Raw genomic sequence first — 72,089 nt, forward strand, 5'->3', positions numbered from 1 at the left:
GTGTAAGTAAAAAGTTTGGTGTGACTTATCTTAGTGTGAACAGAAGGTGGTAATATAACAATTGCAAGTGTTATTTCAACTACACTGTGTGTGACACCCTGAGTACCCAAGCAAACACGCAGGAAGGACAGGGAGTAATGGAAGGAGACATCCCGTTAGCACACATCCGGTGGCACTTCCCCCTATACTGCGAGAACATACAAAAATACCATGACCAGTGGGTTACAGAAATAAAAGGAGAGGGATCCGCCCAAATATGGCCAGAAGGAGGGTTGTTTGATAAAAGAGTACTAGATCTTGTAACAAACCACCTGCTGACCAAGTACAGAGGTAAACATTTCCAGAACAGACGTGAGATATTAGACTTGTGGAGGATGCCTCTCCCAGTAATGACAAAACTAAAGAAACATCCCTGGAAGCGCTGACCGTCCCAGCAGGGGAGGAGGGAGTGCCAATAGAGAACCCCACATCAAAAGCAGGGTAAAATGACTTTCCAAGGCTCTATCCACAGTTAACTAGGCCCCCTGCAGGGTACAGTCACCCCATGTATGTGGCTGCACCGAGCCCCCCATCCACCCCTGCAGCCACAGCTCCACTGCCCTATGATCACTGAGGTTTGTTTGGATCCACTAGTGCCCCTCCAGTACACTTAGCATGCCTCATTAGAGATCTAGAACGACAACTAGCCAGCACACAAATGGAGTTGACACAATTATAAGGGTTGTGTGACAGGGGACAAATGTTGCCCAGAGGAGAGGAAGTGCCACCCAGCGTAGCCAGTGAATTGACACCCCCTCCCAGTGTAGCGGGTGGGTCTACACCGTTGCCTCCACCACAAGGAAACATAAAGAAGGGGTCAGTGAGTGGCAATCAGGAGAATTTTTCATTCACTTGAATGACAAACCAATAAGAATTGTGCGGGCAGAACCTGCAGAAATCCGTTGAGGGGAAGGACAAGGAGGTGAAGATTCGGATAGAGAGATAGATGAAGTATGGAGTGCTTTAGATGAGTGTGAGGAAGGGGCGGCATCAGCAGGAATATCTCTTCCACTACGAGAGGACCCTGAGGAGGGGGAGGGCTAGAAATGTGGCAGGGGAGATTGAGGAGCAGGATGGCAAACATGTCACTAAGCAAGGCGAAGACAATAACTTTAAGTAAAAGGGAAGGAAGGACAGAACTAAAAATGCCCCTTATACACAAAGGAGCAGGGCAACCTCAACATACCATGGGCACAGATGAACAAAAACAAACTGTTGAAACTCCTCCCTCCACTCTCAGGTGGGGTGGGGAAGTGGATACACGCATTTGAAAAGAATACAGCAGGTGTACCCCTGGCCATAGGAGATGTAAAGAGTTTGCTGGTATCTGCAGTGGGAGAATAGGCAGACGGAGTGTGGGTGAGGGCAGGTTTTCCGGGAATAACAATAAATTGTGACCGCCATGATGGGTCATCGTTCAACAACGTAAAGGAGAGCTAATTTAGAAAGATGGGAAAAGAAACATACCAGCTAGGTCAAAAGCTATATGTCACACGTTGATACCCAAGACAGTGAAGGACATGCAGACATTTCTAGGAATATGTAATTACTGTTGTGACTCGATATTAGATTATGCTGCATACACCCGCCCCCGCCTCCAAGTGCTAAAAGAAGCACAAAAGAACAGGGCCCCTTTCAAGTGGACACAAGAAATTATGACGCAATATTTCAAATTGCAGGACCTCATCACGCACGCACCTGTCCTGGTGAACCCTGATTATGATTGGGAGTTTTACCTCTTTTCACATAGCAATGGAATATTAATGACAGCAGTACTCACCCAGAAGACATCACTAGGCCACAAGCACCACCATAGTGATGGGCTGCTCTGTAACTATTTAACCCGAGCACTCACTGTTTGCCATACTGGAAAGATCAAAGTCCACTCTCACTACACAAAGGTCAACCGCATATGAAATTATAATATCAAGCCCAAATGTTCATGTTGTTAGATGCAAAACAGTAAACCCTGCCACGTTCATTACAGAGCCCTGCACAGTAGAAGACATGCAGGCACACAATTGTGCCACATACAAGGGGAAGGAAGATGACATCCCAAAAGCAAGCGAAAATGCCCTAGAAGCAGGAGAAGTATACTTTGTAGATGGGTCAGCTTTTATAGATTGTGAGAAAGGAGAAAAACATGTAGGGGCAGCTGTGGTAAGAATAGAGGGGGAAGAATATGAAGTAATAGTGCGGACGCGCCTGCCCTCACATTACTCAGCACAAGCAGCAGAACTCATTGCATTAATTGAAGCATTGCATACAGCCAAAGGATGAGCAGTGACAATATGCTCGACTCGACATACGTGACAACAACCCTATACTCGGGCTTGTCACGATGGCAACGAAGGGGATTCAGGAGAGCGGATGGCTCCCCTGTACAACATGCAGCATTATTGAATGACCTCATTGAAGCTTTAGCAGAACCATCAGTTGTGGCCTTAGTGAAGTGGCAGGCACATACAAACAACACAGACACAATCGCAATCTCACTCAGGAACGCGGCAGCAGACGCTGCCGCGAAAGAAGCAGCATACTTCAACACCCTGCCAACACTGGAGTGTATTTTAAAAACACCCACACAGGACGACAGAGAGGACGGGTACATCTCTACGCCCGTACTAGAAATAATAGAATTGCAAAGGCATGCACCTGCCAAAGAACAAGAGTTGTGGGAAAAAGAGGGTGCAAACAATCCCCCACAGATTTGATATGGCGGCAAGAGATGACAGGAAAAGTTGTAATGCCCATAGAATTGTTACAAATAGCATTCCAACAACTGCATTTTCAAACACACGTTACAAAGCAGCATATTGCAGCAAACATCCAGGAGGAGTGGTTTGTCCCAAATCTACAGGAGCACTTAACAAAATTAGCCATAGAGTGCACAACATGTCAAACATACAATTCAGGTATGACACTAAGAACATTGCAAGGAACGTTACCACGCCCATCAAGGCCATTTAGAGAATTACACATAGACTATGCCGACATGGCATAAAGATGCAATGGTGCAAGTTACCTCTAATTGATAGTGTGTCCTTTTTCATGGTGGGTGGAAGCAGGACCATGTGCACATCCTCACTCTAAGTGCACGGCTACGTTTTTGGTGAGAGAGGTATCTTCCAGATGGGGAATATGTGACGTGATCCGCTCGGATAACGGTATGCACTTTGTAAATGACCTCTTTAAAAAAGTGACCTCATTGCTGGGAGTGAAACATAAACTCTGTTTGATTTATCATCTGCAAGCAAATGGGATTGTAGAAAAAAATCAACGGCCTGCTCAAGAGCAAATTGTCCAAGGTGAGTCACACACTTAAGAAAAACTGGGTATATTGTTTGCCCCTAGCACTGTTCCAACTCAGGACGCAGCCAAGTAAAGACCACCATTTGAGCCCACCCAAAATAGTGACGGGAAGGCGCATTCACATGCCACTATTGTCACTCTCTCTCTGTCTCTCTCTCTCTTTCCCTCTCTCTCTCTCTCTCTCTCTCTCTCTCTCTCTCTCTATCTCTCTCACTCTCTCTATCTCCCCCTACCTCGCCACATACTTTCCCTATCCCTCACCCTCACAGTGTATCTTTACTTCCACCACTTTCCAGCTAGCATGTTTTGATTTCTGCAAAAGTGGCCTACACTCTCTTCACTAATAGTGGTTTGACCTTTCATATAACAGCGTTAGAATTCTGAATAGAAAATATGTAATTGTAAAGAATAATGATGTATCGTTGGAAAAGAGAATAAAAAGTTATATTATTCGTGTACTTAACCCATTTATATTGCCCCTTCAGGTGGAAGTATGGCGAAAAGGAGGGCCCTCACTAACAACGTGACAGATGTAGATAGTGATAGAATAGAAGTTAGCAGTAATAAGAACTATAACTATGATTGTGGTCTCTATTTGGTGGCTATCGCTTTTTTAGTAATGTTGTTCTGCCTGGGCCGGTACTGGAGCGTGTCCTTTATATTGGGGGATATAATGGAGGGGGGTAGTGGGGTACACCTGATACAAGAAGGGTCCAACTTAATTTGGGATAGATTTAAACTTATTTGGAGCCACAATGCTTCCGTTGAGGCTAATTTAACCACTTTGCACGAAAACCGAACTGTCAAAAACCCAATTCTTACATATGATGCTGCTATGGGTTATGATGTTTATAATGTGTCAAATGAATATGATGATGATTATCCTATGTTCGGTAGCTCAGAATCACCATATGTAAATATGCACACAACTGAAGAACCTACCTCTGATGTCGATATACAATGCACTTTGTACCCCATGTGGCAGTTACTCTAATGTACTCGGGTCACAATCACTGCAAAGTGTAAATGAACAAAATGATGAATTATGGACAAACATTTTTTCCATAAGACACCTATAAATGAAAAAGTTACATAATGGTAAGGGGGAGGTAGAAGACGAAAAAGGGAGGCGGGAGGGAAAAATGATGGTGCATACCATGAGTTGGGATTAGATGAAAATGAAGTCCCCCGCCACCCAGATGAGCACCAACAGATCGTATTCAGATATGAGTGCCACAGCTAAGCAAACCACAAATTGGAGCTGTTACGTTGCTATCTCATACCCCAGGCTTCGGGCACACCTAAAGTACTTATACCTCAGGAAATACCCATGTTGGATGTCCATTGTCTAATTCGTTTAGCCTTTTGTAGGATACGAAGTACCTTCCAGGCACACACGATAACAGTACAACTGCTGCAAAATGAAAAAACGTGCACAAGCAAACCTCAAGGAGTGATATGTTTGAAAGAACCATGTTTTATAATAAAAGGGACATTGTTCAAAGAACACAAATGGCAAGATGAGCAAGTCACATGCAAAGCTGAAGCACTGCGAGGACTGACAGAAGAGAACTTTCAATGGGTTAAACGAACTTGCACTGCAGCCTGGTCTCAGCACATTGCCAAACTAATGTGGGTGACCGCACTTGAAAAACCGATCAAGATACAAAAAGAAATTCAGCACAAACTTTGCTTTCATGGGTCGGGGAAGGTACGGATGGGCTCCAACAAGCACTGCAACAAGACAATCATCCTGCCAGACATGAAAAAAGGAACAGCAGCCTTAATGGACACTTACTGGGTGTGTAGCAAACAAGCGTACCTACATCTCCCTCCATCATGGAGAGGCTATACTCAGCCTTAATGGTGATTCCAGAGAGCCATGTCCAAGGGGGGAGGGTGCCAATTGAAATATCATACCGGCACCCCAGCAACCAACCAAAGAGCCCTCCACATACGACATGAGTTACAGGGCAGAGTTTCCTGCAAGCAGAGATCATCAAATTATATCTCCAGCAAATCCTCAGACCTCCTGGCAGAAATCCCAGATCAATACAAACTTTTCAATTCTGCAGATACATTTTTTGCATCACTGCTTGTGCCAGGACTCCAAGCGCGAACAAACGAAAAATGGCTGCAGATCATGCGCTGGGAATTGATCCAGCTGGCGAACAACACAGAAGAGGATTTCAACGTCATTAAAATGGCACTTCCCGCCCTGTGGTTGATGACCATGCAAAACGGGTATGTCCTAACCCTCCTCACAGCAATGGATGCTGGTGTTTTCCAAAAAATAGGGAGCGCATGCTGTAAATTCGTACCTTCTGCGGATGCGGAAAATGGGACCCTGTCCAATGTAATATCGGCAGTGCACAACCTAGGTGAAAGGATGAGAAAAGATGGAGGAATCACTGCAAGCAACTGGTTCGACGACATGTTCAATTGGATACCTTCATGGTTCAGCGTGGTTATGAGAATTTTTGTCTCACTCATTGTTTTCCTGTTACTAATTTTTTGTGTGTGTCAGGAAAGCATTCGTTGTTGCGCAAAATAAATGCCTAGTTCTCTTATGATGATGGTGATGATGGGGCAACCGACAAGTGTACAAACCATAAAGGATGCACAAATACAGACAGGAGAATCTAATCCCCCCAAATACAGGATGACAGCACTGTACCATTACCCCGGGACACGGTGGATCATTTGTATCACACCACAATAAAGGAACCAAGGGAGTTACAATGGTACAGGGAGGTGTGGGTGGACCTGGATGGGGGAATATACATGACCTGCACCCCTGATGAATATGCTAGACGGGGCCAAAGCATGGGAGGAGTATGTAGGGCCTGAATGCCAATAAAAGGGACACCTGCTTGGGACAAGGCAGTACAGGAGGTGGAGTATTACCGAAATGCAAACAATGATCAAAAGTAATTTGTTACTTTAGATGTAATGAAAGGAGGAATGTAAGGAAGGAAGGGGTGAATTAGCCCCCCCATACATTCTACACGAGATGAACCACTTGCTCTTGCACTAGTGTGGGACTCCTCCATTGCCCTTCTGCTACCATGAGGAATGAGGCCTCAGCCGGAGCAGAGGTGGGACTATTGCAAGACACACTTGGATGCCATTTTGTGTACCCTCAACTCCATCTTTGGACTAGGCAGCGATTCGGCACTATGAAGTCTCCTCTCCCCTCAGCAGCACTGCGCAGAGCAAGCACCAACCACCCCCACCTTTTCTGCATGTCCCAAGTCCCTTTTTCACGGATGCACTGAAGCTAACTGCAACAAATTATAATGTGTATCATATTATTCTTTCTCTGAGATCACTGTCCTGTGTGTGGACCAGCCTGAACTATGCCTTGGAGCTCATCCATCTCCACAAACCTGCTCCCTCACCCCTCACCCCTGCTGTGGAAGAAGTTCTGCTTGTGTAACCCTGTGCCCCTAATGTATTCTCTTGATATAACAGAAGTGTGCCCCCACTACGCTGACCACCCCCTGAGTCCCACAATAAACCCGAACCTCTGCCACAATATATACTGTCGTAATCTAACATGTGTCACTCCACCCCTCCCGTTTCGTACAGATGTGTCAGACAAGCCCAGTCCCCAGGTTATCGCAGAAAGTAAGCACCCTTCACCTCACTAATGACCTAATGTGAAGTTATAGAGTTTTGTATGTACGACCAGTAAGCCTCCAAGATTTACCCAAACGTATATTGATGGTCATTGTTTATTGTATGCCAAGATTTAGTATCTATGCCAGCTTAGCCAGTTTCAACCGCATCACCAGCGTGACCCGACATTCACCCCACCAGGACAATTCCAGCCAAACCACGTGAGGCTCACCCTCATGCCAAAGGAGCAGCCAATTCTGAAGAAGCAGCACCTACAGGCCCCGATGCATCGTCACCTTGTAGCCAATAGTAGTGCATTTTTGTAACCAGTATAGCTGACCTCACTGATGATGTTTTTCTATTTTAGAATCCATTGTAAGTGTATTGTTTGTCAGAGCGCTCACAGGGCAGCAGAGTTCTCTGGATGCCGAATGCTATATAAAACTTTGGCAACCTTGCAACCTATTCTCCTAGTATCATTCCCTACTGGGATGTGTCTTATATTCCGAGTTTGTATTGGTTATTTGGGGAGTGAGCACTTTCAAAACCCACAGATTTGAGCATGGGGTGTCACAGCCATAAAGGACAACAGGGAACCCGATACATTTCTGAAATGAAGACCCCTGTGGGAATCCAAATAGGTCTGACTTACACTAATTGCCCTAGATTCTATTACCCACATGTCCCGACAAAGTCCAAAATGTAAGGGGAAAAAAACAATTGACAGACATTTGCTAACAGGAAACCACCGAAACACGTCGGCAACAACACATGTCCTACCTTCCCACATTTCCACAGTTGTTCCAATGAGAACAGTACCTCACATGAGTTGGCGCAAAGGGAAAAGGCTAAACAACTGGTACATCAAACGCCCTGGGAAAGACTGGATTTGGCTTTGTGGACAACTCAAATATTTGGGCCTGCAATGTCACCGCCACCAAGTAAAACAGGGAACCACATGCATTTCTGAAAACAAGACACCAGAGGGAATCCAAAGAGGTCTGACTTGAGCAACCTTATTACCACAAGGCCCGGCAAAGTACAAAATGTATGGAAAATAACTAATTTTAAGACATTTCCCACCAGAAAACTACCATAACAAGTCTGTAACAACACATGTCCTACCTTCCCACGTTTGCACAGGTGTCACCAACAAAAATGGGACATCACATTTGTGGGTGCATGTAGAATAATGGATGAGGCGGTAGCGAGCCCCTTTCAACCTAGAATCATAACAAAGGAGAGGACGCTTGCGTGACGGCACGCTCATAAACATTTCCATTCACTACAGTGCACTTACCTGGGCACAAAGGAAAAAGGCTAAACCAATGGTACACCACACACCCTGGGAAGACCACAATCTTACTGGATTCGGTCTTGTAGACAACCCAAAGATTTGGGTTTGGGGTGTTGCATCCACCAAGGAAAACAGGAGGCGGAGTGAGCAGAATGTTCCATAATCGGCTGTGAGGAGATGATCCGGAACTTGGTTCATATTGTTGAACCTCTATTGGAAACCTCACTTGGTTCAGTAGATACTGGCAGGGGTCACGATGGGCCCGCCCTGCTAGAAGCGATGTTGCTGCAGACTGAGATGGGAGAGAAGACCGATCTGCTGGTATTGCAAGAAATTGATTCCTATGCGTCTCCCAAATGTGACGCGGACATCGGAATCACTTCCACAATGGAAGTCAGATCATGGCCACCAGCAACGTCCACGCCAAAAGATGGTGAGGTCAGCCAAAAGGGGGAGGCAATAGGCAGTCGGCAAGTGTTCTCTTACTCATTCACGATCAAAGTGCTTATAGGCACGCGTACAGGCTCATGTATGGATAATATGGAGAGCAGACTGTACATCTGGACCTTGCACCACCACTACAGTTTTCAATGATTTGAGGTGTAGTAATCTTGCCGGTGCAGGAACACAAAATGATGGCAACCAGACCATCCTGCATAGTACAAGGAGAACTAGGGGCGTTTGTTACAGGTTGACCGTATTGTTAGACCAGAACCCAGGTCTGAAGAAGTTATCGCCTCAAGAAACGCTACGGCCACGACAATTAACTAGGACTATTCCATTGAGCTGGCTCCTCCAACGTTAAATATGGTTTGGGTCCCGGAGAGCGTCTTTGGTGAAATTGACGCTGTTATATCATCTAATGATGATCATTTAGTAAGAAGTAGGGCAAAAATTATCCCTCTGCGAACGCCCCCACAAATAACTTCATTGAGGAAAAACCTGGGTTTGGGAATATTTTCCAGTGCCAGTATGCCAAGGCAGCAAGGAACCCAAAGCGAGGATTACCGCTGCAAGAATGCTGGAGTCGCTGGGCACTCCACGATCGAAACTGTACAGTCGCTGGTAAAGAATTATACCTCCTATCCCCAATCAGGACGGAGCATATGGAAACCCATGGGGTTATCCAATAAGGACATTTTTCAGGGCTACTGTTTCTTTTATCAGGACCCATTCCTATCGTTGACACCAGCTATGTTAGACAAATCCAATACGACGACTGAAATTCCAGATCAGCTAAAATTGGAAAGCACTTTAGTAGCTGAGCAAGTTGGTGGATCCCCTGCAAGATCTAATATTAGCAATTTGGCTAATCCAAAATTGTTAACTAACAATCCTAATGACAGCAATAACCAAAAGCACTACTTTCACTGAATTGTCCAACCAGAGTGTGGGGATCCATATCCACTCAAAAGAAAATTGCGAGGCCAACTAACTCTCCTGTGTCAACTGCAGGTTGAAAAAACCAAAATGGATCGCATAAAAGAGGGAGAATTGACTCAGGGGAGGAGTCCACAGAAGATTGGGGGAGAGAAGGCAAAGGCACTCTCAACCCAAACTGAAAACGAGGAAAGGAGAAATTACTACACAAAATCATAAGTAGAGAACAACAGAGACATGGACTTCATTGTAATTTCAACTCTGACAGCAATAATGACCCCGTTCATGAATTTATATGAACAGATGGGCGAACAGCTCAAGGACCAGACTACGATGCTGGCAATCTTACATTCTAAGATGGTATTCCTTGAGGGCTTTGTTACAGGAATTCAGAATAACCTGGATAATAGCTCATCGAAAGTTGCCAGCCTACATCACACCATACTTGATCCGATCATCAAGGAGAAACAATTTAGGAGAGTGTCCAGAGCATTTTACCTAATGGACCTAATGGAAGTTCGTCTTCCAGAAACACCAGCTTCGAATTCTGGTTTACCCAGAGTACCTCAATTCAACACAGAGGTATTTCATGATGGGCTAATTAAAAACTCACAAGTAGATGCCAAGAAGCCGGCTTCCCCACGACTAACCAGGGATGGAACAACAACTAGCCTGCAACAAGCCATTTCGCTGCAGCAGATGGATGACAAAGAAGGGCGAAATGATATAACAACACCAGAAGTCCTCATCACAACCACTGAATCGAACATGGCAGCCAAAACTACTGACTCAGTGCCAGATGCCCTCTTAAATGATAATGAGCAAGCAGACACTTTGGAGAGTGAGATCAACCCTCCACAAAAGATATACCAATTTTTGAAAAATCAAATACAAACCAAAAAGAAAAGACATACAAAGGAATCTCTATAGGGAAAAAACAACAGAAAGAGAATGAACTTCGGAGAAGGTTAGTCAAGGAGAAGAAAAACCTTCCTATGAAGACCAAAAATCTGCCATTGACTTCAAAACATAATTTGAATCGAAGTCGGTCTTTCATTAAAAACATCACTTTACCTAAAACCCAAGTTCAACAGGGACTTGCAGGACTAAGCAGTTAATGCAAAAACATTCTGCTGAAAACAATGAAGTGGAAGATGAGAATGACCCAATAGACCTGTTGGAACTTTCTACACATTCTGCATTAGAACAAGAGACCGAAGATGGAACCAATCTTTAGGAGTCTGACCAGCATAAGGATGAATCAGATTCACTTGATAACAATGCACAGATTAATCAGAAGCCAGACTGGGTCAAAAATCCAGTGGGGCTGAACCGTCTCAAAACAAGGGGATGCCAGGTGGGGCAAATAGAACAAGAAGCCCATCCAAGAAATCCTTGTGTGAATTGTCAAGACGACCAGGTGATATCCTCAGTGAAGGGTAAAACTGAACGTCATAAAGTTAACATTTTAAATGCTAACTTATCAGTACCAGAGACCAAACAACAACCGAGACCCGCTACTCTAAAAAACAGGACTAAAGGGATCAAAAACCATTATGGCAAAAGCCACTTAGATGCTGCCAGATACAGTAGAAACAACACATGAAAGAGAAACAAGGTTGGCAGGGGATTTGTGTAAAGCAAACAGGTTAATTCATAATGATGACCACATTGATCCCACAGTGACTGTCTATGATATCTAAGAGCAATCCTATACAGAGCAAGAAGTACAATATATTATCTCTCCTCTGAAATTACAGAAGTCAGGGACAAGAAGAAGTCAAGGAACGAAGGTGAATGAAGCTCGTAACAACAAAAATTATCATGAGAGCCCTGAGCGAACAGAAACGGCAGGAAGATCTAATTATAACCTTCAAAATGGCCTACTACTGGAAAGAATGTTGACCGTTCATGACGGTTTGATACTCAACAGAGCTAACGTGATTAGAGTATTATATCACGTTCCAAGCCTGAGACTCTTGACATCGGATGACATGGTCATAGTAGAGTTTCTGAAAGAAAAAAGAACAGATAGAGTGGTCCTCTACCCATATACACCCTTGATCAGATAACTATTAAAGGTTGAGGCACAGCGCTTGAGACCATTGGATTTTGACCTTACTGACCAAAACTTAAAAGATGCTATTGTAAAACAACATACCCAAGAACAAGAGGGAAACTTCAACATTTTGGCCCTCTCGGTTATGAACAGGTGGAGGGGAAAGAACAGTGTTATAGCAGACACACATCACCCTGATCTAATGCCCTGAGGCACGTCATGGTATGAATGAACAAGCTAAGCAGAATGCAGGGAAACCGAATGAAGGAATTTATGAAAACTGGAAATGGTTGGCAGGATAATTGGCTGTCAAAATCAAGTCTACATAATGCCACGGTCCTTTGGACAATAAAACCCTGACACTGGCGAGCTGAATCGCCAGGGGGTTTTCCCACTTGTTTGCCAGACGGGACCTGAAAATTGAGATGTATGATGTAATATGTCTCCAAGAGACATATGGCCTCATTCCGAGATTGGAGGTAGTCATGGCGCTATTTGCGCCATGAATGCCTCCAATAACGGTACCCGCACTGGTCTCGTTCAATGGGGACTTACCGGTGTAGTCCGACCTTTGCGGGACCGGTAAGTACCCATTGAAAAGACCATTCCCCATTCCCATTTGAGGCCCGATAGGGCTCAGTGGAAATGGGGAAGTAGCTAATAATGGTACCGCAATTTGCGGTACCGTTATTAGCTCTGAAGTCCCTTAGCGGAAGGGAACTCGTAGTAGGGCGGTAAGGGATTACCGGCACTGGTCTCCTTAACGGTGCCCGAGATCCCTTACCGCCCTACTCGCAATGAGGCCCATAGTTGTGTGAACCGCCCTTTTTGGAAGGGTTTACAGTCTACTTAAATCCAGCAACAAAAGGCCACAAAGGAAGACCAGTGTCAGGCCTCATCATAGCGATCAAAGACCATCTTAAGTTCATTCTTCTGATGGAATCATCACCTAATACATACATTCAACTAAGAGTGGAAAAAGTTAATGTAGGTATAGAAAAGGTTGAGAAAACTTTAATTTTGAAGAACCTATACTGGAACCCGGTCAGAGTAGAATGTAATAACTTTTCAGATAAGGTGGCAGACCTGATTGACAATCAACGGCTCAAATGGAAAGACTGGTGGCTGATCTTGTGTGGTGACAGATTGCTAATTGAAGTCGACTCCCTAATATTGACAGCCACACAAAGAAGGGGATTGACAAGGTTAAAGACCTAAATAAATAGTAATCTTGAATGGAACCACTCAGGGCAACAAGCCGCCTAAGATAACAAAAATGGGAAATCAAGGGGGCCATGTTCTTGGTTACACCTGTACATCACGAAACATGCTTATGGCAGGAAGATCCATGACAGTGGTAACTATGCCTACAAGTGATCACAATTTATAAAGCATGCAGCTTTGTCAACCAGTCCAAAAGAGAAATATACGTTAATTACTTGGGAGTTACCCCGGGCCGAAATAGAGTGAAAATAGACGTACACAAAATCACAGGTTTAACAGAAAAACTAAAACTGACAATATTGCAGTTAAAACATGATGGGGGAGAGCAGAGGCTGGACTACCCATGCCTATGTAATGCCTTTGAAATTAAGAAGGGGCGAGAGAATAGACCACAGATATCCCATCGCCACGTCTATTAATTGACGGTTGTGGCAAAAAGAAAGATCTTGAACCTTAAAATGTGCAGCTTAAAAAAAGAACATTCGAAACAGGCCTGGGTGCCAATTCATAAATTGAGACAGCAACATCGAAATTGGCACACACCATATAAGAAAACACTCTTGCTAAAAGTCACTGAAGAGATGCTCTTAAAGATCAGAGCTAGTAACAAGACTGAAATTTGGGCAATAATCAACTGGTTAGACGCTCCACAGGAAGCCCTGTTGCTGAATCCCATCGTGGCAACGACATGGAGGAACCATTTCACCAAGTTCTATGACTAAGATCACCTGGCCCGGTGACAATTCAATCTATATATGAGATAGTTAAAAAAATCAGCACTTTGTGAGCCCCGGGACCTGCCGGGATGACTAACGCGATGCTAAAACAAGATATGGCACAATTTTTGCTCATTTTATTTGAACCTATTGTGAAATCTCAAAATATCCCAACATCATGGAAGTCATCAGTAATTATTCCTATTTACAAGAAAGGCAAAAGGTCTCATCTGACCAACTATAGGCCAATTGCCGTGTTGGAAGTATCCGGGAAGATATTTGCATCATTGATCTTGAAACTATTGGTGAAGTGGACTATTACATCGAGCCACAGGGATGAATGGCAAGCAGGATTTAACAGGGGAATTGGAACGTCCTTGAACATCTTAATCGTAGACATGTTTAAGGCCTGAGTCGAGAGGAGTAAAGACAAGAAAATCTTTATTGCATTTATAGACCTAACGCAGGCCTTCAACACGGTCCCAAAGCTATGGAATAAACTTGGACACTGGGGTTTTTCTAACAAACACCTGGCACCAATTAAAGCTCTCTATTCAGACACCACTGTGAAAGTGAGGATGAATGGCTCAGGCCTTTTAACAAGGGACATTCATATGAAGAAAGGGCTAAAACAAGGGTGCCTGTTGGTGCCTGAGCTGTTCAACCTGTTCATCTCGAACATACACCAAGCCTTCAAAGGAATCAAATGCTTTCCCACCGAAAATTGCTAACACAGCGTTAGGATGACTGTTATCTAGAATTATGTTCTTTGATAAACCTAGGGGACGAGGATCAAAAATAAAACAAGGTATGGAACTTGTTAGCAGAGAAAATCTCCATAGTGAAGTCCTTTAACTACCTTGGAGTTTGTCCAAACATAAGCAAATGCAACGCTGCAAGACTAGAGTCCCTGAAGAGCAAAGCAAATAATTTGGCGGGGCAAGGTAGAATCCTACTTCAAAGATTCTGTGGTTTCTCCATGACCCCCCCTGATCTCCTTCTACTGGATGAAGGTGACACCTATCCTAATTTATGGAGCCGAAACATCTTTCTCATTTGGAGCCGAGAATTGGCCAAAGATCAAAGGCATCTTTTGGAAAAAAGTACTTTGCCTCCCAAAATGCACTCTGATTCAGCCATCACATGGAACTGGGTCTAACGTCATTGACTGCCATAGTAACCTGAAAATCTCTCTCACTTTTTAGGAAGTGTATTGAAGACCAGCCAAAGGGAGGTTTTGTGGTGCTAAAAAAGGTTTTAGACGGGATGATTGAAACTACCCTGTCTGAATGGAAAGTCATTTGCCAAGTGATATGGTCTGACTTGGGTGAATCTGAACAAACTTTGTTACATAATCCTGACAATATAAAAAAAAAACTGTACATGTGAGACTGGATTCTTACGCAGGATCAAAGGCAACTATATACATTATATGGAAGACCCCTGCAAGAATCGAGAAGCCTGAACACTTTACCAAAATATCTTTAACTTTTCCCGAACTGGAACAATAGACAACAGTTTATGAGATTCTTTTTGTACTTTTTTCGGACTAGAGAAATACTGAGGCACAGGAAAAGTTTTACTCGACACCTAACATGTACATTATGCATAATGGAATCCATGACTGAATCTATAAAACATCTTTTTATGACCTGTTCTGCGACAAAGGATTTAAGGGCAAAACTCATGAAAGAAGTGGTAATTAAGTACGGATCTAGGTTGGTGGATGACTGGTGGCAAATGCTTGTGGAAGGAGACAGAGTATCAATCACTTTAGCACTTGCTAACTTGCTTATTTTAATTTTTAAGAGGATTGATGCTACAAATTGTTGACCAGCTCCTAATGTTTTGCAGAGGAATGTTGTACATATCTGACATTTGGACTCATGTAAATCATTTTTAATAGATGGTAAGGAAATGGCAAAAGATTTGCTGTAATATATAACCATGTAAAGCCATAAATAAAAAAATAAAATACTAAAATGTGAGCTAATTTGCATAACCACAGTTCCTTGCTGTTGTGGCTCAGAACTGGAGGTGAACTTCCAGCGATGGCTACTAGGTGGCATTGTCGAATGTGTGACTTTAAATTGACTTTCGTATTTTTACGTTTCAGGTGAAAGGGTGTTTTTCAAACTTTTTAATCCCACCATAACTTTCTTGGTGTTGTGAAACCCTGGCCAACTGCTCCAACCGCAACGCTGTCAGGACTATACTGCACTGATGATCCCTAACAGTCAATTTCATAGGTAATTATTAGTGCAACTTAACCATAACGTCCCTTTAACAAAGTCTGTTCAGTGAATTTCATGGGTTTTTGCCAGTGCACATATTTATTTGTACAATGTACTAATATCATACTTACCCCAAATATAAATAATGTTTTTCCAATTTACAAAGTGTCACATTAAAACTCTGTCATTTCCCACCTTCTAGCATCGTTTTTACACTTCTATACATATACTATATGCAACTTTTCCCACTGTTTTTGTGTCCTTCGATGTTCGCGAACGTCTGACTTCATCGCAGAATTTTCGGACATGATTACATGTTCCCAAACGCATCCATACTTCGTGAATGGGTCTGTGCATCACAAACAGTTTGGAACTGCATTTACGGCTGATCTAGGAACTTTCAAGCTCAAAATGTACCCTTGCACAGCTCCCACACCTATTTTTATTTATTATCCATTAACAATCTAGCACAGAGCACATACGTGGAAGAATATTAGCAAAGCCATTATTTATCTTAAAAATGGGATCAGCTATTACCATCCGTCCTCCCCAAGGGCCACCACCACCACCTGGAGGACATATATAGCTAAAAAAGTGCAGTACTTCCAAAGACAGTGAAGAGGACCAAGAGGGTGAGGTACAGGAAGTGCCTACCTCCATCACCCAGAGAGAATCATGGGTGTGGCAGTTCTTTGCCACTGTTGGGAATGTGCCAAACGATAAAGTTTCCAAAGTCAAATGCACTGAGTGCTAGTCATGGATTACCTGCACAATACTCCTATGGGACCACCTCCATGTGCTGCCACACCAAATCCAACCACTGCAATGCTCTCGGAAAGGCTGTTACTTTCTTAGCAAGTAGTAGGCTGTCTTCCTCTACCTCATCTTCCTCAAACAATACTGTAACAACACAGCCTACTTCTGTGGGACACAACATCCCACCAGCTACCTTGCAAGCGATAAAAGAGGCTGTTGATCCATATCTTTTGAAATCAACAGTACTCTGTATATACCGCAACACACCATTCTTGAGGGGGGAGCTATTTAAAAGTGCGTTTGAAGTTGTAATCAAGGAGCATGAGAAATACTGTCCCCTACCTTAGTTGTAACACACTCGCAACATCTTCCCTGTCCACCTGCTCCTCAATATTAGTAGTTGGTGCCTCTTACCTCATTTCACTCCCCACCTTACTTTCTGACCTCTTCTGCAAAAAAACAAAAAACATTATGGGAATAATGTGGCGGTCATCCCCCATTCAAGGGGCTGGAATGAAGGATAACGGCCTGGCAGCCCAAGTTAATGGCACAAGAAAAGCAAGGGAGGATAACAAGGGATCTGTGCAGTTATCCCCTGTCCCAGACCCGGGGGATGAAGGTGATTAGTACCCTAGGTTGGCAAAATGTTAACCCGGGATGCTAAAAAAAAGGATTTTCCTTCCTACAGAAGGGCGCGCGCGGCATCCCACTATATGAAGGAACATTATTTTCCAAGATGGGCGTCACGGAGAGGGAAGTCAGGGCTCCATACAGAGCCCTGCCTTCCCTTTTATGGAGGCCTCCTTGAGGCGAAGAGAAGCAGCGAATGCTGAATCGGCACACTTCACCACCACATTAAGGTAAGTAGGTGGTGTGGGAGGTAAAAACAAAATAAAAAGGGGACGGAGGGTAGGGAGGGGAGATGGCGACGGGAAGAGCTAGTCATCAGGCAACTTTGAATGCAAGCTTGTGCCAGCGGTTCAAGCTTGCACTCCTAGCCACCTGATTGGCGGGCTCTGCTGCCCAGCGTGCTAATGGACAATTGTATACTAGAGAAAAATATAAAAGGACAGAAACCATTTTCTGTCCCAAATACATTTCTCTAGCATACAATACAGACCATAATCGATGGACCTATATGACATTCACAGTTTCCACAATCCCCTTTCCACACCATGGATCTTTAAAAGACCCGGATGGCACGTACAGACCATAGTACAGGGCACCCCTTCTACCATTTTTAATTTTATATTTGTAATACTCCCTCAATGCCTCCTTTCAAACAGTCACACATCCATTCACCAATTTCTTCCAAAAACAAACTCTGCATATAACCCCATGACCATGTTAAGCTTCCACACACCAACTGCCACTTAACAATCTTTTACAAACCTCTTTCATCTACATTTCCCTTACTTATACAAACAACTGTACACAATGCTGCTATAAGTGCACCTATGCATTTTGCACTGAGAGAAGTGCATAAATAGAACAGGCAGTACGGATGGGCAAATGCTCATAAAACCCTCAAGGAAAATGCCAAGGTATGCCAAGGTGGGTCACCACTGGGTTACTAATGGAGCAGAGGAGTTTCAAGTGTGGGATTCATCTTAACCATGACATCCCTTTAAAAACTTTTTTTCAGTCAATTTAACAGGTTTTTATAAGTGAAAATGTTTCATGGTGTTACATCACTATATATAAGTTAGCAATAATAGATATTTTTTTGCAACACATACCTATGTGTGTCGTTATCAGTAGTGCATCCTTGGGACTGAAATCATTGTTCAATTGCCTACAGCATAAGGCTCCACCATGAACCCAGTCGAAACAAACCACACCTATTATTCAATGCAGCTACCCTGCATCCGATCTCAGTGTCCAATATACCCTAATAATGTAACCAATGGGCAGTGCTCATGGCTTGCAATCATGGCCATTCTCCAAATCCATGGGGCATAGGCATCGGCCATACTGCATTCCCCAATGAGCAAATCAGAGTACACATTTGCGTTTGCTGAGGACTAGGCCCACTACCCAGACATCAAATGTACATCATTAGCTTTCTGCTTAGATTATTACACTTTCAAAAAATAAAACACAATTCATATTTCCTTGCTAATGCTCAAATTTTGTTACCCTTTCAAACCTATCCAAATTTTAGAAAACATTACCACATAGCCGGTCCCTAGTGGTCATGCCCACTTTAACCCCATTGCTGTCCCTCGTAGTCATAGCCATTAACCAGAATGTCCAAGACATGGCCTTAGGCCATGACCCAGACAATCTGCCCACTGCTCATGGCCACCAGCAGTCACCAAAAGGATATCACTATTTTTGAACCTACATTATGGCACTTTAAAAAAAATAAAACACTGACACATTTGAAAAACCATGCTTTCAGGTCCTTGCCAATGCTCCTTACATGAGTTTGCTGCAAATCCGCCCATGTTTTATTTTTTCAAAAGTGTCAAAATGTAAGTACAAAATCCATTCAGACTTTGCACAAACATTCAAGATTGGGTATATAATCTTCCTGAAAACCCTTGTCCACTTTCGTCAAACAGCAACAAAGCTATAAGCCATATAAAAATGTTGGGACACCCTCTCTGTTTGTCCCCTCTAACAAAATCCCACCAAACTTTGCAAAAACATTCATATGTAGATCTAAAATCGTTGTAAAAACCTTTGTGTAGATTCGTCAAATGGCACCACGTTTATAAGCCTTTACAATATTTTGGGACACCCCTCTAATTTTGTTCCCTCTTGACAAAACAGCACCACACTATGTAGAATCATTTGGAATCAGGTCTAGAAAAAGATTTCAGAATTTCATGCAGTTTCATTGAGTGTCGCCAAAGTTATAAGCCATCCAAAAACTGCTTTTCACCATCCCTGTAATGCAGAAATAGGCATAGATGTCCGCGAACATCGCAGGACTGCCCGGACATCCGGAAAAAGCCACCAGTTTTTGGGCTTTTTAAAGCCATATCCTATTCCATCCTCATCACCCCTCAACTCTCCAGAGATGTTTTCATTAATTTGACAAGTGCAATGTTGTGTTTTATATATTTTTCCACTGCCAAGTTCGTGAACAAGGCCGCTGTCCGCGAATCCAACATTGCGGGCGTTTCCAAAAAATATGATGCACCTCACGCTTTTCACCATCCAATCACCTGGCACGTCTGATATCTGCAGATCTCATGCTGCCCTCGCTGCCAATCGGACACCCGTCCACGGTCCAGATATCACTAATTTTATTTTACCTACTGTTTGATCATTAAGAAAAAAACTACTGGTCGGGTTCACAAAATGTACAAAATCACTCTTTCGGGACAAAGCTGCCGATAATGCCTCACATTTGGTGAACACATAAATATATATATATATATATATATACATATATATATATATATATATATATTCAGTGAAAAAATCTTTATTAAAGGTACAATATGGTTAAGTTGTGCGACCTATGAAATTCAGTAAAGAAAACTTTGTTAAAGGGACGTTATGGTTCCAAGTAAAACCGAAATCCTCTGAAATTCCCCAGTTATGGTAAGCTAAGCAACCATAACTGGCGCCACCACCGTGCACTGCTAAGACTAACATCCAGGACATCAAAGATGACATCACAAATTTCATTGATGACATCACTGATGGCATCACGTGTGCATTTACTTTTCATGAAAAGTCTGTAGAAGGGATTCTTATAGTAATGATAATAAAGTGTGAAGGATTATTGGAATAAATATCATGAGGTACCTAGTGCATTAAGTAATGCATTGATACGAATACCATTCTATTATCAGGTTCTTTCCAGTATACTAAGCTACTCGTGTAGAAACATAGGCATTGTGTGCAACATACATGATGGACATACAATATTATTAATCTTACCATGTTGAATAGTAAAATGACAAATGCTTTTTATTACAGTTTTGTCTACTGTGCAACATTTAATAGCTAATAAAACCCACTTACTACATAATTTAATTATTCAAAAAAAACCACAAATAACAACAATACATACAAATATGAACATATACAGGGAAAATGAAGTAAACAACAGTATTACCAGCCAATCTTCATACCCCAACTGATTGACTTTATACACAGAAATAACCGCTCTGTTTCAAAGCTACTACTTCGCTATGTATAACTATCATATAATGTGACTGGACCCTAAGGAAATTAGTGTGGATACAATGTATACAAATATGAGCATATCCAGGAAAGTAAAGTAATAAAAAAAGACAGAACTATAAGAAAGTGTTGATAACCTTACTGATTATCTTTATACACACAAAGCATTGCTGTTTTCCAAATCTGTGTTTTCCCCTATGTCTATCTTTCATATGCTGTGAGTGAACCCCAAGTGAATTACTGTAAGAACATATTTGAAGTATAACTCTACACATATAGTACTTGAATATGAATTATGAGTATATGAATGTTTAGTTCCTGACTGTTACTGGCCTAGATATGTCAGTAAAGGAGAAAAGTGGGAGCCAGACATGTGATGTCATCAGTGATGTCATCAATGACATTTGTGATGTCATCTTTGATGTCCTGGGTGTTAGTCTTAGCAGTGCACAGTGGTGGCGTGAGTTATGGTTGCTTAGCTTACCATAACTGGGGAATTTCAGAGGTTTTTTGGTTTTACTTGGAACCATAACGTGCCTTTAACACAAACGTTTTTTTACTGAATTTCATAGGTTTTAAGAAGCGCAACTTAACAATGATGTCCCTTTAACAAAGTTTTTTTCACTGAATTTCATAGGTTTTTAGTAGCGCAACTTAACCATAATGTCTCTTTGACAAAGTTTTTTTCACTGAATTTCATAGGTTTTTGCTAGCTCACCCTAACTATAATTCCCCTTTAACAAAGTTTTCTCACTGAATATAGATATAGATAATGTAAATGTGATAAATGTTTACTAAGACTCTCTTAGCTTACATACATATAACATAGAAAATACTAAACCCCCAAACCCCGCTAGCGATTTTGATGTCCGCAGACGGTGCGCATGTCTGCTGACGGACGCGGTCACTATGAACACTATCCAAAAACTCAGGGGGTATCTTACATTATTGTATCATACAATATAAAACACCAAACATGTTCAAAAAGCACCACATGAATACATTAAATGTAATAATAAATAAGAAGTGGAAACTGTATATGTAAGACACCAACCATCCACTGAAATAGTGTTTCCGATATAATGGAATATACCAACAAAAAAAAAACTATGCCTCCAACAGAATTACCTCACAGAAACTGTGCAGCAAAAAGCAAGAGCATACCTACACAGCAGTAACACCAAAAGGTTGTAAGAAACTAGTAAGTACACTATATTTATTTCATATATTTATACATTTTCTGTATTATGTACACTAAAACTAATATATATATATATATATATATATATATATTAATGGTAGGCACAACATTTCTCTATATAAGCCAATTAATAACCATTACTTTATGTGTACTTAACACATTTTTTTGACAGACCAGACAGACAATAAATATAATGTACCAAGGGAGACATTAGAAAATCCTCTGAAACAAATGGAACTAAAAATGGATATGTTAATGGAACATTTCAATCTTCTAAAACAGTTTATTGAGGACCACATCAAAGAAAACATTAAATATCACTGTCCCACATGTACCTGTTCTCCCTCTCCATGTCCCAGCCAACTATCCCCAAACCCTCCCCAGCAAGAAAAACGTTACGATGAAACTTCCATCCCTTCCTCCCCTCCCAAACATCATGTCCAAACCCCTAATTCCCCTGTATTTGTTTCAGTTTCTGCTTCCCCCTCTCTTTCGTAATTTGTATACTGTTAAACAATAATAACATTTTAAGTGTGTTCTTAGTATATGCCTGTGTCTTATTTTTTTTAAAAAAAGGCAGTTAGGGTGTCCGTGGACAGCGCGGTTGTCCGTTATGTCCGCAATTAACCAAAATGGGGGTGTCCTAAGGACAGTACACCTATCCGTACTGTCCGTAATTAAAATGGAGGTGTCCTTAGAACACACAAGATGTCCGCCTGTCTGTAATAAACCAAAATGGGGGTATCCTAAGAACACCCCCCTGTTCGTAATGTCCACAACCAGAATGAATATATCTGTAGAACACATATCCCTTCCGCCTGTCTGCAAAGTTTTGACACACATTTATTTTATTCGGGGACTTCAACACTGTTCATAGAACACCCAGCGCACATGCGCATCACACTCTTGGGTCCTATGAAAATCGCGTCTGTCCGCAACTGTCTGCCGCATGTGTGTTGCACTTTTAATTTGTTCGGGGACCCGAACACTGTCCGTAGAACACCTGCGCGCTTGCGCACAACTGTCCCCAGCATTTGGTGTCCTGTGGACAGCCGTCCGGTTCGTGAACGTGTCCGTGACATCATCATGTGACCGCACCCGCAATGAGCATGTGTCCTTATTTGCGGACACTCTCCGGGCCATGAACATTTAAAAAGTGCTTTTTTGAGCAATCCAAAGTATTTTACAGTAAAAGTTCACCATTGCACATGTCCCAGACAATGTCCCTGGTGATCTAAATACTTTTTGGAACTTTTTGAGCCCTTTCTTGGTGTTCGATATGTCCGCGGACAGCGCAAGTGTTCACGGAGTGCGCACCTACACCCTTATAAAAGGCCACACCCCAGAGGTGATCCTCATTCTGCTTTTGGATTTCCAAGATTTACAACAGGACAATTATGCAGGTTGCTATTCTTGGTTCCTGGTTCCTGGTTATTAACCTTCCAGATGGCATCCAAAATTGCTTCTGATGCTACTGCCTCGGCATCAGCACCCCCACCCCTCCACCACCACCACGTCCACAAGGGCCTGCAGAGAGGAACAGGCATGAGGATACAGAGGAGAGGGATGAAGAGGATGAGGTAGTGGAAGTCCCTACTACTAGCACTCATCATGAATGTTGGGTGTGGTGGTTATTTACCACCGTTGATGGAAAGGCAAAAGCTCATGTGAACAAGGTGATCTGCACTCAGTGCCGCATGGTGCTGAGTCGTGGCAAGCCTGGTTCGTATAGCTATGGTACTACATCAATGAAGCGACACCTAAAGTCATTTCACGGTGGGACTATTCGTAAGGTTGTACCTTGTAATAAAGGTAGTAGGTTGAGTTCCTCTGCAGCATCCTCTGTTTCCGCCACAAGATAAAATATAGGGGCAGGCAAGAAATAAGATTAATAATCAGTAAAAAAGGCCACGATTTGAAAAAGGCTTTAAGGAAAGACAAAACACGTGTCATCAACAAGGGCAAATTTGTTATAATAAAAGAATCAATTGGTTTTGCAAACTATACCTGGCAATGTTTTCTATCTGGGTTATTTTTTCAGCAACCTACTGCAAAATGGATTGCTGTAATTCCAAAAAAGGTTGCAATGCATTTTGTATATTTCGCAGAAAAATCTGATTGCCGGCATAAGTAACATGTACTCCATCTCTGCGAAAAATGTGTGTGCTACAAAACATAATGTTTTCATTCTGAAAAGAGGACATACCAACATCTCTCAAAAAGGCACAAACAGCCTTGTTAACATTGCGCCTTGCTTTCTCCATTTGTGGACCAAATGAAAAAGAAAGCAGACACATTTGTCTCTGCGTAATACGGGAAAAAATTACTCCGGAGTTTGGATACATGACTTTCCCAAGTCCTTCTTTCATTGCAAATTGCAAAGAGATTCCAGACACATATCCTAAACTGTTCCCTCCACAATGAATAATAATAATGTCTGGATGATGCTGTGTCACCAAAGTAGCACAGAGAGGTACCAAATCCAGCCACTTCATTCATGTACTCCATGCCAGTGCACTTCCACATGAGAGAATCCAAGATGTGCAGCCACTCCACAGCGATCTGCATGCACCTCCAACCAATTTATCCACGAATCTCCCAAAATCCAAACAATCTGCTTTCTGGAACACACAGCCATAGCTATCTGCTCTTCTCTCAGGAAAAAGACCTACAGTCAAACTATCTCCCTACACAACACACCCAGTAAACCTTATTAACTAATCCCTTTTGTCTGCTCAGTCTCATTTGCATGCCTCTCAACCCCAAAATCCCCATATGTAATATGCCTTGCCCACGGAAAACCACGGTTTCCGCGGACAAATCGAAAAATCTGAACATAAGGAATGCACATTTAAATAGTGTGCCCCATTTACCCTTTCAGGTTGGCTCTGAAAAGAGCCTTTTTGGGGGGGGTTTTTGCAGATGCTTCAGAAACACCTTTTATTTTGCATTTATTCTGGTTTATTTTTCTTATTTTCCTCGAAACGTCTTCACATTGGCTTCTCCAAAGCAACCCGTATGTTCCAAAACAACATGGCATTTCCCATAAAAGATAAAGAAATGCCATCTTCTTTAAAATAAACAACATTACCAGAATCAATGTTCTCATTATTACAAAAGAACATACCAGCTCTAAGCATGAAAGCAAACATGCCTCGGTTGATTTCACACCTAGCAAAACTACAGTCCCATATTGCCCTAGGTACTAAACCAGAAAAAATAACCTTGGCATTTGGAAGTATTTTCATTACTGCCTGAACCAAGTGTTCCAAATCTGCCAACAAAGTAGGGACACTGACATAGCCCAAATGCAAAGCACCACAGTGCAAAATAACTACATGTGGACTGTTCACCCTGCCCATATCTCCACAAACGTATACAATTCCCAGCACATTAAAACCAGGCACAGTGCTCCACACCACCTCCACTCCTTTAACATCAAAATTGTTTGCCACATTCCTGCATTTCGCATACTGCTCCAAACCATGCACAAACATATCTCCAACCAACACACCCTGACTTTCTCCACCTCTGCCATCTTCACTACACACAGCCTCTTTCAACACAAACCACAACCTCAACATCTGATTGGCTGATCCCTACAGTCCCCTTTCCATGCTGGATTTGCTGAGAAACCCCAGATATGGCACGCCCTGTCTGCGGAGAGCCTTTCCACTTTACTCTCTGCACCATTTCCTCATTGGCTACTGTTAAGCAGTCACACATTCATCCACCAATCACATCCAAGAACTCTACATCTAACTCTATCATCACAGATCAGCACTTTAGATCTACTATTGATCACTCTCAGTACAATTGGGATGCGATTGCAAAGGACCTAAAGCAACAACTACTATAAAACTCCCCAAGATTTCTACTTGCAGATTCATGCACTTCCACATGCATGAAAACAGACTACAGGTATGAATATTTTCTACACAGTACATGTACAGCTCTTCTAGGAAAACATATAAACAGAGTAACTGCCACTTACCCTGTATAAACTGTAACATGAACTTACTGTAATTTCTCCCATCTGCTATGATGAAGTGTCATTTGCAAACCTGTCTGCTCTCCAATTTTTTGTATACACACACAGCTATCTAAAAATGTTTTATTTCATATTAAAAGATGGGAGAAATAACAGTATAATTATGAAAAAAGGCTGTCCAGTGTGTTATAAAATTACACACAGCCAGGATGAGTACATGCATCTTCATTCAAGCACACACACAGACAAAATCATTAGAAAGGCTCCCAGTTCAAACAACACCACTGCCTCTATATGAAATCCTTATGCTTTATTTCCCACACCTTCACAAATGCATACATTGCATGCTTTTCTTTACAATCTTTGCCATTTACCCTGTAAAAATAGCAAAAAATGCATATGATTATTTCTTCTATCTCTTAACATCCAATAACATAACATTAAAAAAACAAGTGTGCTTTATACGTTTATTATTATACTCATTTGTAAAACATACTCAACTGGATGCACATAGGCAAAGGGAAGTGCATGTGAGTATTATGCTCAGTTATATGAAAACACTACTACTACAAAAACAAAAAAGAAGTCTACAATAACAAAAATGCTATAAACACACACATTCACTATCTTCTTTATTTTACAATTGCAGTGAAGACCACTCTCCTGAAAAGCAGCAGTGTCTGAAGTATGAACAAGAACTTAAAAGAAACCTACTCTTTCCATACAAAAAGTAAGTACAATACTACCATAATGTTCTGTTACTCAAACACACTAGCATTTTAGTATTGTAGAACACACTTGTGTATTAACCCTCTACCATTAGTTTCAGTATTAGTGCTTCCCCTTACCAGCTGCATACTTTATATCGTCATCTGAAGTCCAGTATAGTAACACACAAATACAAGAATAGCCTTCCCAACTTGATGTAGTTGCCCATTGCACAATCACACACCTCCACAATCATCCTTACCATCATACTCAGGCACTCATGCACAAAGCATGCATACACTGCACAACAACCCAACCCGCACTTTCCCCACATTTTCTTTTTTCTCCAACAGACCCCAACGTATTCCGACCAAAAAGCAACTCCGTAGAAAGCAACGCAGAAGTAGAGCAAATCAAAATAAGTGTCCAAAATAAGCATCCATCTCTAGCAGATTTTGTACAAAAAGTTCAAACAATACAGCTAATACAGTCATTAAGTGAAAAAAACAAGCTTCCAGTACAGAAAAGTTGCCTCCTCTATAAAAATGTAAAATGAAACAGAAAGTGATTAACAAGATTTCACCACTACTGCTAATGCTGCACCTGTACATCTTGATGTAGTGGCAAGTAACCATACCAAAAAAAAATATTTTACAAAAAATGTCTGCCACAGAGTCCTTCAGAACCTTATAGAAAAAAAGGAGAGAAATCATGCACAACCCTTAAAACCTAGAGTAGAAAATTAACCCTAGAAGCTCTTATAGACAGAGCAACTCTTCTCAAAAGAAAGTTATTTATTTTAGTTTTAAACAGAATGAAACCACTGTCAAAATTAACTACTAAACTACAAAAAGGACTTCTCAATAACCGGAATATCAACCAAAATAGCTTCTTAAACATCTGTGGAGGTGAATGGAGTCACACCACAAGCACAGAACCATATTTTAATGAAGAAGCATATTAACAAAAGCAAACAACCCCAATTGCCATACATAGCAGTGGACGAGGGTATGAAAAACCTTATAACTACACTATGGAACAAGAAACTCTGCTCACAAAAATATCCCCAGAAAACTCAGTATCACCTCTCCATTCTACTGAAAAAAACATCCAGTCTACAAATGGCCATGCACATCAATGTGTAGCATTGCCAAAAATCTTTCAAATCTTTACGCCAGTTCCTCAATCAGCATGTAAAAAGCAAAGACAAATTCAAAATGGAACTACTACAAAATATGGATGCCTGTCCAATGCCTAAATACACAGGACTGCAAGGACATCCATTAGCCTGCAGTTCAGGACCTATTTGCAAAAGCACCTTCCATCAAATCAAAATGATATCAACATATCATTCAACTATAAGACATCTGGTCTATAAACACTACTATGCTAAAAGTCCTGCTTTAGCACTAGCCAATTTAAATAGCAATCTTCTACATGCTACAGCCAAACAACTACTCGTAAATAGAAAATATTTTGGAAGAGAAAGCCACTTACAAAATGCAATAACTTAACAACAAACTAGCAACTACTGGACAAATGGCAACCTTCTATTAAACACATACAAAAAAGAAATACTAAAGTTTAAAAGTACCTCTGCTGATGTACCAAACCATGTGTGTGTGTTGCCACAGGACATTTTATAAAAGTAGCACAAAACTGTAGACATAACATACAAAATAGAAGACAATGAAGATTCCAAATGGTTCCAATTAGCTCTCTACCTTATAACAGAAAACAAATACGAAATTACTGACCCCTTAATACTTTGCAATTACTGCACTGCAAAACTTGACAACAACCAAACACATTCACGTGCTATCACAAATAACTTGGAATTATTTCCACTACCAGAACCCCTGCAACAACTCAATTTATATGAGAGCATCATAATTCAAACAGTGCACCCATTTCAAGCAATAATATGCCTTTAACCAAAAACAGCAAAATGACCTCCCTCTGAATTAGTGGAAGGCATTTGTGGCAAAGTAGATTATTTACCATTAGATCTCAAAGAAAATGTTGACTCTCTAGGAGTCCAACGGCCAATAGATCAATCTTTAATTATCTTAGTAAATGGCGTACCTACAAAAGACAAAAAAATGTGGCAACAACTCGTGGACTTACATAACGTTAGACAAGCCCTGCAATATCCAAAAATCGACAATGAATACTACAAATAAATTCATATTGAAGAAAACCTGAGATAAACCATTGAAATAATTCAAGAGTCACCAGAAACTGGTCAATGTCAACGTCTAATTCCTGCTACAGAATCTAATATTTTAGACCATTATACAATTAATTCTTTACACTCTAGAGACACTATAGATGATGCACTGGAAACGTACCAAATACGACAAGCCAAAGGATCTCCACTCAGCATATGGGAAAAAAGTATAGAAGCACAGGCCTTTCCTCTACTCTTTCTTACTGAAAAGGAGGAAGGTACGATGATAGGCCCACACAGATAACAGCATCAGAATATCGGCCTTTACGAATGTATTCTGAAGAACCAAGATTCAGACAAAATGTGGAATACATATTCCACCTTCTCTTTGAAAGTGAACTAGCAACTCTATACTACGGAGTTGCACACACATTAAAATCAGGTATCCATTTTCAAAATATGTCAGCTACGCAATTATTACAAAAAGTGAAAGAAAAAGATGATGTTTTACAGTCAAGTATTAAAAATCTTTTAGCAAACTTGCATGGTACAAAAGAATACTGGTTCCAACATCACAGACATGTACACTGTATGATAAGAAACCTTGGCCCACCCACTTGGTTTGTTACATTAAGTTGTGCAGAATATGCATGGGAAGATTTACAAGATTTCCTACGCATAGCAAACAAAAACAAAACAAACATAGATATAAAAACACCAGGAGAACTCTGCTCTCTAGATCCTGTAAATGTATCAAGATATGTCCATCATCGCTTCATTGCTTTGCTTCACTTTATTTTTTAATAAGACTGTTATTCCACTCGGAGAAGTTCAACACTTCTTTTGGAGAAAAGAATACCAAGCCAGAGGAGCACCACACACCCACATGCTATTATGGATTAAAGATGCTCCTAAATTTGGTCATGACAGTGATGCCACTGTTTTGCAGTTCATCCAAAAAAAGAAATCCCTTCACAGACAACACATAGTGACCTTCATGCACACATTTTATAATTTCAAAGACACAAATGTGGGAAATATTGTCATTGCAAATATATAAATAAATCACCTAAGAACACATATTACATAAAAAGAACAGAAGAATCAAAATATATTAATGATTACAATGCAATCATTGCCCTCCAACGGAATGCAAACATAGATGTGCAGTACATTGCAGACAATTCCACTGCAGTTGCACGATAAGTCACAGCCTACTTAACCAACACAGAGAAAACAGAACTTCAGGACCTCTGGGATGACATATCATCTGACAAAACACTATCACAGAAATTGTACAGTTTAGGCATAAAAATGCTCTCTCATAGAGAATGTGGCTGCAATGAAGCTGCAGACCATTTAAACGATACTGCCTTGTACCGAAAATCTGACAATATAGTATGGCTAAGTATTGGTCCTGCTAAATGTAGAAAAAGAGTTCTCAAATCATATGAGGACATAGAAACAATAGCCAAAAATGATCCCAACAGCCAAGACATTTTGAAAAACAATTTACTAGGCACATACTACCTAAACAGGAGTACCACTTTGGAACCCATGTGTGTCTACCATATAGCCCAAAACTTCACATACAAAAATAATATTAAACCAGATGAGAAGAAAGGTAGATACAGAGTTGTAAATTGTGAAGGCAGCTTAGTGAAACTTACCAAATGCACCTTAAGTAATCATATCAAATTGTCATTAAAGACTCCTTAACATAAAGATCTGTATTACATGTACCTGCTACAACTTTTTAAACCATGGAGAAAAGAAGAAGAGTTTCTGGATACATATCACTCCGATGAAGGCGCTTTCAAAGCAAATGAAAGCACTACAACAGACGTAAACTTTACACAGTACCAAACAATGTTGCACAATGAACAGCAACACGAAGAAGAACTCCAGGTCCAACTAGAAGTGGACGCTCCCGACATTAGTCAACTTTCTGTAACAGGAAGCCAAGAACCACTTGGGCAGCCACTAATAGCAAATGAGGCAGAATTAGCCCTGACAGAAGTAGAAAACACCATGTGTCATTATGAACAAGCTACAGAAGACTTCACTGTATTGAAATCACAACTGAACAATGAGCAGAGTAGCATTTTCCAAGAAATAACAAAACAAATAGAACATGGTGTGCAACATGAAAATAAAAATGGTATCTGCCAAGACTACACACCTATACTGCTATACGTGAGTGGTCAAGCTGGTTCAGGCAAAACATTCTTAATCAAAATCATCAGCAAGTTCCTCCAACAAGTGGCAAACAACAAACTGTCAGCTGTTGTAACTGCCCCCACAGGTGTAGCTGCCTAAAACATAGGCGGTGTCACTTTACACCGATTACTACTCATTCCAGTAGAACACCAAAACAAATTAGACTATTACAAATTTTCCAAAGAAGCTGCAATGGAACTACACAGAGTTTTCAGACAAATGAAAATGCTGCTAATAGATGAGGTGAGCATGGTCTCCAACCTAATGTTGCCTTTGATTCACTTCAGATTAAAAGAGGTCCTCAAACAGGCTACGAAGAGCTCTTTGGAGGAAAACACATTGGGGCTGATTCATGGAACAAATGTGCGCCGAAAAAAGTGGCGCAAGCTGGCGCAAGCAGGTCCAAGCGTGAAAAAGGGAGTGCATGCGCACGTGTGTGATTCATGGAAGTCCCTGCGCGTGTTTTTCTCGGGATGTGCGCCAAACCCGTGCGCGATGTACACGGCCGCACACGTCATTGCAACATCCCGAACATTGTGTGCGACGCGCACAGGCAAAGCGCACAACGTCTGCCCACATACCAAAACGGGGGCGGGACACGGGGTGTAACGCACGTAATGGGGAACAACGCGTGAAAAAGAAGGCGTAACTGGGGAAGTACTGCAGGGAAATATAAGGAACGCCCACACGCACGCGAACAACTCGTATTCATGGATTTGAATACGGAAACAATCGCACGCTAAAAGACGCGCACAGGCGTCAACACGTCCGCCACAGGAAGGCAGGCGTAAGCGTCCCCGCGCACAGTATAAAAGCATGCACAAATAACAAACACGTACATACCGCTACGATGAGTGCCCCATTTGACGCAGCACTGATCGTGGGACACCGCCGGAGGAGGAGAATAGCCAGGGCCCACATTTTTTTGCCCCGGACAAGCCTTTTTCGGATGCCTGACGACCAGGTCTACAGCAGGCATAGGTTTCCACCTCGTATCATCCTAGACCTCGTCAGGGAGTGGGAAGATGACCTTACATCCCCCACCCTCTGCTCCCAAGCATTGAGCCCCTTGGAAAAGGTGCTCAATGTCCTGCATTTTTTGGCCACTGGGTCATTTCAGCAGGCTACTGCCATAGTGGGGGGGTCTCACAGGCCACGCAGTCATGATCAGGAAGTGGGAAGATGACCTTACATCCCCCACCCTCTGCTCCCAAGCACTGAGCCCCTTGGAAAAGGTGCTCAATGTCCTGCATTTTTTGGCCACTGGGTCATTTCAGCAGACTACTGCCATAGTGGGGGGGTCTCAAAGGCCACGCAGTCATGCTGCCTACACCAGGTGTTGGCGCCCCTCAGTCCGCAGGCACATATACATGCCCAGAACACCCGCAGAAAGGCAGGCCGGCGTCCAGGACTTTTGCAGGCTGGCACACTACCCCAAAGTGCTCGGTGCCATAGATTGCACCCATGTGGCCCTACGTCCACCTATGGCCACTAAGCACATCTACCAAAACCGCAAGCACTGGCATTCCATTAACGTGCAGGTGGTATGCGATGCCAAGAAAATCATCACCTCTGTCTATGCAAACTACCCTGGCTCCACCCATGACAGTTTCATATACAGAATGTCCGCCCTTAGCCGGGCCCTTGAAGCTGGGCAGTATGGTGACACATGGCTCCTAGGTGAGTACAAATGACCATGCACATGCATGCATGTCACACACAGACAAATACACAAACCCCAATAATCACAACCATTATCACCTCTCCAGGGGACAGTGCCTACCCTCTGAGCAACCACACGCTGACGCCAATCCGGAACCCCACCACGCCACACCAGGTAAGATACAACGCTGCCCATATTGCAACCAGGGCCATAGTGGAGGGCACATTCGGAGTGCTCAAGTCACGCTTCGGCTCCCTTGACCGCTCTGGCGGGCAGCTACTCTATGCACCCCCAGTAGTGTGCAGAATCATTGTGGCAGCATGTGCCCTGCACAATGTTGCAACACGTCACGGCGTACCGGTGGACATGGTGGTGCCCCCACATCCCCTCCCACAGCCACAGGCGCTGCCCATGGGAGGGGATAGGGCACGTGGCGAGGCAGCCTGGACCCAGCTTGTGGCCACATTTTTCACCTAAACTCCCACTCCTGCGGAGTGCGCACAGGCCTGGCACATACCAGGTGACAATCGATGATGACACAGAGACAGTCAACTCTCACAACCATACCACCCTGAGAATGTTGCCATGGAAGTGCCACATTGTGTGCATCCCTAGCTACTCAAACCTAACCAATCCTGTGTGACCAAAAGCTATACATGCAAGGTGTGTATCACACAGACCTGTAAAACAGGCCATGACAATCACTGGTATGTCACACAAAGCCACCAAAACCACAACATGACATGGCAAGCAATAGCAAAACACCAACACAATAACAATAATGTACACATTGACATGTGAAAAATGCAAAGTGGCATCAGACAATGATGCCGGACATGGAATCAGATGAAATGACTGACCAACAACCTCCCACACAAAGCAAGTCATACCCAAATGCATAACAACAGTTGTAGCCTGAACATAACAATGAATGCCTGTTCACATGCACATTGTGCATGGCTAAATAAACACTGCATAATACATGTGCTGTGTCCATCTCCTGCAACACACTGCTCAGCACACAGCATAGTGACCAGCCATTGTGTGTGATGCACACCCTGAGCATCACATAAAAACGACAAACTAAATTAAAAAACAAATCACACATGTACAGGATCCACAAATGGTCATAGATCATGTGCTGCAGGGACAGAGTGGTCCCCAGAAGGCTAACTGCGTGCACATGTGGACATGGAAGGGTGGTTGTATATGTTGTGGATCATAGTGCGAGTGTGTGCGTCAGTAGGGACATGCACTCAATACATGCATGTGCAATCAAGTGACCATCAGTGTCCTCATCACATGTGAACATTGCCCATGTGTACACCTCAGCATGTCAAACCACAACTATACCCTCACACCTGAAAGGTAAACACAACACATGAACAGCCATTGAGCAGCAGAATACATCATGTACATAGGATACCACAATTACAATGTCAGGGTGCCCATCACACTGTGGGACAAGGCAATTGTCCAACAACAAACCCCCCTCCCTCACATATCAGACATATCAGATTGACCCACTGAACAACTGCACATGGGGTATGTAGCCTTCATCCTTGAAGTTCACCTGGCCACAGGATAACCCTTCCCCTTTGTCTCCATCTTTCACCTTGCGTGTAAAAAGTGTCCAGCACCCTCAGAGGCCACCTTGACTTGCAAAAACACCAAATCAAAGAGAACTCAAAGCAGGCCAACACAGAAGCCAAGCAAAAAGCCTGCAGGCAGCAAAACAAACCAGAAGAGCCTCCAGTAGATGACTTGAAGTAGCAGTATGTCACAAAGCACAATGATGGAACAACCAAGATAGCACAGTAAAACAATGTCACAACAGGATGTGTACCATGTGTGGTACATAACATAGAATGATGCACCACGAAATGATGTGTACTGTCACAGCTCCCGTGTACAGGCGCAGGAGTGGCACAAACCAACCACCCCCACCATGGTCTGGGTGCCTGCAAGGTCAAACTCACACAGGCCTCTGAGACCCTGGTGGGGAAGGAGGGTCAGGGATATGCAGTCGGGACAGGCATTGGTATCCTGCATAACCGGAATGAGGGGCAGGAGGGGGGAGTTTGATTGACAAGGGAAAGTAGGGAATGTACAAAAACATAATAATCACATTAACACATACACAATCAGACCAAACGTGTACATCATGCACATAGTACCAAATTACTCAAATTGAAGTAAAAGAGAAACTTATCTCTGGGGTGAGTGCTGGCTTCCTGCCTGCACACTCTCAGGTCCAGTAACATGAGCAGTTCAATGCTGCAAAGAGAGCCTGAGTCACTAATCTGTGTGTGCCCATAACACACACACACACCACCATGCATGCCCCCAAAGTAACAAGATACTCTACAAACTATCTGGTGTGGTGCTTCGTACCTATACGTAAAATTCCCCTGTGATTGTTCATACACAGTCAATGCAGTAAGTAAGGCGCCGGTGGGTGCGTGGCAAATGGAAGACCAATGTGTCAAGATTCACACAACATCCAATGTTCTCAGGGTAAGCATCCAGATGCATTTAGCAAGGTACGACTTCAGTACAAGTCGTGTTCCAGCATAACCTAAATAAAGTAGGTAGTGCATGTGGCAATTTAAACCTGTAAATGAAATGCACTTCACACAAGTCTGTCCCTCGCTGTCTGTCCCTGTGAGCTGCTACTTTCCCTGCCTTGGAACGCTACATGGCTAATACAACTGCCTCAATGGACCATGTTGTACCGGAGGATATGTGCCACTGCCCCTGCATGTGCCCCTGACAACTTTCCCATCAACTACCCAATCATCCACCAACGTATCTCAGCTGTACTGTGCGTTTCAACACCAATATCTGTCCAAGCTCACCGTCAGTGGTGCTACTTAGCATGCATGTGCAACTGTCCTGGTGGCTGTGCTGCTCACCTTGCCTGGAGTTCCTTGAAACACGTCAGCTTCTGTATGATGTATGAGCGCAAACCCTGTGGCTCTGCCTGCGCACACATGTTCATGTCTGCACCACCAAATGTGGCCAGCTTCCAGACATCCAATGGGCCATTTCTGCTGGGAAAGGTGGTCTGGACGCTCATCCCCCTGCAGAAAGGGCAGAAAACACATGATTAATGCATGAAATTTCTCTGTGTGTGTCTCCTCAGGCATGTTATGAGTGGAGCATGTCAGAGATGTACATCAGAAATCACTCCATCAGTGCTACTTTCCCAGCCAAAGTGTGATAGCCACTATCGACAGCATGAATTGCATCAAGCACATGTACAGCAAAGATAAGGAACACACTACACAATATATAGCAATCAATGCACACATGAATAATGAAACCACCCATCTAGCAAAGGAAGAACTGTGATCAGAATCACCCCTATCATCCCCACTAGGGATGTCAACACAAGTAGTACAGCAGCAGACATGCCACAGATATGACAGTCCAAAGCCCTTGTGTAATAGGCTGTAACACCGAACCATCCTTGCGAGCCCATGGATAAGGGAAGCAGGAGTAGCATATGTGAGTCAGGACCCCAAGCTGTAAACACATACACGAGACAAGCTTGAAGGGACCAGCTGGAACAGACAGTGGATGCTTTCAAAAGCCACAAAGCACCACACCGTCACATGAAAGCACAACAGACAAACAATTTTCTATATTAACTAATTACACTAACTATGAAAAACCTACATTACCTAATTAAACTAACTATCAAATTGAAACTTAACTAACTAAACTAAAAGAAAAATCAAAATTAGCCACATACGACCCGGGGGGGAGGCACCCAGGAGGGGGGCGGTACAGGGTGCTGCTCAACACCCACATGCGATGATGTTGAGGAAAAAAAATAACTCCATGGGCCCAACGCCTGCACAGCCCGACCTATGTGGGAGATACCTCGTCGTCCGAGTCTGGCTCTTCCTGGAAAGTAGGACGTGGCACAGGAGCCTGACCACGCCTAGCCGCAGTTTTTCCCCTCTTCGGCAGCAAGTCTGCTGGACGGGTGAGTCTGGTTCTGTGCTGCGATGACACGTAGGTCTGCATGCAGAACCTCCCGTGATACGCGTGCTTCCTCTTGCAAGGTAACACATGTTACACAGAGTTCCTCCTGCAAGGCCTGGCTGGACAACTGATGCACCTCCCGGCAAGCATGTAGCTCAGCCGAGATGGTACGCTCAAGCTGCACAAACCTCTCCTCTGACCGCTCCCTCTGGGACATCAGAAGGACAACCAGAGTGGATCTGAGAGAAGCATACTCCTCCCTCAGGGCCTCCATGTGTGCCTCTGCATGAGCAGCAATTGCTTGACGCAGAGACAACATTTCAGCCTGGCGTGCCCTGTCTGAGGCTGCCATGCCCAGCCTGAGTGAGCGGGCTTTGGACCGTGCCCCCTGCTGCTGGAGAAGCACTGGCCTAGCAGAGGGGAGCACGGATTGGGTCACACTCTCCACACTCACAGCGATGTTCTCCATTGCTGCCCCCTGGTGTTCAGTATTGGCAACCGCGTTGCTGGGCTTGACACCTGCGGGCCCAAGGACCGGGTGTCCTCGTTGTGTTGGCACCGCCCATGGCTGCACGACTATATGCCCCCGTCGATGTGATGGCCCAGGCACATCAATGACTGGTGTGGAGGGTGACCCTGTGTCCCGATCCACCACAGGCATAGGTTCCAACACTGTCTGACCCCTCAGTGCAGGTGTCGCGGACAGAGGAGTGCCCACATCAGAATCACTCACCCCTGACATATGGACCTGATGCACATCCAACTCACATCAATGTCAGAGTGGTCATCAGGGCTGGACTCATTGCCAGCCAGAGACAAGATGGACTGTAGCACACATGGGTTTTCGTGGCCTACCACCCCACAACCCCCACTTGTGCCGGGTTGCTGTAGTGATAACAACCCTGTGCCTGGCATGACAACATCATCGTCTGGCTCCATTGCGTCATCATCTGAAAAGTAGAGAGAAAAAAGGTAATTACACATGTTAGAAGCACACACCACACACATATAGACATCACACAGACACCAAACACATCAAGCAAACATGTCACACAAAAAAGAGAACCTGCCATGCATGCTGGGTCAACTTGACATTGCTTCTGTGGTTAGGCTTGTAGAATGGTGTTATATCGCTCAGAAGTGGGTTGATACAGTGCAGCAAATATCTTCGTTACTCACTATCTACATGTGCAAGTACTTCATGATATGTATCTGAAAATGTGAAGGCAGTGCAAGGTCAACTTCTGGCATCACGTGCAATGTGCATTCAATGGGTAGCATGGCTACATGCAAACCACCCCTCCCCCCAAGTGTAAATGCAGGGATGCCTTGCATGGTATCAAAAGGATGGACATAGACCTGTGTATTGACAGACAGTGTTGACTAGCATCAACTGCATCATGTGAGCCAAGTGACAACACAGCAGATGATGATGGGATAGTAAGCAGGGCACATGATGAAACCTCCAGAGTACACCCACGTGTGAAGAAGACACTACACCAGTTGGACAGAGTCATTGGCCATGAAACAGGCTGAGGCCTGTGACCCACACAGACTGTCACACCCTAAACATGTGTGCAATGCAGGACTGAGCCACAGTGGCCATGGGAAGGCTGATGAAATGCCATGCAATGTAGGTCACCCTGAACCCTACTACAATGATCATCCAGTCAAGGACACATAGGGGCATGCATGGAATCCACATGGAGCATGAATGGGCACTCATGTCCCTGCGGGGCATCTGACCTGTGCACAGTCCATGTGAGACACCCTGCATCAAGTACAAAAGATGTACCCCACAGCATATGTCTGGCAGATTGGCTGGTGGAAGTTAGCATGTACACAGGACGCATGAACAGGCAAGTACTCAACGGCAAAATTGAAGCAGACCAGTGCAAAGGTGGAATTGGGGTGCAGAGGGGGGGTGGAGGGGCAAGGGAGCATGCCTACGTGGAGTACCCACATGCAGGCAGAGGACACATGCACGTCAGTCATGCTATGACATAGTCCCAGGGCTGAGAGGAAGGTCACCCCAGGCTACATTCAGAATGGCCAGTGAGCTGGAACATGGACCGGAGGGCCATCCTGGTGACCAGCATGTGAGTAGGGTGCCATAGTGGTGATGCGGACAGTCCCCGTCCGCTCCACATGTCCACCATCCTGCAGAGCAGCCATGCATCAGTGAAGCATTGCATTACTTGCACATCAGAACCATGTACACATGACATGTAGTGGCAGTCATGCACAACACATCACACAAGAAAAACACACATGTCCTCAACAAACACGCATCAACACTCACTGGACTGGGCATCAAAGTCCGGCATCTCTCCCACTCCTTCAACCGATTCAGGTGGTAGGAACTCCGCAACGAGTGACTCCGCAACGAGTGACTCGTGCGGAGTGAAGTCTTCCTCCTCAGGTGCAGGCCCACTGCCAGTCACCAGAGTCAAGTTGTAATTTGAGGCACGCTTAGCCTTAGCGCTGCGTTTGCGGTCATTCCAATGCTTTTTGCTCTCTTGGACCGAGCGCACCTCATGGCAGAATGCACTCACATGTTCCACAACTTGCTTCCAGTGGGTATCACGGTGGGCAACCGTAGTCTGACAATTAGGCTCCACTAGCATGTCACGGCTGTGGTCCTGCACGTAGTCTACGAGGAAGTCCAGTTCCTGGTTGCAGAAAGGCTTCTTCCTCGACATGCAAGAGGTTGTGGCTGTGTGTGGGGTCCCAGCCTGTGCTGCAGGTACAACCGTCCTCCTCTTGGATTGTGGCGCAGACCCTGGCTGGCAAATGCCACCCTGATCAGTATGGCCAGTGGCACCGGTGGATTGAGCCAAGGGAGTGGCAGGTGGAGGGACGACCAAAGGCCTGACTTGCGTCAGTGGCCGCTGGGTGCCCTCTAACGAACCCTATGCAGCAACATCCGCTGTGGCAGGGTCATTGACCGCGACTGTCCTAGTTGGCAGACTCACAACCGGGGGTTGTTGGCTACATCTGCCCCTGCACTTGCCAACACCCGGCTGGTCGGGGCACCAGATGACATTACTGCCCCAGGGACACCTGTCTCGGTCAAGGCAGCCCTGCGTGCACCTACGGTTTCCCTCCTGCCCTGTTGGAAATCTTCCAAGGACTCCTCAAGTGCCAATGCAGCCTGCGCTGGCAGACCCTGAGCCTGGGTGGTGGTGTCCACAGCTGCACCTGCAGCTACCACTACCCTTGGGCCCGTGGCAGTCGATGAAATGGACTGCCGGGTCACACTGGCGCCTGTGCCAGATGCAGAAGCTGCATCTCCCGGAACCACAGGGGGTGGTGGCATGACTGCACCGACACATGGCACAACATCGTGCACAAGTGGCGCACCGCTGCCTCTTCCCCCTCGTATGTGAGGTCTGCAGACTGGCGCAGGTTTTCTGTTAATTCTCTGTGTTCGAAATGTTTCCAACGTTTGACATTTCCTATGCTGCCAAGAGTTTTATGGCAGAGTTTGTGTCCAAGGTTTTTAAAATAGGTTCACCTTTCACTGGTGTTAATTGAAGAAGATCTCCGAAAACAATAATGTGTTTTCTTCCAAAGAGCTCTTCGTAGTCTGTTTTGAGTACCTCTTGTAATCTGAGTTGTATCAAAGCCAAAATTCAGTTGGAGACCATGGTCACTTCATCTATTAATAGCAATTTCATTTGTTTCAAAACTACATGTAGTTCTGTTGCAGCTTCTGTAGACATTTTGTAATAATCTAATTTGTTTTGGTGTTCTACTTAAAGGAATAGTAATTAGTGTGAAGTGACACCACCTATGTTGTAGGCAGCTAGACCTGTGGGGGCAGTTACAACAGCTGACAGTTTGTTGTTTGTCAATTGTTGAAGGAACTTGCTGATGATTTTGGTTAAGAATGTTTTACCTGAACCAGCTTGACCACTGACGTATAGCAGTATAGGTTTGTAGTTTTGGCAGGTACAGTTTTTATTTTCATGTACACCATGTTCAATTTGTTGTGTTACTTCTTGGAAAATGCTACGCTGCTCATTGTTCAGTTTTGATTTCAGTACATTGAAGTCTTCTGTAGCTTGTTCATAGTCACACATGTCATAGCTAATTCTGCCGCATTTGCTATTAGTGGTTGTCCCAGTGGTTCTTGGCTTCCTGTTACAGAAGGTTGACTACTGTCGGGACTGTCCTCATCTAGTTGGGCCTCGAGTTCTTCTTCGTGTTGCTGTTCATTGTGCAACATTGTTTTGTACTGTGTAAAGTTTACATTTGTTATAGCTCTTTCATTTGCTTTGAAAACGTCTTCATAGGAGTCATAAATTTCTAGTAACACTTCTTCTTTTCTCCATGGTTTAAAAAGTTGTAGCAGGGACATGTAATATAGTTCTTTATGTTGAGGAGTTTTTAATGACAATTTGATATGATTAATTAGGCTTTGTTTGGTAAATTTCAATTAGCTGCCTTCACTATTTGTCACTCTGTATCTACATTTGTTTTCATCTGGTTTTATTATTATTTTTGTATGTGAAGTTTTGGGCTATGTGGTATAGATACATGGTTTTCAAAGTGGTACTCCTGTTTGGGTAGTATCTGTCTAGTAAATTGTTTTTCAAAATGTCTTGGCTGTTGGGATCATTTTTGGCTATTATTTCTTTGTTCTCATATAATTTGAGAACTCTTTATCTACATTTAGCAGGACCAAGACTTAGCCATACTATATTTTCAGATTTTCCATACAAAGCAGTAAAAGTTAAAAGGTCCGCAGCTTCATAGCAGCCACATTCTCTATGAGAGAGCATTTTTATGCCTAAATTGCACAATTTCTGTGACAGTGTTTTGTCAGATGATAAGTCATCCCAGGAGTCTTGAAGCTCTGTTTTTGTGCTTGTACTGCATATCTATGTTTGCATTCCATTAGAGGGCAATGATTGTAATCATTGATATATTTTGTTTCTTCTGTCCTTTTATGTAATATGTGTTCTTAGGTGATTTACCTTTGACACATGAAGTTGTTTACTTGACCTGTTGTTGTAACTGGTCTATGGAAACCAAACCGGCATTTGATGTAGTATTTCCCTTATATTTGCGACGACAATATTTCCCACATTAGCGTCTTTGAAATTTTAAATTGTGTGCATGAAGGTCACTATTTATTGTTTGTGAAGGAATTTCACAAGTGAGATATTTTTTGATAAACTGCAAAACAATGGCATCACTGTCTTGACCAAATTTAGGAGCATCTCTAATCCATAAAAGCATGTGGATATGTGGTGCTCCTCTGGCTTGGTATTCTTTTCTCCAAAAGAATTGTTGCACTTCTCCGAGGGGAGCAACAGTTTTATTACAAATAAAGTGTTGCATTGCAATGAAGCGATTATGGAAACATCTTGAAACATTAACAGGATCTAGAGAGCAGAGTTCTCCATGTGTTAGTATATCTATGTTTGTTTTGTTTTTGTTTGCTATGCATAGGAAATCATGTAAATCTTCCCATGCATATCCTGCACAACTTAATGTAACTTAAAGTAACAAACTAAGTGGGTGGGCCAAGGTTTCTTATCGTACAAGGTACATCTCTGTGACGTCGGAACCAGTATTATTTTGCACCACGCATGTTTTCTAAAAGATTTGTAATGCTTGATTGTAGAACCTCATCTTTTTCTTGCACTTTTTGTAGTAATTCCGTAGCTGACATATGTTGAATGGGTACCTGATTTCAATGTGTGTGCAACTCTGTAGCATAGAGTTGCTAGTTCACTTTGAAAAAGTAGGTGGATGATGTATTCCACATTTTGTCTAAATCTGGGATCTTCAGAATACATTTGTAAAGAGCGGTATTCTGATGCTGTTATTTGTGTGGGTCTATCATTGTACCTTCCTCCTTATCCAGTAGGAAAGAGTAGAGGAAAGGCACGTGCTTCTATACTTTTTTCCCTTATGCTGATTGGTGATCCTTTGGCTTGTCGCACTTGGTACTTTTCCAGTGCATCATCTATGGTGTCTTTAGAGTGTAAAGGATGAATTGTATAATGGTCTAAAATATTAGATACTGTAGCAGGATCTAGAAGTTCAAATTGACCAGTTTCTGGTGACTCATTATTTCAATGGTTTTCTCGGTTTTCTTCAATATTAATTTCTTTATAGTATTCATTGTTGTTTTTTAAATATTGCAAGGCTTGTCTAACTTTATGTAAGTCCACGAGTTGTTGCCACATTTTGTTGTCTTTTGTAGGTACACCATTTACTAAGACAATTAAAGATTGATCTATTGGATGTTGCACTCCCAGAGTGTGTACATTTTCTTTCAGATCTAATGGTAAATAAACTACTTTGCCACAAATGTGTTTCACTAACTCAGAGGGAGGTCATTTTGTTGTTTTTGGTTGAAGGAGTATTATTGCTTCAAATGGGTGTACTGTTTGAATTATGATGATCTCACATAAATGGAGTTGTTGCAGGGGTTTTGGTAGTGGTAATAATTCCAAGTTGTTTGTGATAGCACGTGAAAGAGTTTGGTTGTTTTCAAGTTTTGCATTGCAGTAACTGCAAAGTGTTAAGGGGTCAGTTATATCATATTTGTTTTCTGCTATAAGGTAGAGAGCTAACTCAAACCATTTGGAATCTTCATTGTCTTCTATTTCTGTACGTTATGTCAACAGTTTTTGTGCTACTTTTATAAAAAGTTCAGCGGCAACACACACACAAATGGTTTGGTACTTCAGCGGATGTACTTTTAAATGTTAGTATTTCTTTTTTGTATGTGTGTAGTAGAAGGTTGCTATCTGTACAATTGTTGCTAGTCATTTGTAAAGCTATTTCATTTTGTAAGTGGCTTTCACTTCCAAAATACTCTCTGGAGTCTGGATATGCTCTATTTCTTCGAGTAGTTGTTTGGCTGTACCATGTAAAAGATTGTTATTTAAATTGGCTAGTGCTAAAGCAGGACTTTTAGCATAGTACAGTTTATGGACCAGATTTCTTTTGTTGAATAATGTGTTGATATAATTTTGATAAGATGGAAGGCGCTTTTGCAAATAGGTCCTGAAATGCAGTCTAATGAAGAGTCCTTGTAGTCGTGTGTATTTGCGCACTGGACAGGTATCAATATTTTGTAGTAGTTTCATTGTGAATTTGTCTTTGCCTTTCACATACTGATTGAGGAACTGGTGTAAAGATTTGAAAGATTTTTTAGACAATGTTACACCTTGACGTGCACGGCCATTTGTACACTGGACGTTTTGGTTCAGTGAAATAGAAAGGTGAAATTCAGAGTTTTTTGGGGATATTTTTGTACGTAGCATTTCTTTTTCCATTATGGTATTATTTTGTTTTTCAATACCCTCGTCCACCTCTATGTATGGCAATTGTGTTTGTTTGCTTTTGTTTGTATGCTTTTTCATTAAAATATGGTTCTGTGCTTGTGGTGTGACCCATTCACCTCCACATATATTTTTGTTGACATTCCGTTTATTGAGAAGTCTTTTTTGTAGTTTAGTAGTTAGTTTTGTTAGTGGCTTCATTCTGTTTAAAACTAAAATAAATAACTTCCTTTTGAGAAGGACTGCACTCTCTATGAGAGCTTCTAAGATTCATTTTTACGGTAGGTTTTAAGGGTTGTGCATGATTTCTTTCCTGTTTTTATAAGGTTCTGAAGGACTCTGTGACGGAACATTTTTTGTAAAATATTTTTTTTTAGTATGGTTACTTGACACTACATCAAGATTTATAGGTACAGTGTTAGTAGTAGTGGTAGCTGTATTCTTGTTAATCACTTTCTGTTTTTATTTACATTTCGAAAAGAGGAGGCAAAGTTTCTGTACTGCAAGCTTGTTTTGTGTCACTTAATGACTGTATTAGCTGTTTTGTTTGAACTTTTTGTACAATTCTGCTAGAGATGGATGCTTATTTTGGACACTTTTATTTTGATGTGCTCTACTTCTGCTTTACTTTCTATGGAGTTGCTTTTTGGTAGGCATTCTTTGGGGTCTGTTGGATGTGGGTTGGGCTGTTGTGCAGTGTATGTGTGCTGTGTGCATGAGTGTCTGAGTATGATGGTAAGGATGTATGTGGAGGTGTGCGATTATTCTTGTATTTGTGTGTTACTATACTGGGGTTCAGTTGGCATACAAAGTAAGCTAGTGGTGAGGGGAAGCACTACTACTAAATCTAATGGTATAGAATTAAAACAGTTGTTTGTTCTGCAATACTAACATTCTAGTGTGCACTGTTGTTGTTAATTTAGACATTGATTGTTATGTTTTTGTAGAAGTAGTGTTTTTTTGAGGCTGTGTTATTGGATGTTAGGAGATAGAACAAATACTCATATGCTTATTGTGCTATTTTTATAAGGTAAATAGCAGCCTGTATAGAAAAGCATGGAATCTATGCATTTGTGAAGGCGTGGGTAATAAAGCAGAAGGATGTGATGTAGAGGCAGTGGTGTTGTTTGAGCTGGGAGCTTTTCTAATGACAGTGTCTATCTGTGTGAGTGTATAAAGATGCATGAACTCATCCTGGCTGTGTGTAATGTTATAATACACTACAAAATATTTTCCTACAATTATATTGTTATTTCTCCCATCTTTTAATTAAATTACACTTTTTTAGATACAAGTGGCAGTTTAATATAGCAGGTGGGAAAAATGACAGTAAGTTCATTTTGTACGTTATACAGGTTAAGTGGCAATTACACTGTTTAAATGCATTTATTCAAGAGCTGTACATGTACTGTGCAGAAAATATGCATACCTGTCATTTGTATGCATGCATGTGGATTTGCATCAAGCTGCAAGTAGAAATCTTGGAGACTTGTACAGTAGTTTTTGTAGTAGGTGCTTTCCAATGACATGAGACTTGTACTCAGAGTGATCAACAGTACATCTGAAGTGCTAAACTATGATGATTGAGTTAGATGTAGAGTTCTTGGATGTGATTGGTGGATGGTAGTGTGACTGCTTAGCTGTAGCCAATGAGGGAATGGTGCAGAGAGTGAAGTCGAAAGGGTAGAAGGGCTGCCCAAGAGTTGCGCACTCTGCGGAGACCGCGACTTCCGTGGACATAACGTGCCACATACTGGAGGTGGAGAAAGTCAGGGTTTTGGTGGTTGGAGATATGTTTCTGCATGGTTTGGAGCAGTATGCTAAATGCACGAATGTGGCAAACAATTTTGATGTTAAAGGAGTGGAGGTGGTGTGGAGCACTGTGCCTGATTTCAATGTGCAGGGAATTGTACATGTTTGTGAATATATGGGCATGGTGAACAGTCCCCATGTGGTAGTTTTGCATTTGGGCTATGGCAGTGTCCCTACTTTGTTGGCAGATTTGGAACACTTGGTTCAAGCAGTAATGAAAGTCCTTGCAAATGCCAAAGTTATTTTTTCTGGTTTAGTACCTAGGGCAATATGGGACAATAGTTCTGTTTTTTCTCCTCTGAAAAACATTGCTGCGTATGCAATCAACCGAGGCAGGTTTGCTTCCATGCTTAGAGCTTGTATGTTCTTTTGTAATAATGAGAACATTGATTCTGGTAATGTTGTTTATTTTAAAGAAGATGGCATTTCTTTATCTTTTACGGGAGATGCCATGCTGTTTTGAAACATAAGGGTTGCTTTGGAGAAGCTAATATGAAGATTTTAGGAGTAAAATAAGGAAACAAAATAAATACAAAATAAAAGGTGTTTCTCAAGAATCTGCGGACAACATGTATTACATACAGGGATTTTGGGGTTGAGAGGCATGCAAATGAGACTGAGCAGAGCAAGGGATTGGTCAATAGGGTTTACTGGGTGTTGTGTAATGAGAGAGGTTGTCAGAAAGTATTATTCCTGAGAGAAGAACAGATAGCTATGGCTGTGTGTTTCAGAAAACAGATTATCTGGATTTTGGGAGACTCATGGATAAATTGGTTGGAGCATTCAGAACGCTGTGGAGTGGCTGCACATCTTGGATGCCCTCATGTGGAAGTGCACTGGCATGGAGTGCATGGAATGAAGTGGCTGGATTTGGTACCTCTTTGTGCTACTTTGGAGACACAGAGGCTGATTCATGGAATTATTTGCGCCGGAAATCAGGGATTTGTGCGCCATTCTGCCCGCAAATAATTCCATGAATCAGCCCCACCGGGTCATCCCGACATTATTATTATTCATTGTGGAGGGAACAGTTTAGGACATTTTTCTGGAATTTCTTTGCAATTTGCAACAAAGGACTTGAGATGGTCATGGACATGTTTCCAAATTCCCAAGTAATTTTATTTCCCATATTGCGCAGTGACAAATGTGGCTGCGTTCTTCTTCATTTGGTCCACAAATGGAGAAAGCAAGGCGCAATGTCAATAAGGCTGTTTGTGCCTTTTTAAGAGATGCTGGCATGTCCTCTTTTCACAATGAAAATATTATGTTTCCTAGCACATACATTTTTCGCAGAGATGGGGTATTTCTGCAAAATATACAAAATGCAGTGCAACCTTTTTTGGAATTACATTAATACATTTTGCAGTAGGTGTTAATCATTTGAAGTTTTTGAAACACAAACACCACCAAAAGGCTCTTTTCAGAGCCACCACTTCCTTTCAGAGAAAAGTGCAATAGTTCTAATAGGGCAGCACCTCAAAAATGTTAGATGTCCGTGGACTGTCCAGTGACTTCTAAATGAAATGCCCAGGGCCCTGTACTATTTATTTATTCACTTCTATTTTTAAACTGTGAAAGGTGTCTCTGAAAAGAGCCTTTTTTGTTCTATTGTTGTTTTATTTTTCTGTTTTTTTTAAACATGACACACAAGGAAAGAAGGGGAAAGGAGGGTAAGGAAGGGACACCAACCAAGGGGATAAGAAAGGGCAGTTGGAGAGAGGAAGATGTAGGGTGGGTCTTATTGAGGTACGTCGCAGACCTTCTCATGCTCCTTGACTGCAGTCTCGAAAGCACTCCAAAGGTTTTCCCCCTGCAGAGTACTGCATCGCAGTACATACACAATATTGTGACCCTCGAAAGGTAAGGGTCAACAGCATCATGAATGGCCTGTGAGGCAGCTGGATGGATATGCTGTCCCACAGGAGTGTCTCTTGTGGTGACAAGAGCGGAAACGGAGGATGCTGTAGAGGAACTCAACCTACTATGTTTATCGCAAGGTACAACCTTACGAATAGCCCCAAAGCAGAACGACTTCAGGAGTCGCTTCATTGATGTCGTACCAAAGCTATACCAACCAGGCCTTCCACGACTCAGCACCATGCGGCACTGATTGCAGATCACCTTATTCGCACAAGCTTTTGGCACTCCGTCACAAGTGGTAAATAACCACCACACCCAAGACTCACGGTGAGTGCTGATAGTAGGGACTTTCACTACCTCATCCTCTTCATCCTCTTAATCTGTTTCCTCTGCATCCTCACACCTGTTCCCCTTTGCAGGACCTTGGGGAGTTGGTGGTGGTGGAGGCGGTGGGGGTAGTGGAGGGGGTGGGGGTGGTGATAAAGCCTAAGCAGCCATGGTTGTCATCTGGAGGATAGCAGGCAGAAGTCAACAGCAATACAGTGAATGCAGGTCAGAAGCAATGCTATGTCAGGTAGCCAGAAGCACAATGTGGAGCAATACTAGGGTGTGGCCTTTAATAGGGGTGCTGGTGCGCTCTTCGCAGACAGTGAACACCAAAAAAAGGCTCAAAAAGTTCCAAAAAGTATGTAGATCGCCAGGGCCATTGTCTGGGACATGTGCAATGGTGAACATTTACTGTAAAATACCTTGGATTGACCAAAAAAGCACTTTTTAAATGTTTGGGGGCCCAGACAGTGTCCACAAATAAGGACAAGCACTCAGCGTGGGTGCGGTCAAATGATGAGGTCGTGGACATGTTCACGAATGGGACGACTGTCCATAGGATACCAAATGTGCATGATCAGATGTGCGCATGCGTGCAGTGTTCTACAGACAGTGTTCTAGTCCACAAACTAATTAAAAGTGTGACACATGTGCGGCGGTCAGTTACGGACAGGCGTGATGTTCGTAGGACCCATGGGTGTGGTGCACATGTTCGTAGATGTTCTACGGACAGTGTTGAAGACCCAGAATAAAATAAATGTTCATCATTACATTGCAGACAGGTGGATGGGATAAGTTTTCTACGGTCATATCCGTTCTGGTTGCTGACATCGCGAATAGGGGGATGTTCTTAGGACACTTTAATTTAAATAATTACAGACATGCAAATGGTTGTTGTGTCCTGCGGGCACTCCCATTTTAATTACGAACAGTACGGACAGGTATAGTGTAGGACACCTCCATTTTGGTTAATTACGGACATTACAGACATTCCGGACATCTGCGCTGCCCGCGGACACCTTAACTGCCTTTTTAAAAAAAAAGACACAGAGGAATAAAGTAATTACACACATAATATTTTATTATTGTATACAATTATAAGATTTATGAAAGAGAGGGAGAAGCAGAAACTGAAACAAATACAGGGGAATTAGGGGTTTGCAGATGATGGATGGGAAGGGATGAAGGGATGGAAGTCTCATCATAACATTTTTCTTGGTAGGGAGGGTTTGGGGATAGTTGACTAGGACATGGAGAGGGGGAACAGGTACATGTGAGACAGTGATATTTAATGTTTTCTCTTATGTGGTCCTTCACAAAATGTTTTAAAAGATTGACATTTTTCATTAGCATATCCATTTTTTGTTCCATTCGCTGCATAGCATTTTCTAATGTCTCTCTTGGTATATTATTTTCACTGTTTTTATGGTCTGTTAAAAAGAAAACCATGTGGCCTAGATATGTCAGTAAAGGAAAAAAGAGTGAGCCAGACATGTGATGTCATCAGTGATGTCATCAATGACATTTGTGATGCCATCTTTGATGTCCTGGGTGTTAGTCTTAGCAGTGCACGGCAGTGGTGCGAGTTATGGTTGCTTAGCATACCATAACTGGTGACTTTCCGGGGTTTTTCAGTTTTACTTGGAACCATAACGTCCCATTAACAATGTGTTCTCACTGAATTGTATAGGTTTTTTTATTAGTGCAACTTAAAAATAACGTCCCTTTAACAAAGTTTTTTTTTCAGTGAATTTCATAGGTTTTTACCAGTGTACCCTTAATTTCCTACATGTTCCTTATATTATTCTCACCGCCAATGCATCTTCAATGGTATCTTTGGAGTATAGTGTGTGAATTGTATACTGGTCTAAAATGTTGACTGCAGCAACAGGATTTACACGTTCAAATTGGCCAGTTGCTGGTAAATTTTGAATTATTTGGGTGGTTTATTTTATGTTTTCCTCAATGTTTATATCTTTGTTGTATTCATTGTTTTCTTTCAGATATTGTAGGGTGTGTCTAACTTTGTTTAAAATGACTATCTGTTGCCAAATTATTTTTTCTTTTGTTGGTACACCATTAACTAGTCCAATCAAAGATTGATCTATTGGTCGTTGTACTATAGAGTTATTAAATTTTTGAACTTGAGAACTTCCAGCCCTTTAAGACAAGGTAGCAATACTCTGAGATGAATGGGTATGCAGAGATTACTCAAAACATCAAGAATTAAAACGACTCAGAACGTAGGCAAAAAGGTAACTGTTTTAATGTCAATTATCTAAAACAGGGAGCACAACAAACGTCATTCGGATGTATCTTAGCAAGGTCTCAATGAACTTCACATAATGTACTTCTTTTACACTAAAATTCCGTTATAGGTGACGTACTACCTACATATCACTAACGTCATTCTATGCAGTCAACTACAAAACCTACTAGAAAGTGTGATTGAGTCTAAGGGAACATCTAAGTATATAATCCATACTAGTCTAATGGGCGTAAAAGAGGTGATAGGTTTCTTAACATCAGGTGGGTCACCTAATCCCTTCCCTCAAAACAGGTCACTGTTAACGTCACTAAATACACAATGTCTTATTGGCTACTTACCTATAGGGCTCCTTATCATGCGGCCCTCTATCATTGGCTGATTTCTAAACGTTGTCAGCTCTCTTCCACCCACGCAAGCAGCATGCAGGCCAGACTGCCAGGTGCTTGGCGAGCTGGTCATAACCATAGCTTCTTACCAATTAGAACATCATCCATCATCACCTCATTGGTCTGTCAATTAGGCCTTTTGAACTTGTCCTTGAAAGTGTTCTTTTGCTCAGGAAGATACAGGGGAGTAGAGGCACACTCTGCCCTTGTGCATAGGTGTGACCATCCTGCTTGTCTAACTCCTTCTTCCCATGTGACTGAAGACCATAAAATCGAGCTAAGGCGTATTAAAAAGACTATTTTCTACTGAGCCTCTGATGTCTTCTTTGTTTTTATCCACGCCTTCAGAACAGGTGATTCATTCCTTCACAAATCGCAACTAATTCCTGTACGACTTGCTTTCTTGGCTCGTTCAACCTCATTTTTCTGAAACTCGTCTGTATTTCACTTACGTTCTTACTGCTACACACTTGGAAAAGAACGTCTTTCTTCCTTCTGTTAGTCCGGTTATGCTATAATGCGTGGTGGAAGACTCCATTTCGTACTCGTACTATATATATATATATATATATATATATATATATATATATATATATATATATATATATATATATATATACTACATTTGTCATGTAATCTTTGATATCCTGGGTGTTAGTTTTAGCAGTGCACGCTGGTGGCGCAAATTATGGTTGCTTAGCTGACATAAAAGAAAGGGGCTAAAGATGTGATGGCGTCAGTGAAGTGATGGCATCAATGACATGTGTGGTGGCATCTTTTATGCTCAGGGTGGTAGTGGTAGCAGTGGAGAGTGCTGATTGGAAAAATGGGTGATTAGCCTACCATAACTCCTGAATTTCATGGGTTTTTAGATTTTACTTGGAATCATAACGTCCTTTTTACAAGGTTTCTGTACAGAATGGCATAGGTTTTTAATAGGGCAACTTAACCATAACGTCCCTTTAACAACGTTTTTTTTGTAGTGAATTCTCGACGTTTTTAGTAGGGCAACGTAACCATAATGTCCCTTTGAGAAACTTTTTTTGAATGATTTGCATAGGTTGGCAGTACTGTAAGTGATTCATAACATAAATTGACCAAACTTTTTAATGAGTATTTAGAAGGATTCCAATATTAACACATAAGCATACTGTAAAGCAACATTTGACTTCACTGCCCATCTTTGTACGAATTGCACAGTAGCATATGCTGTAGCACAGCATGGCCACATGGTGCAGAACTCATACACATTTCACAATAATATGGGTGAGTCGTTGATAGTGCGGAAGGACATTGTATATTGTTGTACGAACTTGTAACTGAAACAATTCCCATTCACAACTCAACAGGGCAAGTTTGCACACAATAGAAGCAAGAGTGCATACCGAGGTCTTTGAATCAGTAAACCCCATTGCACCCTAAGAAATGGGGACTGAATGCCATTACCAATACAGATTTTACGGCACTAACCCATTGCAACAAAAAAAATGATTTTTTATCTTCAACTGGAACGCCTCCGGCGTTCCTGTTTGAAGAAAATAAATCCTTTTCCAATATGGCCACCATGGAAAGGGAAAGCGGCCGTTGCATAGAAAGTCTTTTGCCGCTTTCCATTACAGCTGCCAGAAAGTAAAAAAGGAAAATGTGTGACCGTAGTGGGCGAAGAAGACTTGTATTTGTTCTAAAATGTGTGGTTATCAGCAACATCTTTAACAGAAAGCCAGTGCCTGGTGGACATGGCGACTGCAATGCTATGTTTTGTCCCAACCAGTAAATGGCAGTATTTACCTCCCCAACATTGTGGCCAGTAAACATACCTACAGCGTACCCTTCAGAGACGAAAGGCGTACCGTTGATTTCTTATGTACATGACGACACTTGTGAAGTATGAAAACACTACCACATGTAAAACACAAAGGTGTTTGTTCGTGCGCAATGATCTTTCCATAAATGTGTGGAAAATACAGGGAATATGTTTGGCAAAAATGTGCGTACAGAAGGCAAAGAAGTTTGCAACACAATAGAAGGAAGAGTGCATACCGAGGTCTTTGAATCAGTAAACCCCATTCCACCCTAAAATAATGGGGGCTGAATGCCAGTACCAATACAGATTTTAAGGCACTAGCCCATTGCACAAAAAAAAGGATTTTTTATCTTCAACCGGAACGCCTCCAGCGTTCCCGTTTGAAGAAAACAAATCCTTTTCCAAGATGGCCACCATGGAAAGGGAATACGGCCGTTGCATAGAAAGTCTTTTTCCGCTTACCATTATAGCTGCCAGAAAGTAAAAAAGGAAAAAGTGTGACCGTAGTGGGCAAAGAAGATTTGTATTTGTTCTAAAATGTGTGGTTATCAACAACACCTTTAACAGAAAGCCAGTGCCTGGTGGACATGGCGACTGCAATGCAATGTTTTGTCCCAACTAGTGAAATGGCAGTATTTAAATCCCCGACTTTGTGGTCAGTAAGCAAACCTACAGTGTACCCTTCAGAGACGAAAGGCGTACCGTTGATTTCTTATGTACATGACGACACTTGTGAAGTATGAAAACACTACCACATGTAAAACACAAAGGTGCTTGTTCATGCGCAATGACCTTTCCATAAATGTGTGGAAAATACAGGGAATATGTTTGGCAAAAATGTGCGTACAAAGGGCAAAGAAGTACTCTTCTAATGTGTGGACAAAATCACAACAAACCCTGTGAAGTGAAGTGCACTAATGGCAGAAATATTGCAAGCAACACCATTACCACTGACCTGTGCACACATTATTGTGTAAGTGTCACAAGGTGAAATGGGTGAAGACATTTGTAGTGAGAAGGTATAAGGAAGCATTGCTTTTGAAACGTTTCTGTACAGCAAATACTTTCACTGCACCTGATCTAATTTTTCCACTTTTAGAAAGATACCAAATATGACAAGATAGCGTCTTCATGCAGAACTGCTCTTGGAAATTGGGGCATCTGGGTAACAGAAAGTACCCTAACTGCACAAAAGCATAATAGATGGCCCAGAGCCTTACGTTGCCAAAGCAAGTGGTATGCAATAGCGTTCTGGATAACGTACCTTGGCAGCGTAAACAAATGATTCCATAAAGGCTTACGTACCGTGATACGGCACCTATTAAAGAACATACTACAACCTGCAGTGTAGCATGGCACATTGTGAAGGGAAACATGAAATGGGTAAAAAACACACTAACATGTAAAAAGTAGTAAGGTACTTTTATTTCACAATGCACAGCACTAAATCATCACCCTTTTCTCAGTTGCAAAGAAATTGGAAGTTTGTGTCTCTGCTGCACAAAGAAAATGTTCATTTTAATGGTCACGTTGATGTTTTCCCACACAGTCACCATGCGTTGGCGCCACAGTTTTTATCACACACAGTATGCAGTGGTGACACAGTAGTCGGTTTCCTCTCACATTCATTGACAAGATGACATCAATTGCTGTGATGTAGTCCATCAGAAAGTATGGTATGTTACTTATAATGTTAGTGGCAATGGTGACGTTGTTGTTTAACCACACTGAAATTATGCGTTGTTGATACAATAGGTGTATTCCTGTCAGAGTGATTTACAAGGCTACGTGAATGGCTGCAAACTATGACAACAGAAAGGATGGTATGTTGCTTCGTACTGCTAAAACTGCATACGGACATAGAGGTCCGATGCAGTCATCCCATTCAATGATGACGCACATACAACCGGTGACGAACAGCTGCACTTGACGATTAAAAAAAACATCACTCGGACGCTGCAATCCATGACATTCGCAATACGGAAGGAAGTAGCTGAGGGGAAAATGACAAAAAAGAACTATCAATACGAAGCCTTTGCGGAAATGTAAGGTGTAACACATAACATTATTATAAACAATTAATGTTATATGGGGAAATGTACTAACTCCCTACACACGGCGACAATGTACAATCTGCATAATAGGTAAAAAAAATCAATGCCACAAAAATATTGTAGGTAATAGTGGAAATTGTAGTGACATCGTACAGACAGCGGTAATGTGCAATCTGAAATTTCAACGGCACACAAACTTCCAAATGCATTACTAGTAATAATTTTGTTTTTTTTCAGACTAAGTAAATAATGGCAATTTGGTGTAAAGGGCCGAAAAATAAGCTTACATGATATGCATCGCCTCCATTTCGGCCTCCGCAGTCACACAGTAGTTGTTTGCAAGAAGACGTCCTTGGGAACTGATATTTCATGTGCTTCACAAACCTTTTTGAAGCATAACTTATCAATGGGAATGTTTCACAAACTGTGACTCCCTACATTCTTTCTGTCTCCGTTTCCTGTACGTCAAGGTCGCAAAACAATTGACCCTTATGAGGTTTGGTACATGTGCGACCATACTGAGCGCCTACTGAAAAAATTAAATAAAATGAACTGACCTTCACTCTGAGCGCAAATACATTTTCATTTTGCAACAACATATCAGCAGTCAATCATGAGAACAGTTACTCCCGACCACGTGCAGACGTGCTCTTTATACGAAACCGTTCAGGTGCCTGCCTCAGATTCCAAAATATAGGACGCCAGTCTAATCGCAGTACTTTTGGTGGTGGCTTCTTACATAGACGCAGTAAGGACTTGTCGTACATTGCCTACCAAGTTTCACTGCACGGTACGATAGTGGTAACAAGAATAAAGCACTGTTTTACTTTCTACTGCCACATGCAAGTAATGCTTACCTTTCATCACAGTGTTCCATAAGGGTTTGTTTGCAGGGATTTCGGCGTACAATACAAAAACTAAATGACCATGGCGGCGTATCAAAAGAATGCTACGCACTTGACGCTGCGGCAGAACCAATCGGTGAAAGCGCAACATCTTGACGTACAGCATGCCATAGATTAGCCAATATAAATCTTCTCCACTGAGCGAACAGGGAAGTGGGACCTCGGAGCGGACATAGATATCACTAATTCTTAGAGTGCTACTTTTTGATCGTTTTAAAGGAAACTACAGGACGATTTCTCACAAAATTTACAGAAGCCCGCTTTGGGGAACAAGCCCCTGCCGCAAAATTGGTGACAATCCGTCCAGTGGTTTGGCCTGTAGCCGTGTGCAAAGTTTTTGCCCCATTCAGTCTATCGGAAAAAAATACATTTTGGGACCCCCCCTATAACTTTGACCCCCCCTGCACGAATCCTTACCAAACTTTGGAAAACAATTCAGAGTGGCCCATATACATTGCAAACTTTGGTAAGGATTCGTCCATGGAGAGCCGAGTTATAAGCTGCCCAAAAAGTGCTCTTCCTATGGAAACAGCAACTTAACCATAACTAGCTACCGTGGCCATGTAATATATAGGCGCTTGCCGCAATCTATCTCACTATAAATCTAGCCTCATGAAAACATTGTCTGCTTGTGTTACTTTGCATCTGTACACATGTGAACTGGCTTTAACAATTTCATTGTTTCTGTAGCATAAGCATCTTCACCTTGAGCCCAAGATGTTGCTTATCTTTGATACTGACTTGATGCCCATTCACATTCTCTCGTGTCTGCATCTCTTCTATGTACGTCAACTCGACTCTCACAGTCTGTTCTCTTGTGCATTCAACCCTTTCCTTCATAATTTTCATTCAAATAACCATCATATTTTCTTGGATGCAGGTATGGTTTTCTCAACGGGAACCTTGCCTCAATGATTCTCTTGGATATAGGCATTTCCCCTGGTATTGCTCGAGTTTCACACTCTGGTATCCAACATATAGACAATATGGGCAGGGTGGTTGAGGTGGGGGTACTTAACTCCTTCTCTACATTCTCTTTAGGATCTAATGGAAAATATACTACTTTGCCACAGATTCCAGTTAGTAACTCAGATGCACGTAATTTTGCTGTTTTCGGTTGAAGGCATATTATAGCTTGAAATGGGTGTACTGTTTGGATTATAATGCTCTCATACAAGTTAAGTTGTTGGAGAGCCTTTGGAAATGGGAATATTTCTAAGTGATAGCACGGGATGGCATTTGTTTTTTGTCAAGCTTTGTGGTGCAGTACGTGCAAAGTATTGAGGGGTCACTTATCATGTATTTCTTTTTTGATGTTAAATACTAAGCTAATTGAAACCATTGGGATTCCTCATTGTCCTCTATTTTGTAGGCCATATCTACTATTTGTGTGCTCTTTTTATACAATTTTCTGCAACAAGAGACACATTCATGGTCTGGTTTTTCTTTTTTGTGTGTGTTTGTTAGAAGGTTGGTGTTTGTGAGGTTTTCTGTAATTTTTTCTGAAGTTACTAATAAGTCAACTTCAGTTCAAAAGTATTTACTTTCGATGTGCTCTATTTCATGAAGGAGTTCTTTGGCTGTCCCATGTATGAGAATGTTATTTAAACGTTGCAGTTGTAGAGCAGGTCTTCTTGCATAGTATATTGTGTGCACAAGATTCCGTGAGCGGAATGGTGTGTTGCTAACATTTTGATGTGGTGGAAGGTGCTTTTGCAATCAGTTCCTAAAATGCAGTCTAATGGATGTCCTCAAAGTCCAGTGTGGCTGTCACTCGACATGGTTTGTAAAGTTTTCATTACACTTTTGTGTTAGTTTCACATATTGATTGTTGGCGTATTTTACACATTGAGCAGACATTCCATTTGTACATTGGACGTTTTGTTTGGGTGAAAGGAACATTTGGATGAAAGTTTGTTGGGGATGTTTTTTCTATGAGGGTTTCTTTTGCCATAATGGTGTCTCCTAGCATTTCATACCCTCTGCTATCATTGTCTATGGACATTGTTTTTTTATTGTTGTTGTTTGTAAGCCTCTTAATTGAAATATGGTTCTGTGTTGCTTGTGTGAATCCATTCACCCTCACAGATGTTTGAAAATGTATCTATATTGACATTGCACATGTTTAGAAGTACTTTTTGTGATATATTAATTAATTTAGTTAGTGGTTTCATTCTGTTTAAAATCAATATAAACAATGTTCTCTTTGGTGAAATGCGCTCTCCATTAGATCTTGGAGGATTAGTCTCCTGCAGTATTTTATAAGGGTAGATTGTGACATTTCAGGTCTTGGTATAAGATTGTGAAGACCTCTATGATGGAACATTTTTTGTAACATTCATTTTTTGGATTGCTTTATAGTGGCTATGTTAACACTGGGAGATATAGAGTTAGGTTTATTAGTAGGTCTGCTTTCATTTGCACATCTTTTTCTACTTTTAGTTTTTGCAAGAGGGGCCTTAGCTTTTTTAGTCGTGGTTGGTTTAGTTTTGTTGAGTGAGGTTACTAGTTCTTTTATTTTAATCTTTTCTATACATTGTTTTGGAGGTGGATGACTACATGTTTGCTTTTATTCTTATATGCTATATTTGTTATTTCTTTTCTACAGAGTTACTTTTTAGTAGGCATTTTGTTGTATCTGTAGGGAAAAAAATTAAGTCTGGGTTTGAAATTTGTGGAATGTATATGCATGTATGGTGCATGGGTGTGTGGGTGTGATTGTAGAAATTAACAGAGTGATGTTTGATTGTGAAGTAGCATAATTGGTGTGGTTGAGAAGGTTGGAAGAGTAAGAATCTGTAGAGGTGTGATGGGCTTGGGTTATTGGAGTAGTGGTGTGATTGAATAAGTAGGGACATTGCAATGTTTTTAGACAAACAGTGGTTGTTTTAATGGTGGTGTGTAGATGGGAATAGAAAGAATGTGAATGGTGCAATATAATGAATTGGAGTGAAATAAATGTTGATTTGAAAAGAATACTCTGGGCTAATATATAGTGGAAATATATTGTTATAATTACAGAAATAGACACAGTACATCAATGTGGTACATTAATGCAATTACTTTGTAGGATGTGAAGGGTATTCTTTTTTTGGCAGCTGTTTTCTACAATCTTCTTCTTTCCTGTAATTGTAAAAGAAAGTTAGTGGGTATATGTGGTAATGGTGAAGTACTTTTAGTAAGCAAGGATTTTATTTATGGACGTTTTTAGCCCTATGAAACACATGGGAAAAAGAGCTAATGAAGTTGTGTCATAGTTGTTGCACTGAAGTTTATTTTATGGTTGATGTAATAAAGTGTGTTTCTAGAAGATTTGTAGTATAAGTAGTTGTGTTTCAAAGCTTGGAAGGAACCGGACAATCATGGGTGTGAGGACAATGTGCATATGTAGGTTATGTTTGTGCTGCTGGTTTTGATAAAGGAAGTGCTGTTTTTGTGGTTCAATGCATTTGTATTGTGTTGCATTGTTTTTAAAGAATAGGCAAACTTTGGTCCAGTGGTAATGCAATGGTGGATTGTTGTTGCAGCAGTGTTTGGTGTTTATAGTAGAGGTTGGGAAAGAAGAGTACTTTACATATAAGGTGAAGTGTTGTATATAGGTGTAAGGGATGCAATGAGTGAGATTGGAAAGTTTGACATTCATTTTGAATCAAATATGGAAAATGGTGACCATTTCAAAATGTTTCGTTTTTGGAATATTTTGATGAAAGTTAAGAATTGCATATGTGCATTTATAGGAGGTCTGTGTGCAACTTGTTTGTTGAAATAATACATTTAAAAGCACATGGAAAAGATTTGAGGCACGCGGTGTGTGTACATTTAATCTGTTGGCCGTACATGCATACTTGCCAACATGATGCATTCCAATCCGAAAGTGCTTATGTAGTCCTAGTTTTTTTGTTTGCGTTCTGGGAGTTGTAGTTCAATTTTTCCCATTATAAAACTTGGACTAGAAGTCCCAGATTGCTCAGACACAATCAGGACTGTATTAGCACCTTCAGATTGGAATGGGTTATGTTATCAAGTAGGCGTGTTATGCCAATATATTACACTTCCACACACAAAGTGCCACTTACTAATGTTGTACACTTGTTCTGCATCTGCTGTTTCTTTCTATTAGAATGAAGGTTACAAACAGTGCTGCTATAAATGCACATATGCATTTTATTTTACTTTGAGTGAAAAGCTCCTAAAAAGAAACATTTTTAAATGCAGAGCATGTTATATTTTTGAACCAATATTAATGCCACACTTTGAATCTTCCAGTCCAGTGTTGTTTTTTTTCTTTGCATTCTGGAACTTGTAGTGTGAGTTTTATAATGGGAGTAGGGAATTACAAGCCAGAGAATGCAAAGAAAAAATTGAATGGTTGATAAGCACCTACAGATTGGAATGGGTGATGTTGGCAAAAATGCATGTACTGCCCACATATTAAACTAGCACACACTAAGTGCCACTTAAAAAATGTCTAAAAATCGATGCTATCTGATTTTCCTTTCTTGTATAAAAAAGGTCACACACAGTGCTGCTTCAAATGGACATATGATTTTTTTAACATCCATCAAATTGCTCCTAAAAAGAAAATGTTTTAAACACAGAGCATTGTAAGTATGTACTGCTTGATGTGAGCAGATGCTGAATGCTGCAATGCATGGATTTTGCTGGGGTGGTTAAAAAAGAGAATATGCTTATTGAGAAGCTTATTATAGGGCAAGTATCAGGAACCCTCTATATATATATATATGTATGTTTGGTCGGGAGCAAGCGGCAAGTAATGCTGCGAAACGCGTCGACTTTTCTGGGAAGCTACAATGCTGTATTTTAACTAATAAAGAAGCCATTATGGATTTGCTGGTCACGGACTGATTATTGAAGCCTGGTATGAAGGAGAGTGCTCCTCGCATAACTGACGTTCAGCCAGTTCTTTTGAAAATATACATATATATATATATATATATATATATACATATATATATATATATTCAGTGAAAAAACTTTGATGTCCTGGGTGTTAGTCTTAGCAGTGCACGGTGGTGGCGCGAGTTATGGTTGCTTAGCTTACCATAACTGGCGATTTTCAAGGGTTTTTCGGTTTTACTTGGAATCATAACGTCCCTTTGACAAAGTTTTTTCACTGAATTTCATAGGTTTTTAGTAGCGCAACTTAACCATAATATGCCTTTAACACATTTTTTCACTGAATTTCATAGGTTTTTAGTAGCGCAACTTAACCATAATGTCCCTTTAACAAAGAATCAATTAGGGAAAGTAAACCAGGTACTTCTTTAAAGAAGGAAGACAAACTCCAAAAAAAGCAGTTAGATACAGAACTACCTGGACCATTTAAATTGTCAAATATAGTTGGTGTAAGTTGCTACGCAAATGTAGCAATGAATATTCTATTTCAATTACCACCAACTTTTAACAACATTTACTTACACAGTACAGACCCATTGTGTTTGCAAATGTTAGTACTTCACAGAAATGCAGCAAACAATTCTGACAACACGTATAGTGTTTATGGAATAAGACAACAATTGGACTACTGTGCTGGAATTGTGAAATTCACTATAAATTCACAGGAAGATCCACAAGAATTTCTAATGTACTTACTACAAGTACTGGAAAACAAAAACATACGTATCAATGAAATATTTTCAGATTTCATACATGTGGAAACATACATGCACTCTCTGCAACAATGTGACACAAGATGAAATCCCCAATGAACGCTTCATATATATATCAACACCAAATTGTGAATCCATTCCATTTCAGCGACTTGTACAAAATGCAAACCATGGTAGATTATGCTCTACCTGCAATTCAGATAATTGTTCCACGTTAGTAATACAAACACATAGTAAATACATAATACTAATGCTTCTACGTTACAATGCAGATGGTACCAAAAACAGCTGCAATCTGACTGGATTCATACATGGTCAAATATCACTTGGTAAGAAAACCTTCACAACGATAGGTATAATCTACCACGCAGGGGCCACAACCAATTCAGGACACTACACTGCATATATAAAAAAGAAATGTGGATGGTTTGAATGTAATGATAGTACCATTACTCTAAAGCAGAGATTACCATGAAATCTTACAAACACTTATTTGGTGTTCTTAAAACCAAAATTTGATAACTAAACTGTATTTAAACCCTAAGTAAACTTGTCTTAAAAAAATATAAACTGTTAGAATACTCCAAAAGCTATCTAACTGCTCAAAGATTCTACAACAACTAATCAGAAAAATGAATACCACTAAATTAGACCATAAAATACACAGTTAGAATTCGCCAATTGGTATCTAACTGTCCCAAAATTTAACAATATGCAAATAGATAAATCAATACCACTAAAATATATAAAAAAAATAGACAGTTAGAATACGCCAATTGGTATCTAACTGCTCCAAAATGTTATAATATCAAAACAAATAAATAATGTGCTCCAAAAAATACAAGCCAAAGTATAAAGCATTAGCCAGAAACAACAAGTGAACACTGAAAACAAACAAATAAACTGTAGCATAACAGAAAAAGTTTTTTTTTAATCCAACATGGATTTTTTTTTCTCCCACAGACCCAATGATTTTAGCAACAAATACAGAAACTGAGCAAATTGCACAGTACTCTGATTTGTAATCTACTAAATATGAGGGTCCAAAAAATGATATATATATTGATTATACAATGTAATAAGTCATTACAAAATATTAATACTAACATGCTATTTTAATTTATCACAGAAATTAACAAGAAATACATGTACTCCGGTTACTAGACCAAACAGTAAGTGTACAATAATAAGGAGAACCATAACAGCATATCACATCCATAGTATCTAATACCTTTGTTCCTTATACATTTGTTTTTCACCCAAAGTTATAAGCAAATATGAATGTGATATGTTGCGGTAGTTGTTTCCAGGGCATAGAGTCTTGGGTGCCTGGCCAAATGGCCATGCACCCAAGACTCTATGCCCTGGCAACAACCACCGCAGCATATCACATCCATAGAGTCAAACATTTCAACTATGGTCTATGGAAACTTTTAATGTCCGCAAACATTCCTAGAACACTTTCAACTTGCCAGCGAACAATACAGACAGCGTTTTCAGGACACCCCCTACGAACATTTCAGAACAACGTGATAGTTCTTAGAACACTTTCAACTTGACAACGAACAATACGGACAGTGTCCTCAGGACACCCCCATTTTGTTTATTTGCGAACATTTCAGAAAACTGCGAGTGTTCTTAGAACACATTCAACTTGCCAGCGAACAATACGGACTACGCCTTCAGGACACCCCCTACGAACATTCCAGGACACAGCGAGTGTTCTTAGAAACGTCTTCAGAACACCCCCATTTTGTTTATTTGCGAACATTTCAGGACACCGCGAGTGTTCTTAGAACACATTCAACTTCACAGAGAACAATACGGACAGCGTCTTCAGGACACCCACATTTTGTTTATTTGCGAACATTTCAGGATACCGTGAGTGTTCTTAGAACACATTCAACTTGTCAGCCACAACCCCCATTCATATTTGCGAACATTTCAGGACACAGCGAGTGTTCGACAACGTCTTCAGAACACCCCCATTTTGTGTATTTGCGAACATTTCAGGACACCGCAAGTGTTCTTAGAACATATTCAACTTGACAACGAACAATACGGACAGTGTCCTCAGGACACCACCATTTTGTTCATTTGCGAACATTTCAGAACACTGCGAGTGTTCTTAGAACAGTTTCAGTTTGCTTGCGAACAAAACGGACACATATTGAGTCCTCAGAACACCCCCATTCAGTTTATTTAGAACATTTCAGAACACCCGTGATGTCCGCAGACAAATCGAACACAAAAAGAACATCTAACACATAAAAAACACAACTTTCATCCTATCTCATACACTCCCACCCTCCCCAAACACTCCTACACACCAACCCACTCTATTAAATACAAATTTTGAACGAATCCAAGATGGCGGGCGCTACCGAAAATCTGACGCGCTTCACGCTCCATGCCATCCAATCGGCGAACATGTTGCATGTCCGCGAACATCACGCAAGCCGATTGGCCAATCAGGACACTGTCCGCGGAGCGAACAGGGAAGTGTGTCCGTGGACCGAACACAGATATCACTAATTTTTTTTTACCTACTTTTTGGTCATTTAAAAAAAAAACTACTGGACGGATTTTCACCAAATTTGCAAAAGCACGCTTTCGGGACCAAGCCGCTGCTCCTGGTCCAAATATGGTGAAAATCTGTCCAGCGGTTTGGGCTGTAGACGCGAGCAAAAAATGTGTCCCATTCAGTCTATGGGAAAAAAAAAGTTTTGGGACCCCCCTATAACTTTGCCCCCCCTGGACGAATCCTCACCAAACTTTCCAAAAAAATTCAGAGTGACCCAAATACTTTTGCAAAGTTTGGTGAGGATCCGTCCAGGGAGAGCGAAGATATAAGCTGCCCAAAAATTGCTCTACCTATGGAAACAGCAACTTAACCATAACTATATATATATATTCAGTGAAAAAACTTTGTTAAAGGGACCTTATGGTTAAGTTGCGCTACTAAAAACCTATGAAATTCAGTAAAAAAACTTTGTTAAAGGGACGTTATGGTTAAGTTGCGCTACTAAAAACCTATGAAATTCAGTGAAAAAACTTTGTTAAAGGGACGTTATGGTTCAAAATAAAACCGAAAAACCCCTGAAATTCGGCAGTTATGGTAACATAAGCAACCATAACTCGCGCCACCGTGCACTGCTAACACTAACACCCAGGACATCAAAGATGACATCACAAATGTCATTGATGACATCACTGATGACATCACATGTGCATTTACTTTTCATAAAAACTCTGTAAAAGGGATTCTTATAATGCTGACCAAAAACTGTCAAGGTTCATTGGGATAAATATCATGAGCTAATTAGTGCATTAAGCAATGCATTGATATAAATAGCATTCTATTATGAAGTTCTATCCAGTATACTAAGCTACTCATGCAGAAACATAGGGAGTGTGTGCAGCATACATGATGAAGGTGCCATATTCATAATCTTGCCATGTTGAATACTGAAATGATAACTGCTTTCTTATTAGAGTTTTGCGTACTGTGAAACATGTGATAATTAGATAATAAAACACACTTAATACATAATTATTCCAGACAAAACACAAAGAGACAACAACACATACACATATGAGTATATACAGGGACATTGAAGTAAACAAAAAAGCAGAAGTAGTAGCAGAAATAGTTCATAACCTAACTGATTGTCTTTATGCAGAGAAACTATTGCTCTGTTTCAAAGCTGCTACTTACCATATGTATGTGTATCACATGATGTGACTGCACCCAAAGGAAAGGAGAGTGAGTATAATGTATACAAATATGAGCATATACAGGGAAGGTAGAGTAATAAAAATAAAACTATGAGAAAGTGCTGATAACCCTAATGATTATCTTCATGCACAGAAAGTATTGCTCTCTTTCAAGCCTGTGTCTTCCGCTATGTATATGTTTCATATGATGTGACTTGACCCTAAGTCTACAAATATAGTACCTTTTCAATTTTTACTTCCTGACTGTTACTGAAGAAAACTATGTGGCTTCGATATGTCAGTAAAGGATAAAAAGGGAGAGCCAGCCATGTGATGTCATCAGTGATGTCATCAATGACATTTGTGATGTCATCTTTGATGTCCTGGGTGTTAGTGTTATCAGTGAACGGTGACGCGAGTTATGGTTGCTTATGTTGCCATAACTGCCGAATTTCAGGGGTTTTTCGGTTTTACTTTGAACCATAACGTCCCTTTAACAAAGTTTCTTCGCTGAATTTCATAGGTTTTTAGTAGCGCAACTTAACCATAATGTCCCTTTAACAAAGTTTTTTTACTGAATTTCGTAGGTTTTTGGTAGCGCAACTTAACCATAACGTCCCTTTAACAAAGTTTTTCACTGAATTTCAGAGGTTTTTAGTAGCACAACTTAACCATAATATCCCTGATTTCATATACAGGTAACATAGAACATACTAACCCCCTCGTAGTGATTTTCATGTCCGCGGACTACCGCCATGTCCGCGGACATATCGAAAATCTGACTGAGCGTGGTGAATGTAAATTTAAATAGTGTGCCCCATTTCCCCTTTAAAGTTGGCTCTGAAAAGAGCCGTTTTTTTTTTTTGTTTTTTTTTACAGATGCTTGACAGACACCTGTTATTTTGTATTTTTTTTCTTGTTTTTTTTTCGTACTTTACTCCTAAAATCTTCACATAACCTTCTCCAAAGCAACCCTTACATTCCAAAATAGAAAGGCATTTCCCGTAAAAGATAAAGAAATGCCATCTTCTTTAAAATTAACAGCATTACTGGCATCAATATTCTCATTATTACAGAAGAACATACCAGCTCTAAGCATGAAGGCACACATGCCTCGGTTGATGACACACCTAGCAATGTTTTGCTGAGGACAAAAAACTGAACTATTGTCCCATATTGCCCTAGGTAGTAATCCAAAAAAATTACTTTCGCATTTGGAAGGATCTTCATTACGGCTTGAACCAAGCGTTCCAAATCAGCCAACAAAGTAGGGGCACTGATGTTGCCCAAATGGAAAGCACCATAGTGCAAAACTACCACATGCGGACTGTTCATCGTGGCCATATCCTCACAAACTTGTACAATTCCCTGTACTTTGCAATCAGGCACAGTGCTCCACACCACCTCAACTCCTTTCACATCAAAGTTCTTTGCAACATTCCTGCATTGAGCGTACTGTTGTAAACCATACACAAACATATCTCCAAGCACCAACACTCTTACTTTCTCTACTTCTGCCATCTTCACCACACACAATCTCTTTCAACACAAATCCACAACCTCGACATCTGATTGGCTGATCCGTACAGTCTTCTTTCCATGTTGGATTTCCTGGAAAAACCCAGATGTAGCACGCCCTGTCCACGAACAGTCGCGGTGTCTGCAGACGGCGTCCACTTTACTCTCTGTGCCATTCCCTCATTGCATACAGCTAAGCAATCACACAATACGAATAACGTCCTCAGAACACCCCCATTTTGTGAATTTTCGAACATTTCAGGACAATTATCATTTCATTATTCAACATATTAACATTACAAATATTATACTGTCATCTTGTACTCTGCACACAATGCTATGTTTCTCCATTAATAGCTACAGAATCCCATAATACAATGCTATTTATATCAATGCATCGTTCAAAGCACTAATAACGGTATGATATTTATTGCAATATCCTTGACACTTTTTTCGCAACATTATAATAAAAATCCCTAGTACACAAATTCCATGAAAAGTACATACACATGTGATGTCATCAGTGATTTCATCAATGACATTTGCGATGTCATCTTTGATGTCCTAGGTGTTAGTCTTAGCAGTGCACTGTGGTGGCGTGAGATATTTTTCATAGCTTACCATAACTTGCGATTTTCAGGGGTCTTTCGGCTGTACTTAGAACCATAACGTTGCTTAAACAAACTTTTTTTAATATCACGCAAACAATATACAAACATGGCATGCAAAAACCAACTTCTCACAGATGGCTTTACACAGAATGTTGCAAAGTAAGAATTTATGCTCGTTCACAGTGAAGGTCAGCTGCTTCAATTTTTTTCTCGGGCCCCGGAGAGGCTCACGAAGCGGACTATAAGGTTGTATTGTGTTTTGACCTTGACAGACAGAGATTGTGATGAAAGACTTCTCTTGAAGGAGTGTTGCTAAAACGTAAGAGAAGATAAGGATGAAATTTCTGAAACAAAACCAGTTTTATATATTATATCACTACGCGAAAGATCGTTGGCACACGCGGAGTCGTATTTTGGGACCGCACTACTCGTAGACAATGGAAATTGCAATTGTACTGTAAGTAACCCTTTAGATTATTTTATACCAAATATAATTACAATAGCGTAGCATTAAAGACCGCTCAAGTTGAACTTGTTCGTTGAAAGTGGCATAATGTTTTCAACCACGCACTATCACCGCCGAATTGATCCCCTGTCGTTTAGAGAGTTCTGAAAAAGGCAAACGACACAGGGTGGGTTAATAGAAATAATTTAACCGGTCTATAGATGGTTAAGCACTCTACTCGCTGTGCCACTTCACTGTAGCCTGTCAAGTGGCACAGCGAGTACAACGCTCGCTTTGACATTAGTGCACAGCTTGCTAACGCGAGTTCGAATCCCGGCAAGGCCAAACTCAGCCTTTCATCCTTCCGTGGTCGATAAATGAGCACCACACACCGTGGTTAATAATAAGCACCGCTTAGATACCTCACGGTTCTTAGGGCTATATGAATGGGAAAATATTATTATTTTATTATTAACATACTCCGTTGTACTATCTTCGATAGCAAATAGTTTCACGCCCTAATAAATGAAATGAAGATCGGCTGGTGAGACTAATTTATGTTTTTTAAAACAGGTATGTGGCACCATTTTGCCTATGTCACGATTTACAGACTCCAGCGGATGGGGTCTTCAACTGCCAGGTGCAGGTCCAAATATGCAACTTCATGACCCTCACCATTTTATGGGACAATCGCCAAGGACCAATATGCCCTTACGCAGTACTAGCGGCTACAAACAACATACCAACCAATAGGGTGGTCTAATGGCTCGTTGTTGGAGCAACCTTCCGATTATCAGAGCGACCATTTACTGCTTTTATCATAAACCAACAACCTATCTACCGCAAAGGAACAACGCGTGGCTCAAAATAAACTTTTGCTGATCGACAGCAGAGACAATAGCAAATCGCTGAATATTCACTAAACATTTCATGTGAAATAAATGTACTTTACCAAATGTACAATCCTGCTGTTTACTTTTAAACCACATTTTCATATTCTGAATTGTGGCGCACTGAGTTGTAAGCTGATCTAACACCCTCTGTACCGCAAAGGAACATCGCGTGCCTCAACATGAACTTTGCGGATCGACAACAAAGACAAATGCAAATTGCTGAATATTCTCTAAACATTTGATGTCAAATAAATGTACTTTACAAAATTTACAATCTTGCTGTTTGCTTTTAAATCACTGTTTCATATTCCGAATTGTGGCGTGCTGTGTTGTGACATAATATGTGTTGTCTTCCGGGTTCTGTGTAAAGTCACTTAGGACTGCAGAGAACTGGCCGCGTTTGATGATGCACCCTGTAACGTCACGGAGAGAGGTGGGGAATATGAATGCTTTGATAATATCAGGCTTAGGGGCGGGAGATATGATTTAGTGTCGCAAAAGCAAGTCAGCCAGGTCAATAGCGCCAGTCATAGGATTATCACATAATGTCGGCGCACACCAGCCGGATTTATCGTTTCTTTAGTGGACAAAAAGTCGGTTGACGCCCATAGGAAATTGTACTATTAGCGGACAAAAGGAGTGGTCTTAAAACACTTTCACCCTGACAACGAACAATACAAACAACGTTCTCAGAACACCCCCATTTTGTGTAATTGCAACCATTTCGGGACACCGCGAGTGTTCTTAGAAGACATTCAACTAGACAGATTACAATACGGACAGCGTCCTGAGGACACCCCCAGTTTGTGTATTTACGAACAATTAAGTACACCGCGAGTGTTCATAGCTCATTTTTACCTTCCCTGCGAACAAAAATGACACATACTCCGTCCTCTAAACACCACACCATTTAGTTTATTTACAAAATGTCAGAACAGCCGTGTTCTCCGCAGACAAATCGAACGCAACAAAAACGTCTAGCACATAAAAAAAAAAACATTAAACCTATCTCATACTCCCCCACCCTCCCCAAACACTCTTACACACCAACATACGGCACTAAATAAAAATTTTTATCCGGTACGCGTTCGCGGCGAATACAAGATGGCGGGCGCCACAGAAAATCTGACGCGCTCCACACCCCTCGCCGTCCAATCAGCGAACACGTTGCATGTCCGCGGACATGACGCAAGGCCATGGGCCAATCGGGGTGATGTCCGTGGAGCGAACAGGGAAGTCAGTCCGCGAAGCGAACACAGATATCACAAATTTTTCTGCTTTACGTTTTGGTCATTTTATAAAAAACTACTGGACGGATTGACACCAAATTTGCAAAAGCATGCTTTCGGGACCAAGCCCCCGCTCCTGCTGCAAATTTGGTGTAAATCCGTCCAGCGGTTTGGCCTGTGGCCGTGCGCAAAGTTTTTTTCCATTATGTCTATAGGAAAAAACAAAAGTTTTGGGACCCCCCTTATAACTTTGCCCCCCCAGACCAAACCTCTCCAAACTTTGCAAAAAAATTCAGAGTGGGCCATATACTTTTTGCAAAGTTTGGTGAGGATTCGTCCAGAGGGAGCGAAGTTATAAGCCACCCAAAAAATGCTCTTCCTATGGAAACACCAACTTAACCATAACTACTATATATATATATATTTGTAAAAGAGTTGAAGATGTTGTTGAATCTGGAAATATACATCTTGGAGAGTGGGAGAGTTTACAGTAGTTTCTGATACAGATGAATGTGATTAATAGGATATATGTACTCTCAGAGTTGAAGTGCACATCTGAAGTGTTGAACTGAGAGGACAGGGTTAGGTGTAGAGTTTTTGTATGTGATTGGTGGATGGATGTGTGATTGTTAAAAAGCAGCCAATGAGGAAGTGTTAGAAACATGAAAATGTAAAGGTTAGAAGGGCTGCGCTGTGCTACGTTGTTCACGTTTGTCCACAGATGCCATGTGCCACACCCAGGTCTTTTAAGGATGATGCATGACATGGAAAGGGGACTGTGGGATGAGCGATGAGGTGTTCTGTTTGTGGTTTTCAGGAAGGCAGGGTAGTAGGTGTTTTGTTTGTTGTGTGCAGGGAAGATGGCTGTGGCTAAATGGGTGAGTTTATTATCATTTTGTCAGAGTATGGCTCAATTTCAATGACCAGCTATAATTATTGTGCATTGTGGAGGGACTAGTTTGGTCCATGTGACTGCTGTATCATTGCAGTTTGCCATTAAGGATTTCTTGAAAAGGCTAATGGTATTATTTCCAACTGTGCAGATATGGAGATGTCCAAATGTATTGTGTCCAGACATGGAAAAAGTGAGGAAGCTTGTGAATAAAGGTATATGTGCTTTTTTATATGCCTCAGGGATGACCTCTTTTCAGAATGAAAATATTATGTTAGATGGTGTTAATAGTTTTCAGAGCAATGGAGTGCATTTAAATGATGTTGGGAATTACATTTTTCTTTTCTGTGTTAAAAATTCTTTGAAAAGGTTTATATGAACAACTCGTGGGAAAATGTGGAGTGTATAGTAAAGCATGTGTTAATGTAGGGTATAAAAATGAGGGAAAAAAACTACTGAAAATAATAAGAACAAAGAAAAAAGGAAAAAGCTCTTTTTTTATTCATTTTTTTACTTTTGTGTAATCGCGTATGCGCTTTTTGCAAGGTGAGAGCTGTTCAGTGAATTGTAGACAAAAGACCAACCGGCAGCCAGGAAAGGGAACATGTGTGAGCGAGAAGTGATGAATTCAGCAGATTCGAAGATAAGTTGATAAATTGATCTTTTTGAAAGCGGCATCGAGCAGTTTCACCGAGGCGATTGTCCATTTGATGTTTTCTCCGGCCATCAGCCTATTCCACCATACAGTCTCTTCAACGACAGGAAGGTCTGCGCATAGCGGGGACAGGTACGCAGCTCTTTCCTGTCTCAGCTCTGGACAATGCATAAAACGGTGCCTTAAGGTTTCAGTTCGGTTTTTGCAAGTCACACAGTCTGCAACCCTTATTATTTGTCTGCAGTCTGATGGCTAAAATTTCACGAGTAGGGAGCAAGTTCAAGCGTGCTCTCACGAAGGTCTTCATTAAGCATTTGTCCGGGAATTTCATGCAGTAGGCCAACAGAGTTTTTAGTTTGTTGAAGTTAGGAGGCAGGTGTTTTGTGAGTTTGTTGGCTTGTGCTTTGTCAGATGTTACGATCCAGTCTTGGCATTCCATTTTAAATTTAACTCTCAATGGGTTTGTTGTTAGATCGTCTTCAGTACAGGCTAGCTCACTGAGCTTAGTTTTTTTACTCTCTTCCCAGGCTTTTAAAGTTTTGGAGTGCCGGGTTGCTATCTCCATGGCAATGATCTTGTATATCGGGAGGGTGTCAGGGAGATGGATTTTCCCGAATAATTGCATAGAACTTTGCTCTTCTGTTGATTCCAGGGACAGAACACCCAGGTCATGGCTGATAATCGCTATTGAGACCAATTTGGGCAGGCCAAGGACTGATTTCCATAAGTGTCCTTCAAGTTTGGGGCAAATTGCTGCAGGCATGTTGAGTCGTGCCCATCCCATGTGTTAGGGTCGGCACCACTTTTCCCTTATAGAATTGGATGACTGGCAATAATGAAAATTCACCATGTATCTTGTCAGTTGCTCTCATTTGCGCTTCAAGGTTCCTTGTCTTTTTCCATAGGGTCTGCTGCATTTTTCGCTCTTTCGCGGAGCCATCAATGAACACTCCTGGCATTTGATGTGGGGAACCACTTCAATTCTGATGTTATCAGAAACCATTTTGATTGTGTTTGTTTTTCGAGTGGTGGTTTTCTAGAATCA

This window comes from Ambystoma mexicanum, chromosome 6q, assembly GCF_040938575.1.
Source record: "Ambystoma mexicanum isolate Mex_15411 chromosome 6q, UKY_AmexF1_1, whole genome shotgun sequence".
Taxonomy (NCBI): domain Eukaryota; kingdom Metazoa; phylum Chordata; class Amphibia; order Caudata; family Ambystomatidae; genus Ambystoma; species Ambystoma mexicanum.